Here is a 71,817-nt window from a genome sequence, read left to right as displayed (position 1 = left end):
TCCTCTTGTGACTTGGATAACTACAGACCACACTGAACAGCAGAAGTGTTTCAGCTAATGAAATGTGTGTCAAGGTGGTGGATTCCCTGTTCTCTCACGTCGAAGAAGGTACAATCTGCATTATCACAATGCACTTAGGGGAAAATAGTACTTCTTTTGGGCTACGTTTCCTATCAAGTGCATGGACCACTGCAGTGGAAATGGGTCCCTGCCATGGTTCAAGAACTCAATGATCACTGCTATGTGCCCCTGAGGAAGAACTACAGTGGTACCTTGCCCTCGGCGGTGGTGGATGGTCAGTACGGCAAAGTACAGTACAAGGAGAGACTTTGCCTTTGTGGGCAACCTTGCGTAGAGGACCTGTACCACTATTTATTGCAATACCCGCTATATATAGAACCAAGAAACCAATTCATAAAACCCCTGCTTGCGAACGGAACACACTCGAACAGGGCGGAAAGGGTGAAATGGCTGCTGAGTGATTTCGCAACTTACAAAGTAGCACTATATGCGTTGGCAGCTAAGAAGATCCAGAGAAAAGAACTAGATAAAATAGCAGCCAATTGCAAAGGTGATTCAGACATTTAAGCTGACACATTCTATCTGAGAACCCCCTGCTATTCTATCGTACACAACAAATAATTTCTAGGAGACGTGGTTTATTGTATTTGCAGTGCCTGGTGTTTTTATGGTTATTGTTGTTTTGTGTCCTTTATGAATGATGCCATGGAGTTTGGCGAGTGCAATAAAGTTTATGATGACGACAGTGGTACCGTGGTTCTCAAACTTAACCCGTTCCAGGAGTCCGTTCGACTCCCGAAAACATTCGAAAACCAAGGCGTGGCTTCCGATTGGCTGCAGGAGCTTCCTGCAGTCAAGCGGAAGCTGCGTCGGACGTTCGGCTCCCAAAAAACACTCGCAAACCAGAACACTTACTTCGAGGTGCTGCATTCGGGAGGCGATTTGTTCGGCAACTAAGCCATTTGGGAACCAAGGTTTGACCGTACTCTGAAATGTGTCAGGCCTGAACGAAATCTTTCCTCAAGCAGCTAGCATCTTTTCCTGTTAGCGCTGTCTCCTTGGTTTTCTGGTTGCTTGGGAGCATAGTTTCCATCATCCCTGTCTGTTGGCCACGCTGGCTGGGACTGATGCTAGTAGTAAGCTGGCAACATCTGGAGGAGACCCCCATCTCCACGGTAAATCTTTGAACTTTAATTGCGTTTGAAATTAACTGTAAGACCCCCTCTCTCAGGAAGAAGTGCAAACATCCAAAGAGGGAGATTTGCAGCTTAGAAGCTGTTGCGATGCACCTAGTGAAGGCAGACATCCTGAGGAATTACAGGTTTATTGTACTTCTGGTTGCGTTAGCCGCCAAAAGCCAGTTTGGATATACCAAATGTTGCATTTGGCTTCCATGGCAACATAAACTTTAGGAGTCCAAACTGCTTGGCTGACATATTTACTGCGATGTTTTTCTTTACTTCTGTTCCCTGCCTTACAAGGTGTCTGTGAGTCCTGATTACTGCCAGAGACAGGTTCAGATGACTGCTATATTATATTATATTATATTATATTATATTATATTATATTATATTATATTATATTATGTACTATATTATATTAACCATTGTTTCTCTTGCCCATCATGGCTGTATATGGCCTGAAATATTTTTGCATGAGACTGAAATTGGGAAATATAATTATAGTGTTCATACCACCTTATCATGGAGGGAGAACTCAACTTTGGTTGCATTTCAATGAGAAAAGTACTGAGTACATGTGCATGCTTCTCCTTCTCAGAGGTCCAATATTGCTCTATTTGCAGTCCTTGTTTTGCTGATTTCATTTAATATTCTAATTTCCTGAGATTGTTAATTTGGGGTTTTCATCAGCTGTACGCCATAAACATCACAATTATAACAAATAAAGGCTTGACATATCTCGCTTTGCATGTCATGAGTCTATCTCATATATTAATTTTACTTTTTAAGTTGAATTACTGAAATAAATGAACTTTTCCACAATATTCTAATATTTTGAGTTTCACCTGTATACTTCATAATTTGCACGTCTTCGGGTTTTTCAGTGCAGTTTTCCAAGTAAAATGTGCCTAGTGTTGTATTGGTTAGTAAAAATAGCATACGAAAGTATTTGGGGAAACTGCTTCAGATGTTTTCTAAAAGTCAGACAGTTGTTTATTTCCTTGACATCTGATGGGAGGGCGTTCCACAGGGTGGGTGCCACTACCGAGAAGGCCCTCTGTCTGGTTCCCTGTAACCAGGGAATTCTCCTCACAGTGAGGGAACTGCCAAAAGGCCCTCGGAGCTGGACCTCAGTGGGTAGGGATGGAGCTGAATGATGCGGGTGGAGACGCTCCTTCAGGTATACTGGGCTGTTCATGGGGCAGTGCTGGATTAAACCCTGTGGAGGACCCTTGGCAGCCAAAATCTGGGCAGGGGGGCAGGCCTTGTGCGCACACTGGAATAACCTTGAACTAAGAAAGCTTGATTGTTGTTTTCTTTCAAGATCAAATCAATCTTATTTTGATCCATTGTCACGGGACCCCTAAAAAGTGTGGGGTCCATAGGCCAGTGCCTACTCTGCCTATTTGGTAATCCAGCCCAGCCCCTTTGGCTGCAGGAGAGAGAAGAAACAGAAGTTGAGGGATGCCTCCTGAAGTGCTGCAGCTGTTCCCCACAATGAAATGGAAGGCTCAACATTTGCCAGGCAGTTTCAGATGCTCAGCAGCCTTGTGTGGTTACAACAACCCTGTAAAGTAGGCCAGTGCCATGCGCTCCCCAAATTGCAGCTGAATCCCTCGCAGATTGGCATCCAACCTCTGCTTAAAAGCCTCCAAGGAAGGAGAGTCCACCACCGTCCCAGATAGTCTTACCTTCAGAAAGTTCTTGCTAAAGTTTAATCCGAATCTCCTCTCCTGCCCTCCCCTCTGGAGCAGCAGAAAACAAGCTTGCTCCCTCTTGCAGCCCTCAGATATTGGAAGATGGGTTTCCTCTCTCCTCTTCTCCAGGCTAAACATACCCAGCTGCCTCGACTGTTCCTCATCAGGCTTGGTTTCCAGACCCTTCATCATCCTGGTCGCCCTCCTCTGCTCACCTTCCAGCTGCTCAATATCCTTCTTCAACTAGCCTGCGCTGACTGGCAGCAGCTATCCAGGGTTTCGAATGGGGGGGGGGACATTCCCAGGACAGAAGGCCTGCATGCAAAGCAGATGGTCCAGTGCTGCGCTATGGAGACCCCTAGCCTGGCTTGAAGGATGTGGGGGTGGTCTCCCTTTGGAAATGGGACTGCAGCAAGAAGGATGTGAAATGCCGATGTGAATCTGTGGATAGAAGATACAGCCCAGCTGCAGGCGGAACAGAAGGTGCCTCCAAGTTCTGACAGAGAAGCATCACCTCTCAGGAGGGGCCAGGACCAGGTGGAGGGTTGCCATGGTGACAAGGACCTGCCCTCCTTTGTGACATCTCTTGCTCTTCCCTTAAAAGCCTCTGATTTCCAGGCGGCCATTGTGGGTTAGTGAGGAGAGTCAGGAGAGCGAGGTAGTGGTGGTGGTGGTGGTGGTTATAGAAGAGGAGAGGTTTGCTTGTTATTTTTCTTTTTATTTTATTTATTACTTTTATTTGATTCATTTATTTGATTTATTTTTATTTTATTTTTTATTTTACCTTTTTTATTTTAACACTTTTATTTTACCTTTTTTATTTTACCTTTTTTATTTTACCTTTTTTATTTTACCTTTTTTATTTTAACACTTTTATTTTACCTTTTTTATTTTACCTTTTTTATTTTACCTTTTTTATTTTAACACTTTTATTTTTTATTTTTTATTATTATTATTATTATTATTTATTTGTTTTTATTTTTTATTTCTTTTATTTCTTTTATTTTTTATTTTTTATTTTTTGCACATTTGTGCACATTTGCACGTATTTGCGTGCATTTGCGCGTATTTGCGTGCATTTGCGCGTATTTGCGTGCATTTGTGCGTATTTTCACGCATTTGTGCGTATTTGCGCATATTTGCGCATATTTGTGCGCATTTGGGCGCATTTGCACGTATCTGCGTGCATTTGCACGTATTTGCACGCATTTGTGTGTATTTGCACATATTTGTGCATATTTGCACATATTTGTGCACATTTGTGTGCATTTGCACACATTTGTGCGCATTTGCGCATATTTGCGCACATTTGTGCGTATTTGCGCGCATTTGCGCGTATTTGCGCGTATTTGTGCGCATTTGCACGTATTTGTGCACATTTGCGCACATTTGCACGTATTTTCGTGCATTTGCGCGTATTTGTGCGCATTTTTTAATATATTTCTTTTGTTTATAGAAGAATAGTTAGGGGTAAGTGTAGGCTTAGGGTGGGGGTTAGGTTTAGGGCTAGGGCTGGGTTTGGGGGTGGGGGTGGGATCAGAGTTTGGGACCAGGCTTGGGTGGGAATTTTAGCTAGGTAGTTAGCTTAGATAGGGGGTGGGAATTTTTCATCAAGAAGATGGGCCGGCTGTAAGTACCATTCCTTTGCTTTCTCTTTGTCTCCCGGGGGCGGGGTGTAAGTCCTGGGTCCCCTCCACATATTTAGCTCTCTGGTCCACCAGGGACCAGAGTCTCTTCCCTCACCAGGAAGGGCAGGGCTGTCCTGTTAAAGGAAAAATCTGAGGGCTCCCTTGGACAAAAACAAAGACACCAACCAATAATACAAAGATGTTATCAAAAACGCACAGATTACTACTAGACTGAAAAAATGGGAAAACATGGGGGGGGGAGCTTAAAATTCACCATGTGCTATCTGATAAAAAGGTAAACAAATACCATTCCACAAACAATGTTTGTTTGTGCTTCAATTAATTTCATAGACATCATGGAAAAACTGATTTAATAAATGAAAACAGATTATTTGTAACTTAAAAGGTGTCAAAGCCATAAAGAAATAGAGAAAAGTCAACTAATATAGCAGGGATTCAGACTTGTTGCGCAGAACAGAACAGAAAGTGACTGTTTGGCTGTAAGTGAAGAAAGACGAAAAGAAATACAAATGCAATGACTTTTCTGAGAATCTTGGGTACAGAATATTTAAATTACTGTTTGTATCCCCCCCCCCATTTTTATTTTTTTTGTGGGAGAAAAGAAGGGACAAACACTTTGTTAGAGGTTCCCATATCCTGTTAAAAGGGAAAATTATTTCATGTGAGAAGTCTGTCAGAAAATGCTGTTCCTAAAATGCACACAAACAAAACCTGTTATAAAATTTAAATCCCATGGGGACTACTCAAGAGAGGAACTCACAGTGGGAGTGCTTTGATATTTACCTGTGAAAAGAATTTGGCATGTTAAGATTTGAAACTTGGCAACCTCTTGACTTTTGATGGTCCAGTACTTAACCCTTTTGTCTTACATAGCCCCTGGAGCAAAGGAGACATCAAGGGTGATTTCCCTCAATTGTTCCAAGTTTACATAAGGAAATTTGGATAAGTTTCTCCCTGCAGCCCACGCTCTCCAAACCTCCTTTCCCCTCCTTTTTTTTAAAGCTGATCTAGATTCTGTGCATGTGCAGAGTTCATATTTCAGCAAACCTTTTATACCATTGAAAGTGTTGCATCTTTTAGCTAAATTAGAATAAGGGAAGGGAAGGGTAAGGAGTAGATTTAAAAAATAGATTTAGATTTAAAACAAAACAAGAAACTTAGCTAACAATAGAAGTTGGTCAAATTAAATTTCTGTTAACTCAGTTCCAAGGGATCATGTTTCCTGCAGCCCAAGCAAAGGGAGTGCTTTCTTTAGGTACAGGAAAGGGCTATCATTATTTTGTGCTGCCCCTCTGGTCATTCGCGGAACAATCAACCATTCTCTTATCAGTAAAAATGGCCAGAGAGTCAGAATTCATAGGATCTTTAACATTCTCAGTCATAATCTTTAACATTCTCAGTCATAATATTCTCAGCCTTACCAAAATTTTCTGCCCTTTATTTACAGGATGGTCAAGGCTCATTCTACTTGATTATGAATTTTTATGTGCTTAAACTTTGAATAGACTTTTAAGTCTGATTTTTGTAAATAATAGACAAAATGATAAACACTGTAATCACTCAAATGCTTGATATTACCAGTTCTGCTTCAAAACATCACGGCTTTCACCTCTCACCTTTTAAAAAACAAAGAGCAAAGCTGGGCTGAATTTCAACTCATCACCACACCAGAATTTAAGAATTACCCTCCAATGCTTGCAGACACATGACCTTCCACACAGCCACAAATTGGGAGAGTTGAAAGGGACCCTGGGGTCATCTAGTCCAACCCTCCAAAATATAGGGTTCACAGCAAGATTTCACAGCAAGATTTGTACTACCAAAGAGACACACATTTAAGTATAGATGCGCAACTGGGAAAGAAAACACAGCAAACACACACATGTACTAAGGAAGAGGAAAATAAAAGTACCCAACTTTATACAGAACCCTTTTAGCAGATCTTGAAGCTAATTTGAGTGAGAGTTTACTTCCTTAGATGAAAGAGTGCAAGTTCCTAGAGAAATGATCTTTAAAGGAAGAACAGTTTTCCTAAGATAAGATAGGAAGAGAATCAGGGAGAGAATATTTTATAACCATAGGGTTAATTCAATTGATATAACCACTCACAAATAATAAAACAGCCATAGATTTGATTTAAAAGGAATACAAAAGTGAACAATTTTTCTGAACTTGCATAGGAATAGTAAGCCTAATAAGGATTTTAAAATTGCACACATAGGAAATTGAGATGCAAGGTACCTTTAGCAAAGATTGCCCCCCCTCCCCGCAGTTTCCTTTTAAAGGAAGCTTACTCGGGAGTAAATTTACCTGGCACAGAAGTAAGAAGGGGGGAAATTGAAAAAGACTGAAACGGGGGGGCATTTTCCAAGAAAAGAGGCTTAGCTAACAATAGAAGAGGCTTAGCTATAGAAGAGGCTTAGCTAACAATAGACTTATAGAGACTGATATCAGGACTCAGATAGACAATTGCTGACTATGGGAGCTTCTACCTTTTAATAACAATTTTTCTTAGAAGGAACACCTTTTTTTTTTTTTAGGCATATGCTTAATGAAATACAGACACTGCATTTTAGCTTGAGAGAGCAGTCGTGTTCAACTAGGCTTTTGCAGCAGAAACATTACTTTCTTCACAGCACATTCCAAAATACTGGAACAAAAAAACTGGAACACGGATGTAGACTCACAAACTCAAAAGTTGCAACAAAACATCATTTACCGTCAACTTAAAATCATCCTCCTCACTTAAGCTATAGAGGGAAGAGGTGGGGTAATTCTCCTTTCAGAACACAAGTAAACACATATACAGGATTTTTTATATTTTTTTCTTTTTACCACTCGGAGGAAGACTCTCTTTGGAGCCTCTCTCAAATAACAAACATTTGCACACTTCATTCTCATTTTTGTCCTGTTTAAGACTGATAAGGCCCACCATGGCTTCCTTAGATTTAAACTTTTTGAAGCAAGCTTGCAATTTAAAAACTATGTGCACTTAAGAACAGTCTGTGGATGCCGAAGCCAATGTAAACACAAACCCTTTAAATATTTCTAAACCTTTGAGTACATCTCTTATTCATTTTTAGAGAAACTAAGATCTCTAATGCGTGGGCTCTCAGGTTGGGTTATTATTATATCTACTGCCTTCTGAGCACCATTAAGTTTACGGTTTCATGTTCTAGCTTTAGGTTATACTTTAACAACATAAATTTGATGTGCTCAGTTCTCCTTAAGGGTTCACACCCTGATTTTGTTGAAGGATCCCTGAGGTGTCCGCTGTGCCCTGGGTTCCAGGTGGTGGGCCTAAGCCACCCACTAAAAGTTACAACGGTCTCGCAATTTGTACTTGGAAAGACCATTTTGTCCCTTTATTTTATTTTATTTTATTTATTTGCCCAGTTGGAGATGACAAACTGGAGGGGCGTATCAGAAGCCTCTCTGGGGCAAAAAGGCTTCATGGAAGCTTTGTTGCCAGGAGGAGTCCAGCTAGGGTGTTTAGAAGAGTGAGCTCCCATTTCCCTTTAATACCGAGGGGGGGGGTTGCTTGATAACAAGCTACACAAGGAGATACATAAACAGAGATACAGTGGTGCCCCGCAAGACGAACGCCTCGCAAGACGGAAAACCCGCTAGACGAAAGGGTTTTCCGTTTTGGAGGCGCTTCGCTAAACGAATTTCCCTATGGGCTTCCTTCGCAAGACGAAAGCCCATAGGGAAATCTCAGAGACAGCGGGGAAGCGCAGCGCGTCTTCCCCACTGTCCTCGGACCTCCTCCGAAGCCTGGCGGCGGGAGGAGGTCTCTCCGCCTCGCCGCCAGGCTTCGGAAGGCTGCTCCGAAGCCTGGCGGCGGGGCGGAGAGACCTCCTCCCGCCGCCAGGCTTCGGAAGGATGCTCCGAAGCCTGGCGGCGGGAGGGGGTCTCTCCGCCTCGCCGCCAGGCTTCGGAAGGCTGCTCCGCTCGCCAGCATTTTAAAAGCGCCCCGGGACAGCGGAGAAGTCCTCCGCTGTCCCAGGGTTTTCTAAAATGCTGGCGCGCGGCAGCGCTGCCGCTCGCCAGCATTTTAAAATTGCCCTCCTGTCCCCGGAGCTTGCAGGGCGGGAGGTGGGGAGAAGGGCTTTTCTTCCCACCGCCAGCCTTCAGAACAGCCTTCTGAAGGCTGGCGGTGGGAAGAAAAGCCCTTGTCCCCCCCCCCCCAGCCTTCAGAAGAGGTCGGGGAACAGACTGTCCCCCGACCTGGTCTGAAGGCGGTTTCCATAGGAACGCATTAATTGATTTTCAATGCATTCCTATGGGAAACAGTGCTTCGCAAGACGAAAAACTCGCAAGAAGAAAAAACGTGCGGAACGAATTAATTTCGTCTTGCGAGGCACCACTGTACAAGAGAGGGACAAAGAGGGAGGGGAAGAGAAAAGAATATCCTATTATTCAGTCTAACACTCAAGTGCCCCTCTCGGCCCTTTCTGGGCAAAACTCCGACGGATCAGACTGGAGAAGGCTAGTAGAAATCCAAAGGCAATCCTTGCCTACAACTGAAACCACAGACAACTAGCCTGGAAACCACGGGTCTCTTAACCCGGAAAAACCACGGATCCGGAATTCACTCAGTGCTGCTCACAAAACTAATCCTAGTGCGGGGCCCTGTCTTCTTCCCGAACCTCCCGCTCTATCGTCCATGACAGCCTCCTGCCTGGCCTTAGAACTATGTCCGTATTCCCTCCTGGACGCTTGCACAGTGCAGTGCCAGATTGGGGTCCGAGAAGACAAAGGTTTGAAAGGAAGCAAATGACACACACACACAGAGAGAGAGATTTCCCATGACCCTTCCAGCCATGCTCCGAGAAAAGGCGTCAAGGAGAGAAAAAAGAGATTTTCCACGATCCCTTTGGCCACACTCCGAAGAAGGGAATCAGGAGAGGGAGAGAGGAGGACTTCCAGGACGCTTCCAGCCACGCTCCGAGAGAAGATGTCAAGGAGAGAGAGAAAGAGATTTTCCACGATCCCTTTGCTCACGCTCCGAAAAAGGGAATCAGGAGAGAGAGAGAGAGAGAGAGAGAGAGAGAGAGAGAGAGAGAGAGAGAGAAGGACTTCCAGGACACTTCCGGCCATGCTCCGAGAGAAGACGTCAAGGAGAGGAAAAAAGTTCAGCTGCCGTGGAGACATTACTCTTCCACCCCCCTCCCAATGTACTAACTTCAAACAATACTCACGTCCTTGAATGACCCTCGTGGATCCCGGGATCCTTTTCTTTGGCCGGCTTGACCTTGCCATTGCTCTCCTGGTCGAGCTTTCTGGTGACGATTGATTACCGCCCACAAAGAGGAGGCAGGGAGAGGAAAAAGGATCCCTAAGGTTGCCCAGTGGCGCCCGATCCCCTCTATCTCACCCCTCACCTTCACAGGAGAACCAAGAGTCCCTGAGCATGGTCGCCAAACTGTTAATGGAAAAATCCGAGGGCTCCCTTGGACAAAAACAAAGACACCAACCAGGATAACTTGGAGCTAAACAGCAGCCTGTAGGCTTGGCCTTTATTGATCTGTTGCAACAGGGTGCTCCCCTCACCTGCGGGAGAGAGGAGGAACCCAGAAAAATGGTGTGCAAGGCCTTATAAAGACTTTTGGAATTGCCACCCTGTAGATCCATACCACCCCCAGAAACATCATACATACATCACAGAAGGGGTGTAACCTAAGACCACCCCTCAGATACATCACACCTATCTCCCGCTTGGACTACTGCAATGTGCTCTACGTGGGGCTACCTTTGAAGGTGACTCGGAAACTACAACTAATCCAGAATGCGGCAGCTAGACTGGTGACTGGGGGTGGCTGCCGAGACCACATAACACCGGTCTTGAAAGACCTACATTGGCTACCAGTACGTTTCCGAGCACAATTCAAACTGCTGGTGTTGACCTTTAAAGCCCTAAACGGCCTCGGCTCAGTATACCTGAAGGAGCGTCTCCACCCCCATCGTTCTGCCCAGACACTGAGGTCCAGCGCTGAGGGCCTTCTGGCGGTTCCCTCGCTGCGAGAAGCCAAGTTACAGGGAACCAGGCAGAGGGCCTTCTCGGTAGTGGTGCCCGCCCTGTGGGACGCCCTCCCATCAGATCTCAAAGCGATAAACAACTACCTGACATTCAGAAGACATCTTAAGGCAGCCCTGTTCAGGGAAGTTTTTAATCTGTGATATTTTAGTGTATTTTTGGTTTCTATGGAAGCCGCCCAGAGGGGCCGGGGAGGCCCAGCCAGATGGGCGGGGTATAATTATTATTATTATTATTATTATTATTATTATTATTATTATTATCACAGAAAGGAGGGGTTGAGGGAGGAGTTGTGGTGGTAACCTAAGTGTCCTGTCACCTGGCTGGTTCCCCCTTTCCCCCTCCCCATGAGTACTTTCCAGGTGACAGAGGGGAGTTTGCAGTTTCCTGCACCCAGAGGGAAGAGCTGATCATTGTCCTTTGTTCCAGTCCGTGTTGAATCCACTCCCATATGCAAGTTCTTTGTTGGCATAGCAACTGGGCAGGGCTCCTGTGTATGTGCTGGTATGCTCAAGGGATTATGGCTGCTCTGTATCAAACCTTCCCCATTTTGTAGTCCTTCCTTCATGGAGTAAAATAAAAGTGGAACAGTGCAAATCCGATGTATGGTTGATTTTCTATGGATTTATAACAGAAGCGTAGCGTATGCAGTGTGTGAGTGTGAGTGTGAAGTTTGTACAAACTGAATGATTGGGGGGGGGCGTTTCCTGTGACAGTCCTAAGAAGACGAGGCAGAGCAGCACTTTAACACCTGGCAATGCTTGTCTTTCCTTTGGGTTGGAGCTCTTGTTTTTTTTAAAAAAAAAATATTTTTATTGAGTTTCTTTTCTTAGGGTCATAGACACAAGATTGAAGTAAGAAAATAACAGAAACAAAAACAAAGAAAAATGATAAAAAGATTATTACAATCCAACTTTCGATAGTTTTTCCAATATTCCAAATGGACTTCCCCACATCCTCCAGACTCTGCGTTCTTTGTGATAAAAGTTTCAGCAATTTGTTACCTTGTTTCTTAACTTACTGTATCTTTCAGTTATTATGTTTCTAAATTCACAATATTATATCCCAACTTTGTACGTTTAAAATTAACATAATAAAATTGTTTCATATTACCACCTCTTTTTTCTTGTCACTTCGTTTTCAATTTACCTAATCAAGTTGCTAAAGCAAAAATTTCCTAATCGTGCGTATTTCTTAACATTCGTACAACTTATAATGTTTTTGCAAATAGTCCTTAAATTTTTTCCAGTCCTCTTCCATTGTTTCCTCGCCCAAATCTCGGATTCTGCCAGTCATTTCAGCCAGTTCCATGTAGTCCATCAACTGCGTCTGCCACTCCTCCAGCGTGGGTAAATCTTGAGTCTTCCAGTGCTTTGCAATAAGAATTCTTGCTGCTGTGGTAGCATACATAAACAAAGTTCTGTCCTTCTTTAACACCTTCTGGTCCACCATGCCCAATAGGAAGGCCTCTGGTTTCTTGGGAAAGGTATACCTAAATACCTTTTTTAACTCGTTATAAATCATTTCCCAGTAGGCCTTCACTTTTGGGCAGGTCCACCAAAGATGAAAGAATGTCCCTTCTGCCTCCTTACATTTCCAACATTTATTATCAGACAGGTGGTATATCTTGGCTAACTTGACTGGGGTCATGTACCACCGGTATGTCATTTTCATAATGTTTTCTTTCAAGGCATTACATGCCGTAAACTTCATTCCGGTGTTCCATAACCTTTCCCAGTCTTCAAACATAATGTTGTGTCCAATATCCTGTGCCCATTTTATCATGGCAGATTTGACTGTCTCATCCTGTGTATTCCATTTAAGCAGCAAGTTATACATTTTCGAAAGTGTCTTAGTTTTTGGTTCTAACAATTCCGTCTCTAATTTCGATTTTTCCACCTGGAAACCAACTTTTTTGTCCATTTTAAAAACCTCTTGGATTTGAGCATAATGTAACCAATCCCGCACCTTATTTTTTAATTTGTCTTGGCTCTGCAACCTCCAATTGTCTCCAATTTTTTCAATTATTTCCCAATATTTTGGCCAGTAGGCCTCCATGCTGGGTCTTTTCCTGGCCTTGGCCTCCACCGGTGATAGCCACCTCGGGGTCTTACCCTCCAACAAGTCTTTATATTTCGACCAGACCGCAAAAATTGCTCTTCTGACAATATGGTTTTTAAATAGTTTATGAACTTTAACCTTGTCGTACCACAGATATGCATGCCAGCCAAAAGCATTATCAAACCCTTCCAAATCCAGGACATCAGTGTTCTCCAACAGAAACCAATCCTTCAGCCAGCATAAGGCTGCAGATTCATAATACAACCTCAGGTCCGGCAGGGCAAACCCCCCTCTTTCTTTCGAATCAGTTAATATTTTAAACTTAATTCGGGGCTTTTTGCCCTGCCAGACAAACTTAGATATATCCTTCTGCCACTTTCCAAAACATTCCACTCTGTCCACGATCTGTAGGGCCTGAAACAAAAATAGCATTTTCGGCAATACATTCATCTTTATAGCTGCAATTCTGCCCAACAAGGAAAGTTTCAATCTTGACCAAATTTCCAAATCCTTCTTAATTTCCGACCAGCATTTTTCATAATTGTCTTTAAATAAATTCAATTTTTTTACAGTCAAATAAACCCCTAGGTATTTCACTTTTTTAACAACACTTAATTCTGTTTCTTTCTGGAACCCCTCTGTTTCTGTAGGTGTCAAGTTTTTGGCCAAAACCTTGGTCTTTTGCTTGTTGAACTTAAATCCCGCCAGCCGACCAAATTCATGAATCAGTTCTAAAACTCTTTTTGTACTAGATACTGGCTCCTGTAGTGTTAAAACTAAATCATCTGCAAAAGCTTTCAATTTATATTGGTTCACTCCGACCTCTATTCCTTGTACCAACCGGTCCTCCCTGATCATGTTCAGCAGCACCTCCAGGACTGAGATAAATAAAAGAGGAGATAGAGGGCACCCCTGTCGTGTCCCTTTTTCAATTTTAAACTCCTCTGTCACCACATTGTTCACTATCAATTTAGCTTTTTGCTCTGTGTAAATTGCTTGTATTCCATTTTCAAACCCCCGTCCCACTCCCATCCCTTCCAAATTTTTCTTCATAAACATCCAAGAAATATTATCAAAGGCTTTCTCTGCGTCAATAAAAATTAACACCGCTCTCTTATTAATGTATGTTTGTAAAAGTTCCAAAATATCGATAATGTTCCTGGTGTTATCAAACAAATGTCTACCTGGGAGAAAGCCAGCCTGGTCCTTGTGAATTACTTCATTCAAAACTTTTTTAAGTCTACTTGCCAAAATGTCTGCAAAAATTTTGTAATCCACATTTAGGAGTGAGATGGGACGGTAGTTCTTAAGTTGAGTCTTTTCAGTTTCCGCTTTAGGAATCAATGTGATGAAGGCTTCTTTCCACGACTCTTTGGGTTGGAGCTCTTGAACCCATAGCACTTGGGGCCTCCTTTCTCTCTCTGCCAGCCATTCGTGCTCTGGGCTGCCTCTTTCCAGCTCTGGCGATGACCTTCCAGGTCGCAGAACTGCAGAAAGATGGCAGGAATTGGGCCAGACGCCCCTCCTCTCTCACACACACACACACGAATTGGGACTGCCAGCTTCTGAGTCGCTCTCTCTGCTCGTCTCTTCTAGGTTCAGGCGCTTAAGGCGGCTGATCAGCTGCAAGAAGGTGGCCCCCTTGGAAGTCCTGGAGCAGCCCGCGGTGTCGGGTGAGCAAGTGGCCCTCCTTTTGGAGATGGAGGAGGGCAAGAATGGGCTGGGGGGCATCTAGTAGAAAGATGCACAGAGCCAGACGGCTGGATCCAACCCGCCTATCTGCGACAGCATCTGGAAACCCAACCGCCCCCCCCCCAGCAACCACCCCATTTTGTGGGGTCTGTTGGAGGAAGCAGGGGGCTGGGCTGTGGGGCAAGGCAGGGGGACAGTTGCCAGTGGGAGGGGCATCTTCCCTGGGGAGCCATGATCTGGGGGCAGGAGGTTAGGATTGGCCCCCAAGGCCTGGGGTGTCCTTCTCCTGTAGTAGGACTTGGAATCCAGGAGAAAACTCTTGGAAAAGCCTTGCAAGGGGCTCAGGGAGGAACTCACCAATCCCCATGTCCTTCACTTTGCAGATGTGCTGGGGATCCACATCCCTTCCGTTGCGGTGAGTATTGGATAAAACGAGAACAGGGAGGGGATCCCTCAGATCTGCCCCCCTCTTGCACTCCACTCTGCACTCTCAGATGTGGAGGAGCCCTTCCCCCACAAGGAACTGACAACCTGACTTTTGCCTTTCAGCTGCTTCACAAAGATCAGCTCCAGCTTCTGGGCATCATCCAGGACTGCCAGGCAGCTCGGCTCAGGGGGCTCCGAACCCTGAAGTACTCCAAGGAGGAGACTGCCAAAGCCATTCTGGTGAGTGATGGGTGGTGTGAGGGACCCCCATGGGGAGGGAGGGGCAAAGAGGGGGCTGGCGTTTGGGGTTGGAGCCATCTTCTGGAGACTCCCGGAAGGAGCTGACTTTCCTCCTCTGCTCTCTTCTAGAACATCCTCGGGCACTTGGAGTACTTCAGGGATCGCCCCCTGAGCCTGGCCCTGGCCTTCGAGGCCCTCCTGCAATTGAGGTGAGTGGGATCTTTGGGGAGGGCAGGGCTGCAGAGGGACAGAACTCCAGGGGGAGCTTTGGTTGGGCAAGTCTGGCAGGAGGGAGAAGGGTCAAGGGAGACTTGGAGGAGGCAATGTCTAACCCCTTCCCTTTCTCTCTCCAGTTTTATGAGACCCCACTTCAGCCTCTCTATGGTGAGTGAAATCCTCCATAGAACAGCGGAGGCAGTTCTGGGGAGCGCAGAGGAGGACAGAGAGGTATGTCCTCTGCTTTAACTTCTCTTTGGCTCTTTCTTCTTTTTACACTCTTACAAAATTTAACCCAGCAGCACTCAACCTCTCTTCTCTCTTTTCCCACAGGAACTGAAGAGGCCATTTCAAAGCCTGCTGGGGGGTCTCCTCCTAGAAGCCCCCAATACTAGAACCTTTCTCCAATTGCTTACGGTAGGTATCCTGATAGCATCAGGAGTGGTTTTAGGGTTGCCCCCCTGTCCCTTACCCAACTGACTGTCCCATTTCTTTCATCCTGCAGGACCTCCGATATTACGCCCTTTTGGGGAATGAAGAGCAAAGGAAATTAGGGGCCAGCAGTATATCCCTGCTGCTGGCCCTTTCACGAAGATTCCCAAACCTAAGAGTAAGTATTTTGCCTTCCTGTATTCAGTTAGAATCATAGAATCATAGAGTTGGAAGAGACCACAAGGGCCATCGAGTCCAACCCCCTAAAGGTAAAGGGACCCCTGACCATTAGGTCCAGTCGTGACCGACTCTGGGGTCGCGGTGCTCATCTCGCTTTATTGGCCGAGGGAGCCAGCATACAGCTTCCGGGTCATGTGGCCAGCATGACTAAGCTGCTCCTGGCAAACCAGAGCAGCGCACGGAAACGCCGTTTACCTTCCCGCCGGAGTGGTACCTATTTATCTAGTTCATTGGTTGCTTCCATCCTTCCTGGGTGGGGCTGCTTCTCTTACACCCATCCAGGGTGGGGTTCATAATGTCAACTGACTCAGATTTGTCTTTCCTCTGCAGAACAAAGTGATTCGGCCGGAGCTGGCGTGCTTCAGAAATAATCTGAAAGAAGGTAATCCCCACACCTTGGGGACAGTGAACTCCCTGTCCCTTGTTTGCCCAAGACACACCTCCCAGGTCTTCTTGCTGGGAGTCCTGCAGGACCTGCTCCCTGCCTGGCAGGCCTTTCCCACCTGCCCTGGGAGGGCAGCACCCAGACTGACTCCAGCTACAAAAAGCGGAGAGAACTGAACAGATTTTCTCTCTTTTCCATTCTTTTCCATCCAGATGACATCATCATTGAAGAATTATGATTTTCCTCCTTGAAGGAATCAACTGGCTAAAGACTGGGAGAAGAAGAGGCGCTAAGAATCAGGAGGGGGACAGATGATTTAAGCAGCCATGAAATATGGACTGAGATTGGGCAGAACAAGGAAGAAAGGAAGAAAGGAAGAAAGGAAGGAAGGAAGGAAGGAAGGAAGGAAGGAAGGAAGGAAGGAAGGAAGAAAGGAAGAAAGAAAGAAAGAAAGAAAGAAAGAAAGAAAGAAAGAAAGAAAGAAAGAAAGAAAGAAAGAATCCATGACAGATGGCCATCTAATCTCTGCAAGGAAGGAGAGTGCATCACCTTACAGGGGAGTCCATTCCTCTGTTGAACAATGTTCAGTCGGAATCTCCTTTGTTGTATCCTGAAGCCATTGGTTCGAGTCCTACCGTCCAGAGCAGGAGAAAAAAAGCTCGCTGCATCTTCCAAGTGAAAATGGCTCTCTCTGGTGTCACTGGATCAAGCTGATCGATTTTCTGGCATTACTTAAACGAAATAGTTTTTAATTGATTTTGAATAAACATGCAATAAATTGTTATTGTTCTGAATTTCATTGTGTTATTGTCTTCCATTGAAAAGGGGCAAGGAGAGGGGCTGGCTTTGGACTCAGAGCCTGACTGATAAGCTGAGGGGGGGCAATGGCGTAGCAAGGTTAGGTGGTACCCGATGTGGAAAATTTCTTGTCAGCCCCCCCCCCCCCCATTGAAATTATTAAAAGAAGGAAAAATAAGATACTTACAGCTGCAAGTGTTATTTTCTGGTTTATTTACTTAACATTGTGAGCATAAGCACTTAAAACCTTTTTTTCACAGCGGGAATTTATTATGAATGATTTTTTTTTTACTTAATTTTGCTATTTTGCAGCCTGCTGTTGATGTGGAGTGCAGGATGCTGAGGTGCTGTGTGAGTGGAACTGCAAGAAACAAGCACCAGTGCGGATACTCCCTCACTCTTAAAGAGCTTACCTAGAAACCAAGAAGAGCCAGTGGCGGAGGAAAGGGGTTGGGGTGTCATCACTGAGGGGGGTGACAAAATAAAAAAATAAGAGGGGGTTATGTTTTTTAAAAAAATTGAGCTCACAAAACTTTTTAGTTCAGTCAACAAATGTAATGAAACACGGCCGGCACTTACCATGGGGCCTGCAGCATGCCTGCGCCACACGTCTCTCCTGGGAGTGACATGGTGGCTTGGGGGCCTGCAGGCTCCGCGCTGCCTGAAACGGCAGTGTGGGACTTGCATCTGCCCTCCGCCTCTCCCTCAGCCGCCCTACAACCGATGGGGAGGCAGCAGAGAGGCTCCACACAGCGCTCCCTGGCCCCATGGGTGGCTTGCCCTGCCCCCATTGGGCTGCTCGCCCCACCCCTGGCTGTAGGATGCGCACTCCGCACCCAGCACCCGAGCGGCTGGCTACGTCACTGAGAAGAGCCCTGCTGAATCCTATCTGGAACAGAATCCTGTTCTCACAGTGGCCAGCTAGATGTCTATAGGAAACCCTCAAGCATATACCTTTCGATAGGTATTTACCCACCAGCAGGATCTTGCACCTTTGCTAGTGCTATGTACAAACATTTGAAGTGCACAATATGATTGCATCCTGCCCTATCCCCACCCCAGTTGTGCGGCAACTGAAATGTCTAAGGGTCCTTCCAGCTGGAGCCTGAATACTGCAAACTGGCCGTTCAGACATTGCAAATGGGACGTTGGCAGCAGGTTTTTCTTTGTTTGTTTTTACTTACCTGATTTTCTGTGAAAACTGTGACTCTGAATATAAAAGGTATGAAACACAGCCCAGCATTTTGATGCTGATGTCACGGGGGGGGGGGGGTGTATGCGAGAGAAGTGCCAATCCCACAATAAACACCAGTCTGGAAGCAACCTATAATATACCGGGATGCGGCAAAATAGGGAAACGTACCTTTTAACTCTTCAAAACTGCAGCGGCAGCACATCTCACCTTGCCATACGGATGAGACTGTAACACAATAACATAAGACGATCCCTACTGGATCAGGCCACCTAGTCCGGCATCCTGGGGCTTGTCCACACCTGAGCAATATGTGGCTTTGCACCTGCCTGTCTCATTAATAGAGGGACATCCACATTACGTCCTCCCCATCCCAGTGTTGTCCCAGATCTTTTCGAGCTTTGAAAAGTCAGAAATGGCCACCATATGTAGGGCTTCCCCCCCCCAGGGGGGTACGCAATGGTATGCAGTACCCACCCACACACCCTTTGTTAAAAGTGTGGCACTTATTGTAACAAATTCATGATGATTACCAACACCTCCCCCCCCCCTTAAAAAAGAATAAAGCACTGGTAGACCCACATTTAAAGGGTGGAAAGGTCCTAAACAACACTGGGATAGGAAAGTTTTCCTGAGCACTCTCCTCACTTGTGCTGTAACAAAATTATACAGGAGATGTCATGTATACCTGAAGGAGCGTCTCCACCCCCATCGTTCAGCCTAGACACTGAGATCCAGCACCGAGGCTGTCTGGCGGTTCCCTCATTGCGAGAAGTGAGGTTACGGGGGGCTTTTCTCATCAGTGGCGCTCACCCTGTGGAACACCCTCCCTTTAGATGTGAAGGAACTAAGCAGCTATCCTATCTTTAAAAGACATCTGAAGGTAGCCCTGTTTAGGGAAGTTTTTAATATTTAATGCTGTATTGTTTTTAGCACTTGATTGGGAGAGCGGCTGGGGAAACTCAGCCAGATGGGCGGGGTATAAATAATAAATTATTATTACTATTATTGTGCTTCCTGGGCTTGCAGCCTCCTACAGAATCTCCCAGGCACATGTGGGTGTTTTTTTTCATGCATTACCTTTGGTAAAAATGACTTAGCATAAATCTGCTCTAGAATCAGGTACCTCTGAATTCTGTTAGCTGCCCGGCGATTGGCTCATTTCAGTAATCAAGACAGCAATACTCCTAACAATATCTTTGTATGATTCTTGCAATCCCATCGCTCAGGATTTCCAGCTGTGCGTGAACTGACGCCTAAGTAAGACAGGCAGATTTGGCTTTAAAGTTCATTCCTGAAGATTGGGAGGGGAGAAGGTTGGGGGCTGGGGGGGGGGGAGAGAGAGCAGTGTCCTCTATCCTCCCCTCCACCCCATAGATGTCATTACATTCTCCTTGGAGAATTAGCCAATGTGGAAATACAGAGGCTACGGTAACACTTGGCCTTCCTTCAGCAATGAACACATACCACAGAGTTCACATTTGCTCAGAAATAATCTGGGCGGGGGGGGGGGAAGCAGGGTGGAGGAGGGAGAGATGAAGTGAAGCACAACTGCAGATCATCAGTCTGGCTTAACCTTGTCAAGCAGGGATGAAGCAGGAAGTTCCTTGTGACAATGACTGGCAGGTATACAAATGGATGAAGGAAACATGCTGCAAAGCAGAGAGGGTCTCAGACAGTCAGCTGGAGCACAGGAAGAAGACACAGGCAATAACCAAGATCAGAGGAAACTGACATTGGTGGCAGACATTTCAGCAAAAAGATCTATTCCAGATGCATTTTATTGGAGGTGGGGAACCTTTCCAGCAATGCTGTTTGCTAAGTGATTGCAGTGAAGATTGAAGGATTTCATGGGGGGGGGGAGTAGTTTCCACTGTTACAAACGTGGAAATAATAAAATAAATTGAAGGGAGCTCAGAAAGAGGAGGGTGGAAGTCGAGGTTTGAAATGTTGGAACTATTGTTAAACTAAATAAAGGAAAATGATAAATAACATTATTATTTTTTAAAAAAGTATACCGTTACAAAAGTTGGGTGCCTGCCCCCTCTCTCTGCCGAGCAGTGGCAAGAACCCACGGAATCACAGGCACCCACACAAGGCCTGTGTCCCTTTGAAGACACAGTGGAGACTGTTGTGGCTTTAAGAAATATGGTTTATTCACCTATTTACACCTTCAGTCTGAATTGAGGGAGTCAAGATCTTATAACATTTCAAGAGGCAGCCGCTCAAGCAGCCTGCAGCCAGCCTCCTGGAAAGGTGGATCTCAGCTCTTTTTCCTAATTCTTCTTCCCAGAAACCCTTTTCCTGTCACCACAAAGATACACCTCATCACCTTGGTAACATCTCACTCCCCAGTGGCCCATCGCCAACTTTTGTCATGTTAACAGGTTTGCTCTTCGCCCAGCCAGGCTGGTTTGCATAGGTTGGTAGTACAACCTTCTGAACAGATGAAATATTCATCAGTAGAAGGTGGTTGGTTCAATAAATAACAGCTGGTTCGCCTTGTACATATATCTCTTATTTACCCAACCCCAGATAATTCTCAGTGGAATCTCCATTAAAAAAATAAAAAATCAGAGCCAGGCACACTCAGGCAGCAAATAAGGCTCCAACACCCCCAGAAGACACATGCACTCATCATGCTAAATGTAGCTGGACTTCAATATTCTAGATGGAGGCATTGCTGGCTGGGTGAAACACTGAACAAGAAAGTGAATTCTCTTAATTTAAGTCCCACTTTTTCTGACCTAAATTCAGTCTGGTCATTCTTGGCTCTAAGTTGGTCCGAAGTTGAGGGCGTGGTCCTTGTTGTATGCAAAACTGAGTGGCGGAGCTATGTGACACTCAAAACCAGTCTTGAGGAGGCTGTGGTTTGGACCGGTGGGGCGGGGAGCAGGCATGTTGAATTTAAGATCACCCTCCCCAGGCTTCCCCCCCCCCCCATAGCACATCCAGATGTGTTTGCTCCGAGGGGCTCTTTAAAATAAGAGTTTTGAGGGCGGGGGAAGGCAAACCGACAGGTGCTCAGGAGCACTGGAGTCAGACAAACATCTGCTGCGGATGTCAGGAACGCACAAAAGCTGCTCTGTGTTGGGTAGTGAAGCATAGGAGCAAAAGAACAGCTGGAGCAAAGGAAGGAAGGAGCCTGAGGAAAACAACAAGGTATCAGATTAAAAGAAGACAAGCGAGAAAAGCTACTTTAGGGGGCTGGTAAACAGTCTCTAGATAGATAGATAGATGATAGATAGATAGATAGATAGATAGATAGATAGATAGATAGATGATAGATAGATGATAGATAGATGATAGATATAGATAGATAGATAGATAGATAGATGATAGATGATAGATAGATGATAGATATAGATAGATAGATAGATAGAGAGAGAGATAGATAGATAGATAGATAGATAGATAGATAGATAGATAGATAGATAGATGATAGATAGATGATAGATAGATAGATAGATAGATAGATAGATAGATAGATGATAGATAGATAGATAGATAGATAGATAGATAGATGATAGATAGATGATAGATGATAGATGATAGATAGATGGATAGATAGATGATAGATAGATAGATAGATGATAGATAGATGATAGATAGATAGATAGATAGATAGATAGATAGATATAGATAGATTAGATAGATAGATGATAGATAGATAGATGATAGATAGATGATAGATAGATAGATAGATAGATAGATGATGATAGATAGATAGATAGATAGATAGATAGATAGATAGATAGATGATAGATAGATGATAGATGATAGATGATAGATAGATAGATAGATAGATAGATAGATAGATAGATAGATAGATAGATGATAGAGATAGATAGATAGATAGATAGATAGATAGATAGATAGATAGATAGATAGATGATAGATAGATAGATAGATAGATAGATAGATAGATAGATAGATAGATATTGGGGAAATGTAGCTCTGTGGCTGATCTGGAATTATTTTTTTGTTTATTTGGTTTATTGTAAGGCTGGACAAATCTGTTAATTTTGGTTTTGGTTTAAATTCAATTCTCCACATTTTAGAGTGATTTGTGGCTTGCTTGCTTGTTTATAAAACTTCATGAAAGTTTGCCAGCATTTTCATGCCGATTTCTCCCAACATACACATTTTTGCAAGCAATTCTCCCTAATTTCTGTATGTTACTTTCACTCATAACTGCATTTTTATGCACACCTTTGACACATGCATTTTTATACAAATTGGTCATCACAGATTTCAGAAAAGAATGCATTTCAAGGCATAATTGTATTTCGATTCTTGCCTTGGTCTGAGAAGTGAGAATTGGGTGGTTTCACATTCAGATGGAAACCAGATCAAATTCCTCCTCAGCCATAACTGTAAGTCTCCCTGCGTGTCTTCAAAGAGAAAGACGGGTTGTAGCATAATAAGTAGGTTGGTAGAACACCTGATCAATTAATACTCTAAAGCAGTAGTTCCTAACTGGGGGTCCAGGGACCTCCAAGGGGTCTGCATAACACAGCCAGGGGTCCGTGGCACCATTCACATAACGAAAACGTAGGAGGTCCATGGCTTGGCTTTTGAAAAACAGGGAGTCCGCAGAACTTAGCTAATTGGGAACCACTTAGCTTCCCAATGAGGAGAAGCAGAAGAGAAGTGCATTCTGGCTTCTTACATCAACCAGGGGATCAAGAGACACTGAGAGGCTGCACTCCTCTGCCTCTCAGGAATAAACATCAAGGCAACTGGGAAGCCGTCCTGGCTCCATCCATCAGCCAAAGAAGAAGCAGCTGCAGGGAACTTACTTTCCCCCTCCATTCCTGAAAGAATGTTCAACTCTAGTTGACTGTTGCAGAAGCCAAGCCGGAGAAAGAGGACACCCAGGCCTAGAGACTGGGGAGAATTTTACTCTGTTTGCATTGAAAGGAGAGGCTCTCAAATCCACCCTTTCCGACACAATCCGTGAACCAAAACACAGCCCTCTTTTGAAAATCGCACTCCGAATTTTACAATGCCGTTCTCCGGAAATGTGCACAAGAATGCACAGCCCAGGAATAAAATGTGCATCTATCAGTGAAAATAGCATGGTGGGGGTTTATTAGAGCCATCCAATATGAATAGAACAACCTGGGATTGCTGACTCGTTTCATGTCAAGGTCCTCCTTGAGGATAAGTCTGATACTATTACACTGGCTGTTGCAGAATTCCTCTTGAAGGCAGTAAAAATAAAAAAATCGATATGTGCAGCCTCTGTTGACTAGCAAGGACAATCTTACACCTTAATAACTGTTGATATATACTATTTTTGTACTGTGTATTTTGGTTCTATGGACAGCAATAAAGCTGTGTGTTTATTAGAGGGACATTGCTTTGCAAAAATGTGTCTTAGGGAAAATTGCTCCCAAATTACAGTGGTACCTCGGGTTAAGTACTTAATTCGTTCTGGAGGTCTGTTGTTAACCTGAAACTGTTCTTAACCTGAAGCACCACTTTAGCTAATGGGACCTTCTGCTGCCGCCGCACTGCCAGAGCACGATTTCTGTTCTTATCCTGAAGCAAAGTTCTTAACCTGAAGCACTATTTCTGGGTTAGCGGAGTGTGTAACCTGAAGCGTATGTAACCTGAAGCATATGTAACCTGAGGTACCACTGTATATAAATTAGGAAAAATTTGCACTAAAGTGCAGGTGAATTATCAGGAGGACTTTTAAAAAAACATAAAATAAAATGGCAAGTTCCAATTTGAAGAACTAAAGTTCAGATTGGAGAAATGAGAAACTGAGAGACACTGAGATTCGCTCATCCCGCCTCCAACCCCATCCATCATTCAAAAGAGCAAGAGAGAACACCAGCAATGGAAGACCAGCCTGATCTGAACTGCATTCTTATGAATATTTGTTGGAAATGTAAAGAGAAGGAAGGCACTTTCTACCATATGTGGTGGATGTGCAAGATAACAAAAGCATACGGGGAAATAATATATAACGAGTTAAAAAAATGTTTGAAATAACTTTTGTGAGAAAACCAGAAGCTTTTTTACTAGGAATTTTAGGGGCAGAAATACCAAAGGAGCAGCAAAGACTATTTATGCATGTGATGACAGCTGCGCAGATACTTTTTGCCCAGAGATGGAAGGAAGATAAAGTCCCTACAAGAGAAGAAGAAGAGTTTGGATTTGATATCCCGCTTTATCACTACCCAAAGGAGTCTCAAAGCGGCTAACATTCTCCTTTCCCTTCCTCCCTCACAACAAACACTCTGTGAGGTAAGTGGGGCTGAGAGACTTCAAAGAAGTGTGACTAGCCCAAGGTTACCCAGCAGCTGCATGTGGAGGAGCAGGGAATCGAACCCGGTTCACCAGATTACGAGTCCACCGCTCTGAACCACTACACCACACTGGCTGATAAAGATGATGGAATACGCCAAAATGGCGGAAATGACCAGGAAGATTAGAAACCAAGAAGATTAAAACTTTCACAAAGAATGGGGGAAAACTATAAGTTATCTTGGAGAATACTGTAAACAATTAAAAACATTAGCAGGATTGTAATAGCACTTGTAATATCACAAGAACTATGGCAAGAATAGAATTTTGAACGAAAAGTGGAGAACATTATTAGATGCAGTTGAATAAGTTTAACAATGGAACCCATGGAGGGAAGTCCAGTGATTCAAGGAATCCCATATTTTTATGATTATGATTTTTATTTAAATGTCAATGTCATTTGTAAAACTGAATCAAAATAAATAAATAAATAAATAACTGCATTCTTACAGATGACCAATTTTATTCCAGCCCTGAAGAACTGATCTCCTTCCTCCACCTTTTCTCTCCTTTCCCTGTTTCAGTGTATGTCTTGCTCTTTTCATTTGTGAGCCTGATGGTCTCTCACTGCTTTGTGACAGGAAGCAGCTTCAGGAGTCAATACCTGTCTGAAAAGTGGATTCAGTCAGTAAGCAAACCAATAAACCAGAGTCCTCTGAACTTGTGAGCTTCCCTGAGTTGGGCTGCATAAACACCACATATTTAAAGGATTGAGCTGGTGGCACTGTGGGTTAAACCACACAGCCTAGAGCTTGCCGATCAGAAGGTCAGCAGTTCGAATCCCCGTGATGGGGTGAGCTCCCGTTGCTCGGTCCCTGCTCCTGCCCACCTAGCAGTTCGAAAGCACGTCAAAGTGCAAGTAGATAAATAGGTACCGCTCCAGCGGGAAGGTAAACGGAGTTTCCGTGCTCTGCTCTGGTTCGCCAGAAGCAGCTTAGTCATGCTGGCCACATGACCCGGAAGCTGTACGCCAGCTCCCTCAGCCAATAAGGCGAGATGAGCGCCACAACCCCAGAATCGTTCGTGACTGGACCTAATGGTCAGGGGTCCTTTTACCTTTACCTTTATGTGTCTTATGCACAACACATCATATGGGGACTTCCGGCGAGGAAAAATGGTGGGCGCCACGGCAGAGAGCAGCGAGCAGCTTCTGAAGCCAGCCAGAGTCAACTGCGCTACCAGGCTGGCTCCGGGCTGCTGAGGCTGCCTCTGCCAAGTTTCCCGGGGACAGATTTGCAAATCTGGTGATATTCCAGGGACGGAATTTGTCTGGGGACGTATCTGCAAATCCGGGGACTGGTCCCGGAAACCGGGGACGTCTGGTAACCCTAGCTTACCCCCAAGAATCCCAGGAACTGTAGTTCCCCCCCTACATTTCTCAACACCCACATTTAAAGGGATTCTTTGGGGGAAGTCATGTGGTGCCTCAGGCACTGTTGTAAAGGACCCGGTAGTAAAGCAAGGACAAATCTTTAAAACAAAAGTGACAGAATATCACAGTAAAATATTTATAATTTTCCTCTTTTTTGCAGAGATTTTTATTAAAGTTTTCACAATGCAATAGGTTTATATCTGGAACCAGTATCAAGAAAGAAAGAAGAAACAACAACAAAAGAAAAGAGAGGAAAGCAAAAAAAAGAAAGAAAAGAGAGAAGAAAAACATTAGAAATAATAACACACACACATCTAGTGAGAAGGTTTTCCCTTCTCTCAGCCTCACACCCTAAGAAAATCCCATTCTTGCCTGTCTTCTATCCATCACCTATTTATATTTTCCAACACATTCCTAACCCCATTGAATTCAATGGGGCCTACTTTGGTCAGGATTGCAGCTTTAGTGTGTGCATATGATAATAAGACGAGGTGGGGGGGGGGTTAGAGTTGGAAATTTCCCAGAGCAGCAGAAAAGTAGTCATAATCTTGGGCCAGCCCTGATCCTGACCCTGATTTCAGAGTACGCTCACTGCTCCTTTCGCCCCTCCAAAAACAAGTCGGAGGAATGTTCACAAAGTCCAAGGAACATAGGTAAAGCTATGGGTGAAAAAAAGAAAGATGTTATGTGTGTGTGAGGGAAATAAAACTCGGGATATTGGGCGTGGTGGAATGCGTTCGGGAGCACAAAAGACCCATTGTTAATGTGGGACGAGCCTTTCCCCAGTAGGGGAGGGAGATGAGAAAGTGAGAGTTTCCAGCAGATCAGGGTAAAAGCATAAATGCTGTTAATACGACACACAGCTGGTGTATAGAAGGTTTTGGAAGTATGTATTTCTTTTTTCTTTTCTTTTTTTTATTTTGACAAAGTAATAATCGTAAATAAATAAGAATAAAAATGTGCACCCCGCCACCAAGACCATTCCATTGTCACTATCCACCCTCCCAAAATTTCAGCACCTCTTGCTATGGTTAGACCCCTTTCCGTTTTAACCAGCCGTTGAGATCCCCAGATGTTGTTGAACTACAACTCCCATCATCCCTAGCTAGCAAGGCCAGAGCTCAGGGATGATAGGAGTTGTAGTCCAACAACATCTGGGGACCCACAGGTTGAGAACCGCTGGTTAACAGTACAAATTCTACAAACACCTTCCATATTTCCTCAAAATCATTTCTCCTGTGTATTCCCTATCTTACCTTAATGGTACGAGTTAATTTATCATTAATAGCTATATCCCACACCTCTTCCATTTTATATTCTGCTTCCAGAAGGGTGTATTTGTATGGCCAACCTGAGACATGGGTGCCCAAGTGAGGTAAGGAAGCCACAAACATTTGTGGCATGCTTAGGAAAGAGCAGAAGGACTCCTTTATCGTTTGGACCTTGATTCCAGACCATATAAGAGGGAGCTAGGCTCCATCTTCACCATATACCACTTTAAGCAGCCATGGCTTTCCCCGAAGAATCCTGGCAACTGCAGTTGGTTTAAGAAGCTGAGAGCTGTGAGAAGACCCCTGTTCCCCTCATGGTGCTACAATGTTCGGTGGTCAGGGGTGATGGGAGCTGGAGTCTAACAACCTCTGAAGGCAATCAGGTTTTCTGTCTCTACAGACATATATTCAATGAATGCACTTGGCACAGGCCTCCATGAGGTAGCCAAGCTGACAGAGAGCTATGCTAACTTTAGGAACCAAGGAAGAGCCAAATATGCAGCTCAGAAAATAAGTGGGTAGAGTTTAGCACTAGGTTCATTGCAGAAATCCACACTGGGCCAATCTCAGCCATCTCGCTTAGCAGGGCCCTAAGGGTTGCAAAGTGGGATGCGGGTGGCGCTGTGGGTTAAACCACAGAGCCTAGGACTTGCCGATCCAAAGGTCGGTGTTTCGAATCCCCGTGACGGAGTGAGCTCCAGTTGCTCGGTCCCTGCTCCTGCCAACCTAGCAGTTTGAAAGCACATCAAAGTGCAAGTAGATAAATAGGTACCGCTCTGGCGGGAAGGTAAATGGAGTTTCCGTGCGCTGCTCTGGTTCGCCAGAAGTGGCTTAGTCATGCTGGCCACATTACCCGGAAGCTGTACGCCTGCTCCCTCGGCCAATAAAGCGAGATGAGCGCCGCAACCCCAGAGTCGTCCGCGACTAGACCTAACGGTCAGGGGTCCCTTTACCTTTACCTACCAAATCCTTGGGGGACGCAGGTGGCGCTGTGGGTAAAACCTCAGCGCCTAGGACTTGCCGATCGCATGGTCAGCGGTTCGAATCCCCGCGGCGGGGTGCGCTCCCGTCGTTCGGTCCCAGCGCCTGCCAACCTAGCAGTTCGAAAGCACCCCCGGGTGCAAGTAGATAAATAGGGACCGCTTACCAGCGGGAAGGTAAACGGCGTTCCGTGTGCTGTGCTGGCTCGCCAGATGCAGCTTGTCACGCTGGCCACGTGACCCGGAAGTGTCTGCGGACAGCGCTGGCTCCTGGCCTATAGAGTGAGATGAGCGCACAACCCTAGAGTCTGGCAAGACTGGCCCGTACGGGCAGGGGTACCTTTTACCAAATCCTTAGCAGCGTGCGGGGATTTTCTGACAGGTGCTCAAAAGCTCCTTTGTGGACAGATCAGTGTAGAAAGCGAGCCATGAAGTTGGAAAGATGGAAAGCCATTGACCGTGTGATATAAATGCATTTAGTATTTAGCACTAGCCGCAATGTCTCATGATCCAAATATGAGCCAAGCTCCACTTTCTGGGTCTACATATATTCAAACAGCAGCATGCGATGGTGAGAATGACTGCATGTTCAGAATCACTGCATCGCTTGCCATTCTTCCGTCTATCGACACCAAGCTATCCCCGAAGACAATAAGATATTGTTCCGAGTACATGCAAAAGGGTTTTGTTCTGGCAGGTAGAGGCTTCCATCCCGCCAGCTTAAAATAGTAGGTTAAAGAGAGGCTTGACTTGTTGAAACCGGGCTGTCAGAGCACTTGATAACAGCAATGATTCACTACTGGCTCGAGCTTTTTTTGTGGAAGTATTGCAAACAGAAACCAGACACTGAGTGAAAAAGAGACTATTGCAGGGTTGGGGGGGGGGGTGTTCTAACAAGGAAGAATGCCCAAGGTAACAATGGCGTTTCAAAACAAATAGCTGCAGATCCTGACGTTACAAAGTGTCCCAACTGTGTGTTTGGAAATTCTCTGCTTCCAAACGTTTTCTCAAGACCGAATCAAATTAAACTCCGCTCCCAACAAGAAAGGCAAATGGTGTGCATTCTACAATTTTGCACTAGCAAAAGGGGGAATGTTGCACTGAATTCAACTCCCGTAGAGTCATAGAATTGTAAAGTTGGAAGGGACTCCAAGGGTCATCAAGTTCAACTTCCTGCAATGCAGGAATCTCAACCAAAGCATCCCTGACAGGTGGCCATCCAAACTCTGCTTAAAAACCTCCAAGAAAGGAGAGCTCATAACCTCCTGAGGGAGACAGTTCCACTGTTGAACAGCTCTTACGGTCAGAAAGTTTTTCCTGATGTTTAGTCGGAATCTCCTTTCTTGTAACTTGAAGCCATTGGTTTAAATCCTCCCATCCAGAGCAGGATGTGATAGTCTTCCATGTGATGGTCTTTGAGATATTTGAGTATGGCCATCATATCTCCTCTCAGTCTCTCCTTTTCCAGGCGAAACATAAATCTCATTTCTTTAAAAAGTTCCTAGTTCTTACTGATATAATGATAGACTTGGGAAAGCACCTGAAATTCCACCCCAAAAATAAATGATGTGCGGCCCTGCTGTACCCCTGTTTATTTGGAAGTCAGTCCTATTGCTCAAAATGCATCTCACTTCTGATTATGTGAGATGTGTACTTACTTGGGATTACAGTGGTACCTTGGGTTAAGTACTTAATTCGTTCCGGAGGTCCGTTCTTAACCTGAAACTGTTCTTAACCTGAAGCACCATTTTAGCTAATGGGGCCTCCTGCTGCCACTGTGTGATTTCTGTTCTCATCCTGAAGCAAAGTTCTTAACCTGAAGCATTATTTCTGGGTCAGCGGAATCTGTAACCTGAAGCGTATGTAACCTGAAGCGTATGTAACCTGAGGTACCACTGTATTGAACTCAGTAGGAATCACATCTGAAAAAATAAGCATAGGATTGGGTTGTAAGCGCATGTAACTGAAACTTTAAAATAGCCTCCAGTGGCGGGGTTTGGGGGCCCCATGATGTTCCTTGCTCTTCTTCATAGTGAGCAAAAGCCAAAAAATTTTTTGTAAAAGTATATAAAAATGATGCGAAGTAAGCCAAAGGTATGTTGGCCACAGAATTCACCTTTTCTTAATAAATACATTTTTATTTAGGCTCAGGGTGCAGAGAATCCTGCATATAGCATGTATGTAGGAGTCTTTTTTGGATACTAGTTGCACGGGGAGGAATGCAATTTTTTTTTTGGACAAAAATGAAGAAATTCCTCACAGTGCAAATAGCAGCTGTTTTTCATCAGGACACCAGAAGGCAGGAAAGGGTTAAAGTCCCCCCCTCCCTGCATGCTGTGATCCCATTAATCCTTCTCCTCTTCATTTGCATTTTTTAAATAAAAAACCCCCTATGCATTTAACCCCCCAGTTTGGGTCCCAGTGTAACAGATGCAAGAGACCACATAGCAGAAGTGCTGTTGTCTGAAAACTTGTGCATTTCCTTCCCCATTCTGCCAGCTGACCTCCTTCTTGACCCGCAAAAGCTTTGCCATTCCTGTCTCCCCTGCCAAGTTATGTGGTGGTTTCGTGATGCGCACAAATAAATGATCAAGCTCCCCGGGACATCCGCTCCAACACGTTTGAAGTCAAAGCTTCAGGCGATGCAGACCTTGGCAAGATCAAGACGTTGGTATTTGAGGGAAGAACATTGTTTTTAATCCAGAGTTCACCAGTCACCTGCCAGGGTCACCTGAGAACTGCCGAAGGATTGTACGTGCAAGGCTGCTCAGAAATTGCCATTTCAAATATCTAAAGTCTGCAACGCACACCTGAGTTTGGGTTTCTGAACGTGCAGGTGGCAAGAGACACATGTCATGCGGCTCTCTGTTCAGAAACACGTATTTATACAGCGATTTCCTTAAGAGCTCTAGGATCATCTCAGAAGCCCTTCCAGTAACCTGCAATGTGGGCCAATATTGCTATCAGCGTGTTGCAGACCCAGGGGACTGAGGTTGAGAGAAACAGTGGTGGATTGGGGTTACTTGGGATATACCGTATTTTTCGCTCTATAAGACGCACCAGACCATAAGACGCACCTAGTTTTTGGAGGAGGAAAACAAGAAAAAAATATTCTGAATCTCAGAAGCCAGAACAACAAGAGGGATCGCTGCGCAGCGAAAGCAGCGATCCCTCTTGCTGTTCTGGCTTCTGGGATAGCTGCGCAGCCTGCATTCGCTCCATAAGACGCACAAACATTTCCCCTTACTTTTTAGGAGGGAAAAAGTGAGTCTTATAGAGCAGAAAATACGGTACCTGTCATGAACCACCTAGCCAAGTATCCATAACACATCTAAAACAAGCAGGACAAACATTTCACACGATGTGAATAAATGCAGGCATACAGTGTGCAAGTTTATTCTCTTATAAACTGTGCATGCAACTTGTGAAGCGAAATCATGACACAGACTGCCTATGCAAAGAGGTATTCAAAAGTTAAACAAATGAAGGATATGACAAACACTCTCCTTGGCTGTAAGGTAGGGTTGCCATATTTCAAAAAGTAAAAAACAGGGACCTAAATTTCCTGCATCCAACTTCAGAGAGTTCCAATATGTCATAAGGGACAATGTGTTAAATAAGGAGTAAGATGCAAGCACATAGAAAACGCTCCAAGAACATTGAACCAGCTGTTCTCAAACTGATCCCATTTGCTGACAGGGATCAACAATGGTTGGGCAATCACACATACAAATTATTTGGATGTCAAGGAGATAAATAACTATATAACTTTTAGAAGACATCTGAAGGCAGCCTTGTATAAGGAAGTTTTTAATGTCTGATGTTTTCATATGCTTATATATTTGTTGGAAGCCGCCCAGAGTGCCAGGGGCAATCTAGTCAGATGGATGGGTACAAATATTATTATCATCATCATCTTCCCCTGCCCCTCAGTGCCCGATGACATATTGCATTCCAAAAAGCACATACAGTGGTACCTCGGGTTACATACACTTCAGGTTACAGACGCTTCAGGTTACAGACTCCGCTAACCCAGAAATAGTACCTCGGGTTAAGAACTTTACTTCAGGATGAGAACAGAAATCGCGTGGCAGCAGCAGGAGGCCCCATTAGCTTAAGTGGTGCTTCAGGTTAAGAACAGTTTCAGGTTAAGAACAGACCTCCGGAACGAATTAAGTACTTAACCCGAGGTACCACTGTACATGAAAAGGTAAAGTTTCACAGGAATATAATGTCCCCATTTGCCTCACGGAGCTACAAGGTTAACAGTCAATCCCTGTTCCTAAGGAATTTTGGGAACTGTAGCTCTGTGAGGGAAATAGAGGGCTCCTGACAACTCTCTGAGGTCTTCACAAACTATACTTCCCAGGACTCTTTAGGAGAAACCAGGGCTTATTTTTTCAGTTGGAACTCACCAGAACTCAGTTCTGGCACCTCTCAGGTGGACGTCGTTTCTGTTATAAAAGAACAAGGGTGGTGTTCATGGTGAGCCCTGGCACCTCATATTCCAGAAAAATAGCACTGGGAGAAACCGCTGCTGTTTAAAACAGTATGATACTGCTTCAAGTGGAGCCTGAGGGGGATTGTCCTCGCAGCTTTTCTTCTTCTCGGGGGTCGTAAATGGAATTTCTAGCCCACACTTTCAAAAATGAGCCACGAATGATCAAGATGCTAAACTTGCATGCTTTTCCTTCTCCTCTCTCACTGTGCATGGCCAATACAACTCAGCTTGAGAACCTTTGCAATATGGGTCCCTCACTGTTTTATCTGCCAATGTGGATACCTACCAGTGCCAGATTTCTGTATAAGCTAAACAAGCTGTAGCTTAGAGCCCCACTCTCTTGGGGGCCCCAAAAAAATTAAAGGGGAAAAAACTGGATAAAATACATCTTTTGTTATGTGCAAATGGCTTTAGATACATATTAGGTCCATAAATTACCATATAGCATATATTCAACACAAAAAAACAGTGATAATTTGTTGACAAAGGACAGCTGGACATATAAAGGGCCCCATTACCTCCAGTAGATTAGGGCCTCACCAAACCTAAATCCGGCCCTGTTACCTACCTACTCCAAGACTGGGAGGTTAAGCAGGTTGTGCACTGAAAACAAGAACATCTGTATTTGTAAACAGGGCTGCTATACATCCAGAAAATCCCAGACATCGCCGGGATTTTGATCCCAAAAATGGCATCTGGATGGATTTTTTACTGTTTGTTTCAAATGTTGTATAGCAACCCATTCTACAAGTTGTTGGGGTGGGGGGGGTTGCCAGTTTTCTTTAAACTAGCAGAAAAACTTTGAGAAAGAAAGAAAGAAAGAAAGAAAGAAAGAAAGAAAGAAAGAAAGAAAGAAAGAAAGAAAGAAAGAAAGAAAGAAAGAAAGAAAGAAAGAAAGAAAGAAAGAAAGAAAGAAAGAAAGAAAGAAAGAAAGAAAGAAAGAAAGAAAGAAAGAAAGAAAGTCAACAATGTTTTTGTCCGGATTTTCACTTTCTGCACAAAAAGTTGTTGCATTTGGGCTAGGGGATTTCTCAGTAGCTGAAATCCAAAAGCGTCCCACCTTGGGTCGATATTTCTCTCCCCACTAGCACCCCTCCCATTTCCCCGCTCAGTCCGATGACAGTTAGGTGAGAAAAGCTGCCGACAGCTATTGTCAGCGCTGCGTTTCAGCCCTGCGGTGACTGGTGCCATTTCTGCGCTGGTCACATTCCATGCAGAGGGGAACTGGAGGAAGATGGGGTTATAAAAGGGAAAGGCTTTCGACATTCCATATCCTTCTCTCATTTGCCAATTCGGAAAGCTGCCTCACAAATAGGTCACTCATTAAAAGCTTATATAGCTGGATTCAGGAAGGCCACTTCTCCGGAGAACAACGGAAGAGAGGAAAGTGGTTTATTGAGCCTTCTGGGTGGTCACAACGGTCAAGAAGAAACCCAAGCTTAATGAACTCATTACCCTTCAGGTCCTCGTATGGATACTCATTACGCAACTGGTTATTTACCCTGTGTAAATATCTGTGGGCATTTTTCCCCTCCTCCATGTTCTGTACTCAAGTCAAAAGAGAGGGAGGTGTCTTGTTTTGTTTTTTTAAAGTTGGCTCCCGATCTTGCAAAGTCCTTCGCTTCCCCTGTATCTGATAACTAAAAGAACACTATTAAATTCTAGTGGAGTGGCCGGAAACGAGAAGGGAAATGATCAGTTCCGACCAAAGGTCACAGTTAGAAAGATTTCCCAATAAATGAACGTCGAGAACTGCAGGCTTAACAAACTAGGGTGCCCAGAATTCTTTGAGGGTTTGGGGGGGAATGAGGTTTGAATGTGCTTTAAAGCTATAGTGTGCACACAACCAGAAGGGGGAAAATGTGCGTGTTTCCAAAATTAGCATCTCAGGTGAGTTTGAAAACGATTAAAGCAGGATTTCTGCATTGCAGGGGGTTGGACTAGAGGACCCCTACGATTCTATTTTAAGTTTTCTGGGCAGAGGGATACATATAGGGCTGCATCAAACCACAGCCAGAGGCAGAGTAGACCCACTGAAATTTATTCAGTATGGCTTAAGGTAGAGGTAAAGGGACCCCTGACCATTAGGTCCAGTTGCAGATGACTCTGGGGTTGTGGTACTCATCTCACTTTACTGGTCGAGGGAGCCGGCGTACAGCTTCCGTGTCATGTGGCCAGCATGACTAAGCCGCTTCTGGCGAACCAAAGCAGCGCACGGAAATGCCGTTTACCTTCCCACTGGAGTGGTACCTATTTATCTACCTGCACTTTTGATGTGCTTTCGAACTGCTAGGTTGGCAGGAGCTGGGACTGAGCAACGGGAGCTCACCCCGTCACGGGGATTCGAACTGCCAACCTTCTGATCGGGAAGCCCTAGGCTCTGTGGTTTAACCCACAGCGCCACCCGCGTCCCATATGGCTTACTTAGGTCTATTAATTTGACATGAGGGTATTCCACACGGAAGTCAGTTGGATAAAGCCAAAAGATCCTAAAATGCCACGGTGCAATGCTGATGGACCAGACAGCACAGCAGAATGCTGCCCTGACGCTTCCCCAGTTGCACAGCTCCCATGAGAACGTTGGCACGTTGCACAGGTAACTCACCAGCAGAAGCTGCAGGCAGGCCCTGTACTTCTAAGTCTCCAAAGCTCCTTTACCCGCTAGAGCAGTGTCTCCCAAATTTGAGTCTCCAGCTGTTTTTGAACTACAATTCCCATCATCCCTGACCACTGGTCCTGCTAGCTCTGAACGATGGGAGTTGTAGTGCAAAAAACAGTTGGAGACCCAAGTTTGGGAAACTCTGCTCCATAGGGTTGCAATCTCTTTTGAAGGGATTCAACCAAATCCCAATGCAATCTATTTGTGCGATGAAAGGGATCCGGTGCTCTTGCACAACAACCTTCTCCCCCCCCCCCCAAAAAAAAATAAAACATCAAGAGTTTACGTGGTAAGGAAATGAACAGGAAAATACAAGTTTTGCCTGAAGTTGTTGAGTTTTTATTTGTTTTTAGGGCAACCAAAGTTGTTGATCTGCAAGAAATTTGGAGCTTTGTTTGGGCACTTTCAGCACGATTTAGTCCCCATTGCCGATTTCATGGGACATTTGCCCGATTTCCAAGAAACAATCTAGGATGCTATTTTTGCAGGCGAATTCCACGACATGTCCTGGAAAATCAGGACGTATGGCAGGAAGAGAAAGACAAACGAGAATCAGTTGGCTCTGCCTGTCATTGGCTCTGGCTCCCCCTACTGTTCACCTCCCTGCCTTGCACCCTGCCAATCCCAAATGGGGGACCAGCCACGCTCTGAAGCTGGCAGAGCTTTCTCTCACTGCCAATAAAAACCAATAAATGAATGGAAAGAGAACAAACCCAAGCTGATGCAAAAAACTCACGCATGCACTAAGTTTTTAAAAGATTCAGTTTACCACCCACCCTCTCCCGCAACTTGTCTTCCCCTCCAACCTTATACGGAACATCGATGTCTTGCATTGAACGTATCTATGACTCCGAGACTTGAAAAGAGACTTTGCACGTTCTTTTGCAATCCAGGAAAATCTTTACTAATACTCTTATCCAAGAAAGAAAGAAAAAAAGGAAGGAAGGAAGGAAGGAAGGAAGGAAGGAAGGAAGGAAGGAAGGAAGGAAGGAAGGAAGGAAGGAGCCTTCAGAAAAAGCATCACCTCTGTAATTTCTTTGTCAGGCTCTTATAAAACACATAGGGAGGGAAAGAGATGATACCCTCTCCTGGGCCTTGAATAGGATTGACTTCTTTTTTTATTATCAGGCCTCTTTTGTGCCCTTAAAAACTGCAAGACCCTCCAACATTTCTCACACAAAAATAGTGACGTTTTATTCTGCATCAGGAAGTTTCTCCCGCGTTTGATCTCGCTGCACACATAGACGTCATAAACGCATACAAATCTGTCTCCTTGAGCCAACAACAGCCTCCCCTCCGAACCTGCCTCACAAGATTGTTGTACATAAAAAAATGTGCAAGAGAAGGGATTGTGTGAAACATCTTCCACAGATAAATGGAATGAAATTAAATTCAAGCTGCCTCAAGTCACTGTTGGGGAAACAACAACAACAGAAACTGTGAGATCAGAAACATACCAGAAAGTAAATCCTATTGAAGCTCGTGGGACTTAGTTCTGAGTAAAAATGCTTAGGATTGCAGTGTATGGCTGCCCAGTGTTGACCCATTTACCTGGGAGTAAGCTCCATTGAATACAATGGGACTTCCTTCTGAGCAGACAGTGTAAGGCTCCATTTGCAAGAAAGGAATCGACACTCCCACCCATTTCCTACAAAATCGCTGGCTGCCAAAGCATTGCAATTAAAGAATTTAAGGTGGATTGGTGACCTTTTCCGTCAAACTCATAGGAAGGGCTTTGTACGCCAGCTTCACAATTTCCTTCATTAGCTGCCGATATTTTATTTGCAGTATAAACAGGGCTCCATTTTTACACACCCACACCCACCACTTTTTATTGTTCTCCGACGATTTCCGCCCAGACACTGCTTGTGGCTGCAGTATTCCGGATATGTCCGAAAAAATCCTGACATATGCAACCCTAGGGATGGGTGACTCCAATAGTTAACATTTCTGCTCACCGTAGCAGAGAGTGGTGCACTTTGGGAACATACAGAATTGGATGCCACTTAATTCCAGTCTGTGACGTCAACTCTTTATTCAGAAAAACCAAAACAGTGCAGGCCTCGCGATCCCATCAATTCTTCCTACGTCTTGCCCCAATGAGGCCGTTGTGAGGAATTAAGGTCCCCACCTTCCCATCGCTATCTAAGATTCCTCCCCCAGCAACCAGAAGCTCCTTTGTCTCGTTTTTCTTGTCTCCCGTGTTCTGGGAGACCAGGGATGAGGGCAACTAGACACAGAAGGAGGGGTAGACTGCTTCTTCAGCAGCCTGCCTTCTCTCCTCTCCAGTCTCTGCTCCTGTCTAGGAGTCTGGACTGCTCTCTGCCACAGTATCTTCCTGCTCACTAAACCCTGTTGCCTCATCAGCTTCTGACATCTCCTCCTCCTCCTCCTCCCAGTCTGCTCCCTCTCCTCTTTCTAACCACTCGCCATCATCCCACCACCAATCCCCTGACTCTTCAGCCTTCTTCCCCTGGGGGTTCCCCGACTGGTGCTCCACAATAAAAATACCAAATCTTAAAAGCCAATCCACATTTACAAGACTTCTCAAAACATCTAATACCCAGAAGCTATGATAGGGCTGATATCTGTCAGGATTTCCCCCAGACATTACCAGGATTTCAAAGTTGGAATTTCCGAAAGATGGTGCTGGATCTTAGACAAGTCAATTGAAAATCATGTTTTTGTAAAACTACTACTACTACTACTACAAGAAAAACACACCTCCACAACTTTGGGGTTTTCCTTAAAAAGCCTTCCCCAAAAGACTTTCAGGGTGTCTTGGCAATCCTAAGCTATGAGCCTACATCTCATTGCATGTGCACAAGTCCCATTCAAGTAAGTCTCCCCAACTGATGGAGATTCTGTATAGGAGTCAATCCAATGGCAGATTTAAACGCTTCCTATGATACTAGTAGCTTAATATAGAAGTAAAAAAAGCAGGACTTTCTGCCAACATGGCAATAACAAGAGACTACAGCCAAAAACCATTAAAATGTTCAGAAGAGATCATCTAAGTCCTGTTTATTTTATTTTCCTCAAATAACTCTTTACAAGAACAATGTCTACTAATCCCTCGGCTTTAATATTTGTCTGAAGAGAGCACAAAATGAACTTGAGATAAGTTAATAGATATCCGGAACTGAAGTCAAAGAACAAAACTTTATGAATGGGCTGTTTAAGGTTCTGCTATTTTGATCTCTGATGCAGAAGGACTTTTGGTCCCAGGAACTGAAATGCCTGTTTCGAATGTAAAACAGATTATTTTTAAAATCTATATTTAATATCAGACGTCTGTTAAACTCTATACTTAAATCTCTTACAAACCAAGTCCATGACCCTCTATTAAAGCCTATTCTGCATTTAAAAAAACTATTGGGAACAATATCCAAGCATTTGACACTATAGATCAGAGTTTCCCAAACTTGGGTCTCCATCTGTTTTGGAACCACAAATCCCCATCTTCCCTACAATTCCCATAATCCCAGATCACTGGTCCTACTAGGAATGATGGGAGTTGTAGTCCAAAAGCAGCCAGAGACCCAAGTTTGGGAAACCCTGCTATAGATCATGTATTATTGTGGCAAATTAGCACATTTTAATTTTTTCCCATTGAAACCAACGCAGCTATAATAAAAACCCTTGTAAATAATTCAGGTTGTTTTTCTTAATAGAAGAACTGAAGAAGGGGAGAGGATGAATTCATAGTCAAAAGCCAAGGGACCTAAAGCAGCAAATTAGGAGCTTGTACTTTGCTTCCCATTGAGACAGTATATTGTCCTCTTACTACCAGTCCTTCCCCTTATGAAAACTTCTGAGCTCTTGCATCTTGAAGCATGCACTGTTTTTCAATGTCTGTTTATGTGTACAAGAAACCCAAATAATTCATTTCATTATTACTTGCCCTCCCACTTCTAAGGGCTTTGGACTGCGCTTATAGGTAGAATAAAGCTCCTATTTAGCTGAACACTTTCACATGGAGTATACATGGGGAAAACTGATTCTAAATAATGTCTCATCTATATCTTTCATTTAAAAATAATCCACTCTGGGGCAGGTGTAGGTGTGGAGCAGACACAATAGATTCAAGAACTTAGCCCTACAACCTCATTATTTTTAAGGGGACTGCAAAGTACATATATACAACAGAAACTTACAGGCTTGACTTCTCAGGGAAGAATAACGAATGCAGTCACTTCCGCAGCAAGATCATTCCAAATGAGAAATTCCTTTATTGCCTTGCAGTTTCCAGGCAGGAACCAGTTTCTTATAAGCAGCAGCAAACCTAGGAAGTCACCTTAAAATGATTTATTTCTAGCCATGGGAAATAACTTTTTTACTGATCTCAAATCCCTGTATGTTTTGCCTTGTGGGCAAATATCAAATCTTTCTTTCCATGTGCACACAGTTATTTAAAACAGGACACTGCCACCGGGATGGAGGAATTGAGAGGAATTGGGACATTTGCAGGGAAACCAAAATGCTTGTTTACAAAGCTATTGTGCTACTAACTTTACTGTATGCTTATAAAACATGTACCACTTATAAACGGCATCTCCAGCTCCTCGAAAAAGATTCCATCAACAATGTCTCAGAAAAATTTTACACATCACTTGGGAAGATGGGCACACTAATGCCACTGTACTGGAAGAAGAAAAGATCACCAGTGTCAAAGCAACATCAACTTCATTGGACTGGTCATGTTGTGCAGATGCCTGATTATCGTCTTCCAAAGCAACTACTCTATTCCCAACTCAAGAATGGAAAGTGTAATGCTGGTGGTCAACAAAAGAGGTTCAAAGACTCTCTCAAGGCAAATCTTTAAAAACGTAGTATAAACACCAACAATTGGGAAACACTGGCCTGCGAGTGCTCCAATCAGAGAACAGCCTTTACTAATGGTGTCAGGACGAAAGGGAGAAACGTGCCAAGAGGAAGTCATGTTTGGCAAACCTTCAACTATTACCCAGAAACCTATGTCCCCACTGTGGAAGGAAGTGTGGATCCAGAATTGGCCTCCACAGTCACTTACGGACTCACTGTTAAGACCATATTCATGGAAGACAATCTTACTCAGCTATGAGTGATCGCCAAGGCAGCAGCTTTGATCTTAGATAAAAACACCACTCACACATGTTCTCTCTCTCTCTCTCTCTCTCTCACACACACACACACACACACACGTTTACAAATCCTCCACAACACTGTAACAAATTTATAGTTTTAAAAATGGAACCAAGCAGAAAGAATCCAGACAAACCATTTGACCTGATAGAAACTGCAGCAGAGTTTCCTAATGTGCAACATAAAACCAGGAGTCTTTATTCCAAAACAAAAACTTTTATTCACCTGCCTCTTATGAGAACAAATAATGCAAAAAAAGGAAGATAAATAAGAGAGATAGGAGAGAAAATCATAGAAAAAATACTGATGAATTCAGAGAGAAACACATGGGAATTCCCAAGAGAATCTTGTTTTCATGAACAGCAGTAGTGGGCTTTTGCTTTCAAACTCTTCGGCCTTTTTTTTAATTATTATTAATCCTGAAATATTAAAGAATATAAACCTTATGCATACAATAGATACAAAATTGGATACAGCACTAAATGAGACATATAATTCCTCTACACATTAGTATTAAAAATGCAAGAGTTCAAATTAAGAAACAAACAAAAGAATAAATGTGCATCTACCACTCCCCAAACGCAGAGTGATTAGTGATTGGCAGCAACTGAGATGAGAGCTGTTTGTGGATATCTGGGAGATTTTGTCTCCCGTCATGCCAGAGTGCAGAGTCCCAGAGATGTTTGGGGAAGAAACACATGTGCTTCAACATTTGCCTCCCCATAAAAAGCCCTAGATATATTCCTTTGCACGGGAGGGCCATCATTACTATGGTGCGGATACCACTGATGGTGAATTGCTTGTATTTTTGCAAGGAAAATGAAAATGTGCCCAATGGAATTGACCTAAACTTAACATCATTCCTGTGAAAGCATGGCGAGTAACCTTTGGGGTTAAGGAACGGCGATTATGGAAACACTCCCACAAAACACAACGACAAGGAAAACTGACACTCCAGCTTAAAGAACTAGGTTGTTCATCCACTGGTGATGGCCAATGTCCGTTCCTTTCAGCTGGAACGGAGCAGGGCTCCTTGACAAACTCACCTAGCAGAGCGGAGGTTGTGCAGTCGGAGTCAGAGAGTGTACAGTCCTGATCTCCAGTTAGAGCCAATGATTGTAGGGCGAGAAAAAGGAGTGGGGTAGAGGTCTACCTACCTAGAAAAAAGTGCAGGATCAGACTAGCAATTATCTTAACTAGCCTTTCCAATGAGATGATGAACATGACAGTGAAACGAGTGTAAGGTTCCCCCCCCCCCCGGACCGGGACTCAAAATCCATCAATTTGTGCCCTTAAGGAAACATCATTGTTCTGATGCACGTCTTGATTCTTTTGGCTCTGTACAGATTGTTGCCAAAAGCTTTCTTGCAGGGCTTAACGCTCGTAAAGTTACACAGCCCCAAAGACCCGTATGCACATCAAACTGGTAAGACATTGGAGAAGAAGTGATATTGCTAATGTTTTGCCATTGTTTGTAATCCGGACACTTCTTTTTGAAGTTTAAGGGCTGGTGGGAATGTTTTGGGAGCAGCGCAGCCACTGGTCCAACATGGCTCAATCCCATGTTGCTCTGCTAAGGCAGAAATAATGGAGAGGCCACAGAGGAAGAGAGAGAGCAATCCCATTACTTCCTGATCTGATAACTGAGGCTACTGCTCCCATCTCTCTACCAGTTTCCTAGATCACTAGAACAGCATAGGACGGTGTTACACTTTCCTGTAATATAATTATCAGATCAAATATTGGGACTTTACGAACTACAGCACATGCAGATTTTTTTACTGTATATGCTTACTTTAAGAATCTGTTCAAATTGAGCTTAAAATGGCAGTGATTAAGGCTACTGCTTTTATGGCCCACATCTATGTGGGGGGGGGGGCAAATTCACACCAGTGGAAGAGAGGTGCACTAGGGAAACCTTGGTTAGCCCTCGACAGCTTTTCAATGCGTGTTTATAGAACTACATATCATGTGATAGAGCAGTTTTTATGTGCATAATTGGATGAATGCAATTTACATACTAACAGAGTCTGAGTGGCTTACTGTGAGTCATTCAGTACAAATTACTTGTACTTAATGAAACTTCTGTTAAGTAGATAGTACATAATACTGTGAAAAGAAGTTACCACTTTAAATCTTCCAGATACAAAACACAAATTAGTCAAGTCTGGCTGTATTCAACTGCTTAGCAGACCATATGCATGGAATTTATTCTTTTTAAAGTTCTTGTTAAATTAGCACATATGCATATGTGCAAGACAAAAGGCAATGCTTAATATAAATATTTAGTGGAATGAACAGAAATGGCACTTAAGCACAGACCACCCTGCCATTCCCTAAGCGGCAAAAAGATCCTGCTTCAAATTTATCTCCTGCTTCTAGTAGTCGTCTTTCCCTATTCGCTTGGAAGGTTACAGATTGGCTGGAAGTTCACATTAGTATGAGAAAGGAATGTCTGGTCGATGCAGCCTGGGAATAAAAGAAAAGAGCTGTGTTTTAGTTAACTAAAAAAATCAGCGGGATAATCAAACAACATATTTAACAATACTGCATTCTGAAATATGTATGTGAATATAGTCCCTTGGGGATATTTCAGTACATAGAGAATTTTTCACCGTTACAAGAAGAACTCCAGTGGAGGCAAATTAGTTTCTGGGCTAAGTTAAAGGTGCTATAATCATTAAAACCCCATATGCTTTCCCCCTATGGTATCTGAGTGAGCATTTCCCCCCTGCATTCCTTCCCAGGTGTTAAGAACAGGAAGCAAGGCTTTTCCTGCAGGTGTAACCACCATCAGAAATGTGACTGGCCACCACCTTAGGGTGGTGGCCAACTATTGTGGAATTCCCTTCCTTCAGAAAAACTCAAGATTCATTTAGTTGCCCCTTCTAAAGCCCATGGGAAGCTCTCTGTTTGGAAACATCTTAGGTGTGTAAACCCTTGGGAGACACGGTTTACAGACTGCTACCTATTCCATGTCAAGGGATGCGGGTGGCGCTGTGGTCTAAACCACAGAGCCTAGGGCTTGCCGATCAGAAGGTCAGTGGTTCGAATCCCCGCAACAGGGCGAGCTCCTGTTGCTCGGTCCCTGCTCCTGCCAACCTAGCAGTTCGAAAGCACGTCCAAGTGCAAGTAGATAAATAGGTTAGCGGGAAGCTAAACAGCATTTCCGTGCGCTGCTCTGGTTCGCCAGAAGCGGCTTAAATCATACTGGCCACATGACCCAGAAGTTGTACGCCGGCTCCCTCGGCCAATAAAGCGAGATGAGCGCCGTGACCCCAGAGTCATCCACGACTGGACCTAATGGTCAGGGGTCTCTTTACCTATTCCATGTCAAGAATGGTCAGACATTCAGCTGTTTTTATTGAGAATTTATGCTATGATGTTGTTTTCACCTATGTTTTAAGGGCTCCAGTCAGTTATACATTTTGAAAACAAGCACACAGCTCATTTACATTATTCTGAAGCCATATTAAATTGGTTGGTCTACATTCTTATCTGCATCCCCTGAATTATATTCAGACAGTGATACAAAGAGTAATAACAGATTAATACTAGATTATAGTATAGTAGATTATAACAGATTAATATTGAATATTAATAACTATTTAAGTGTGAAGATAGCCTTTGCCTTGAACACAGGCTTACCACACTATATTTGGGGTCCCTTTCCTCATTTTATCCCTTCTATGCATCTACGTATCATAATATACACAGCTTTTGTGGTCAGTTTAGGGGCATGATACTCTGGTGATGTTAAACTCTGGACAATATCATTTATATGTAAATTAAACAGTGTGGGAGCTAGGATGCAACCTTGCTTAACTCCCTTTGTAGCTGGTACGGATCCTGTGAGCTGCCCATTTGTAGAGCAACACACTTTCAGCACTGTGTTTTTATACAGACATTTAATCAAGAGCAACAATATTTTATCTATACTTGGAAGAGTTCAGCTTATCCCACAGTCTTACTCGAGAGATTGAATCAAATGCAGCTTTCAGATCAATGAAATCTGCATATAGCACACCACCTGGTTTCTTAACATACTTATCTATAAAATGGGCTAGTACAAAGCAATGATCTATAGTGGATCCGCCTCGTCTAAATCCTGCTTGCTCTTCGGCAAAAATAGCTTCATCGGTTATCCAATAAACTAGCTTATTGTAAAGACACTTTGTATATAATTTGCTAATTACAGGTGGCAAACTAACTGGTCTATAACTAGCCGGATCACATGCAAGGCCCTTTTTGAATATAGGGATGACTACCGCTGTGGCCCAAACTTCAGGAAATAAGCCAGATGAATCAATAAATCAGACTATTATGCATTTAAACTACTTTGCCCTCCCCCCCCATGAAAGAGCCTTCCGGAAAGTGAACGTTGTGCATGCCACCTCTCTCTTCCTTCAAATCTCTCCTTACAACCCACCTTTTCCACATGGCTTTTTGTTTATCCTCTTAATCCTCATCCAAACTTCAAGTGTTTGCAACAGCATTTGCCCACATTCTTCCCTCTTCTGTTGACCCCCCCTCCCCACTCTCCCTTTTAGATTTTAAGCTCCTTGGGAAACAGGAACCCATCTACATTGCTGACATAATTCTGTAAGGCACCACTGCACAATGACGGTGCAGTTTAAACATCCTCTTCCTTGTTCAGGGAGATGAGCTTGTTTGGAAAGAGTCAGGATTGTGATATGAATATTATACTAGGACCGCAAGTGTTGCAAAGGGAAACTGCTCATTCAAATCACACTTTGGCAGTGAACTTGAGAGCTACTGTTATGCACCTTGCTATTTTCTTAGCCTGCATGACACACACTCCCAAACTGAAATATGGGATAATAATGCCAGTCTAACTGGCATTTTGTCAGCAGTCTTTGCAAAAGCCTTATGATAAGTGAACTGGAAGCTGAAAAGGGAATGCAAATATCATGGGCAATGTTCAATGGGACCATACTACCATCAGTTAAGGCCTAGTATATCTCTTTTCTATAGAATGTGGGTTGAAGTTTAAATGCTCATGGACTTTGAAGACATAATAGTTACACCTGCCAAATGTTAAAAAGGTGTTTAGGGAGTTGATTTATCCTCACTACAAAAGAGTCAGACACTTATGTAGAGGCCTACAACATTTAATAAAATTGGGGAAATCAGATATTAACAGCTTGCTTTTCCGTCAGAGGAATGCATGGGACTTGCTGTTTTTTTTAAAAAAAAAAGAATGGGGGAAACTCAACCCTGACACTGCAGAAATAGGCTTGAAAAACAAAGGCAACTATCAAGCAATAGAAGGCAATATTTGTGCATGCATGCCCGAGTGTGCAAAACTGAGAAAGCAATTTGGCTGAAGGCATTTTCTGTGCCAAGTACTTACCTACGAAAGGAGCTACGGTGCTTACCTCTAGTACAAGAAGAAAAATCTTGTTCTATGAGCAGCTGCCATACTTTCAGACATGTTTCTGACTTTCAGGTAATTAACAAAACCTCGGAAAAATAGGAGGAGACCTGAAAACAGAGGTGCAATGTGAAACATTGATTAAAAGATGCATTCTCATCCTAACTGAAAGGAAATAAGCTTTCAACGATTTGCCATTTTACACTTTCAGAACATATGCCAAGGAACTTTTATAGAGTCACAGTCTCATCAACACACCTTGGCAAGTTCAAGGAAAGGGTGCTTTCCTAAGCAGGCTTTCTAAGCAGAAAGTCGGGCACTGTACAGAGAAGCTAAAAATATGCGGCAAGTAGGATGAAAGCTTAACTTTCCTATGCAATCAATCACAGTATCTCCAACAGGAACCTATATTAAGATTTTGGTGATAAATTACTGAATCAATCAATGGCCTTAATTTTAATTAGACTTGAGTTTTGCTTTTTCTGCCAAGGTATGTATGGGCTATATGGGCATTTATTTGCATCAGTGGTGCATCTATAAATTGCCTCTGTTTAAATTTAGTTCTCATATTGTATTGTTTATGGGCCGTTTCAAGAAAGTTGGCACAGAATTCTAAAATAAAGTGTTAGGAATAAGCTGTAAATAGTTGGGGTGATAGTTACACCACAAGGCAAGATCACCAGCTGACCCAAGCAAGTGAGCCAAGCTTCGGACGTACAATGGATGCTCAAATACACTTTTAAAAGCCTTCTTTTCCCCAGCAACCTTCCCTGCAGCTGCCCCAGAAGCCTGAAGCTCGGCAGACAGCTTTTCAAAAGAAAATTGAGGGAACAGAAGCACTGTGTTCAGCAGCATAAAGCCCTTCCCCTTGCCTGAGTGAATAATGATTAATGCACAGTGCATTTCTAAGGCAAAAAGGATATCTCCATGGATTGAATACAAAGTGACAGGCACACTCGCATTCAAAACCATTCATATAGTCCAAGAAAATAATTATAAAAACTAGGTATCTTAAAAGGAAAGCTTATACATAAACTTTGACCTTATATGCTTGAATAGTCTTAGTTCAGTTATGATGCTGTGTTTTAAACATAATGAGATCAATTCAGAAATAAGCTTCATCTTATTCAGATTTAGAAAACGTAAAAAATAATTCAGAAAAAAATCTACCCTCTGTCTCTAACAGACTTCTATTTTTCTGACTTTTAAAAAGGAGTGGTGGTAAAACAAAGAGTATCAATGAAACCCACAGAGGATGAGAAATATAAAACAGATTTTCAAACAGAACGTTGAGGATACGTATCAGACGGCCCTTTGCATTAGCATGTTTGGGATTTTGCTTTTAAAAGTTAAGTTAAATATTTAATTGCTCAAACTTTATTTATTGAGGACTGGTGCCACATTCAGGCATGAACCGCCTCCTGTGAAAATTATTTTGTCTGTGAAGAGGCAATATGGAAATTCTATCTAACTTGCTTGATCTGTGATAAGTTCTACCAATGCTACAGTAAGCCCTTGATTTCAATGAACATACATGTGCAAATTTACTGCCAATCTTTCTTAAACCCAGTTAGGATTGTTCTACTCAGTTATCAAGTTATTTGGAAAGTCAAAAAGTAAAGTTTTTGATTGGGACTTACCAAGTACAAGAAATATCCACCAAAGCCAGTATTGTCCATTGAAATAACCAGTAAAGTAATCTGAGAACTGGAAGGGGAGAAAAGCCCCCAAACATGTTAGCTATATTTCAAATCATGCTTGTAACATATTAGGATTACTGAAAATACATATCTAAGACATTACAAAACATACACAACAAATAAATAAAAAAATCACAATTGGTGCATTTGGGAAGACAAATATACTCTGTGCAGCTTTAGAATAAAAGAGGAGTTATTTCTTTTACTTTCTTGCAAGCAAAGAAGTCTCAGCCAACCTGTGAAAAAATGGTTTATTAAGCATTGCTCATTAGAATCAGACAGTCACCATAATAATGGTTGTGTTTGTAAATCCGTCTCTCCCCCCCCCCCCCCCCCGCCCCGTGTCTGCCATCTCAAACACATTACAGGAGCCTGCTGCTTTCGATATTAACACCAAAAGTCACATTAGTTTAATCTTATCAGATGGGGATGTTTGGCTGACCCCACAAAAGGAGAGCTTTTGACCTTCTGTACACCCCCTACTGATAATCGCTGCCAAGAATACCAGTTCCATAAAGACCCCTGATTCATTAAACTCTTTTCATTTTCAAACTAGATTCTCCTGCATTCAGTTCCCAGCAGTGAGCTGAACGCAGCTAAATGAACCTTGAAGGGCCAATTCAATCGTTCCTGTTAGCGAGCACGGTAGACAGTTTTGTCCTCTCTGTGATGTGGGAATCTGAACAGGCAGCTGGAGGGTAGGGTGCGATGGTTTTGGAGACAGGTATCTGGCCTTCAGCAGACTGCAGACTGCATGCTTCACTGATAAAAAGGGTTGACTCAAATGTCTCCAAGAACTCAGCACAGTTACAGCTTGAAACTCAAAGTAACGCAGAATGTGCACTGCAACTTTTAGAGGGTGGTAAGAAACAATTTCGTCAAGCAGGGAATATTCAACCACATCCTTCTCTGTTGCTACAATTGCCCCAACTTGCCAATCAACTCTAGGTTGTTTCGTGTCAGTAAATAATTGGCTAATTGGCTAATGCAGTATGTTAAGTCAAACATTTAAAGAAAGAAGGCAGGACCAAATGCTCTTATAAATGATTACATAGCAGAAAAATAAGGCCAGTTAGCACAGAATCATCTAAACTGGCTAATGGAGCATTTCCATTATTTAAAGCTTGTTAGTGTATTTATGGCATTTGCAAAAAGAAAACACAGTAAAAACAAAAATACTTCCAACAAGGTCTAACAATATGCCGTCATCAAATGCAGAAAAGCTTCCCACAGTATTACAACACATTCACTAAACTTTAGTAAGAGATGGCCACATTATTATAGCTTGGCCAACTATGAATGTCTCATAGGGCCATGAACAACCTGTTCCTGCCAACTGCAACCAAGCAGTACACTTGCCTCTGTTTTTGTGTGGTCCCACCTATTTATATCACCTAGATTTGGCATCATGACGCAACTGCAGTGCAGCAGAGGACACACACACTGGAAAGGGCTTAAGCCTGCTGTAAGTCCAAGATTTCCCCAGGCTGTGGGCAAAAAGAGGGGAGCTACAGGAAACCCAAACAGGCCAGCAAGGAAGGTTTGTAATAGCTGTAGACAGAACAGGTCAAGTATCTGACATCTATTAAAATTCCCATGCCTGAGCAATTTTAAGGGGGTCTCTGCTGCTGTGTTAACTCCAACAGACTGCCTTTGCTCCCACTGCTTCCCTTTGGATGTGACCTACTTGTCTCACCTTTGTACCCTCTCAAAAATGTGGCAGGAGCAGGGAATCTGTGGCATCCTTAAGTAGCTGCTGGTGCCCATGTGCCCGTGGCGTGCCCAGACCCTCAGGCCTGACCTGGGCCCAAATTTTAACATTAATAGCACTTAGAAAAGCTTTTAATGGTTTGGGGCAAAAAGGTACCATGTTGTATCACTTATTGGGAGCTTCTGTACCCTGTCCCACAACAGCTTAAATGCAATCAATTAAAAGAGGACACTTCCAGACTTCAGGCCAAAAAAACCAAAATGAAAAGGGGATCTGAAGGGAGGAGGGGGAAAGCAAACTCAGACACCAATTCTTAAATGTGAATAGTAGGTCTTATAATAATGACTAGCTAGAATGGAATACACAAACTACCAAGTTGCTTGATAGACATGTTGTTCCTCTTGCCTAAATTGAATCATCTGCAGAAATATCAACATAATAGTTCAATAAAATTAAAGCATTAAAAAATAACCAATGAAACAAAACAACTATAAAGGCAAAAGTTCCCATGTCACAAAAAACAACCACATAACTCAAATTTTGTTGTGTTAAACTACAACAAATTCTTGGTCCTTTAAGTAGATTCTTGATCAAAGTGGACATAATTATCTGCCAATAATCATTTTAAATAAAAAAGTACCGTATTTTTCACCCCATAGGGTGCACCGGCCCATAGGGTGCACCTAGTTTTTTTTGGGGGGGGGGGAATAAAGGAAAAAAAATTATTTCCCCCGAGCTTCCCCCGACCCCAGCCCCGAGAACAGGCTGCTATCCGCAAGCCTAGGGAGCCCGGCAGGAAGTTGCACTGGTCTCCCCAGGCTTGCGGAGAGCTGCACGAAGCCCGGAGCGCGCTTCTCAGTGCGCCCCAGGCTTCAGGATGCAGGCAGCTCTCCGCAAGCCTTGGGAGACCGGCGGGAACTCCTGCGGGCTCCCAAGGCTTGTGGATTGCTTCCTGAAGCCTGCATTTGCCCCACAGGACGCACACACATTTCCCCTTCATTTTTGGAGGGGGAAAAGTGCGTCCTATGGGGCGAAAAATACGGTACTTTTAAAATTCATTTTAAAATCTGTAATTGGAAGAGACTTACTCGAACAATGAGAATCCATTTGATCAGAGACAGCCCAAATCCACAGATGGCACCATATCTTCCTGCTATGGTGTTTGTTATACAGAACGATAAGCAAAATCCAATCCAGTTGAAAATGAAGGCCACTAAAATGAAACGAACATCTCGTTAAAACTTATTGATCTTTAACATGTATTAAGATCTGCCTTGGAGACCCTCCTCCAGGATGTTAGGATGATAGCAATTAGCAATTGGACCTTTTCTATAGCATCATCCTGGCTTTAGAATTCTCTTCCCAAAGATTTTCCAGATACCAAGTTTATCTTTTCAGCATAGGGTGAAACACTTAACAGGCTTTTTAGGTCACCAATTTCAACTCTATTTTTAGCTGGCTGCTGGCTGCCCCATCTGTATTTTTCATTGAAGATATTTTACCCTTTCACTGTTTTTAAGGATTTTACATTGCTTGCCTCTCTGGAAATTTCTGTGTTAAAAGTGAGGGGCTTCAACTGCTGGGGATAAACACAACCCACTATCCAAAGATTAACAGATTTAATAGTCCTTTTCTTTCTAGAGGTCCAGAAATTGCAAGGAGGTTTTGTATTCCCCACCCCATTGCTCAATACTGCTAGACTGGGAAAGCAGCCTCCACAGTGGTGTGCTAAATATTTAAAGGAGCATCACGTCTTATGCCTTGTGCTAAGGAGGTGCACAAACTCACATTTCCATTTACAAGTGGCAAGTTCCATCATGTGGAGCTCTTATTTTCATTAGAGTACTCAGCTATTCGAGAAGCTGCTCCAGTTTCCCAGAAACATTAATCAGCGCTGTCAAAATGTAATTTTACTCTTCCACCAGTTCCTTGTTTACATCTAGATTGCACAACTTGCAACCCACCGAACTGAACATAGCCTAAAGGCCATATATGGTGACTACCCAGAGCTTGAGAAATCTCCCGATTTTGCTGCCTGTGAAAATTAGGGGCGGGGAAACCATTTGGTATTATCATACGTGGCTCATCTGCTGTGCTTGGGCAGTGCTGACCTGGCTGACATGAATTGAAAAAAGCCCCTGCCCCATTATCCTAATGCTGAGCTTTCCAAACTTTTCATGTTGGTGACACACTTTTTAAGCAAGCATCTTTTCGCGACACAGCAATTCAGTTTTATTAGCAAACCAGAGACTTTCCAGCCACTGGAGGAGCGCAGGGAGCATTCGTGTGACATACCTACAGACTGCAGCTGGCAAACTAACGTGTCGCGACACACAGTTTGGAAAGCTCTGCTCTGATGTGCTTTTTTTACTTTGCAAACAGCACCCAAATATATGCTTGTATAACATATCTGTAGTATTCAATTAAAATACAAACACAGAATCTCTATGCTAAAGACCTGAGTTACTGCAGGTAATTTCAAGTATCGGCATGAATAGTTGCAAAACATTAAACACTTGTTGCATGTAAGTCATGCAATGACAGCAGCTGCAATACAGAGAATTGCCACAGGATGGCAGTCACGTACCATGATCCACAGCGAGGACGGAAATTAATTTAACTTCAAAATAAGGAGCAATGTTTAGTGTGTGTGACACACTATGGAACTACTGGACTCGAATTACAATGCTTCAATTACTGTAAATTCAGAACCAGGTGCTTTTATCATAACACTGGTCTACTGGGGAGGAGGATAGGAGCTGGGTGAGAAAGATTATTCATCCTACTCCACATATCAAGAGCCCAGCCTATGTTATTGATGTCAGTAAAAACTGATATTTGAGAGCACAGATAATCAACCTACACTTTGCCTCCACTTATCCAGCCTCAGACGTCAAGTGCAAATATATCACTGGCTGCTCATGGAGTTAAATTTGCTCAAACCGCATGTCAATGGCAACTCTTAACAACACAGATCTCTCTCGGGATTCTCACATGCTTTGCAATTTGACGCATATGCCTAAAAACGTGAGGATCAAGGCTGGTTGTGGCTCCTTGTGGCGCACATGAATCTAGGTCAAACTGCAAATTGCTGCTGCCTAACGTGTGGAACAGCCCTCAGAAGAGAGTTAAATTATGAACAAGACCTTAATATATTTCTCTATTCTCCATTAGTAAATGCTGCGTTTTGTGTGGCTGGGAAGAGAGGATTCTTAGAATCCTAGAACTGTAGAGCTGAAAGGGACCAGAAGGGTCATCTAGTCCAAACCCCTGCAACGCAAGCATCTTTTTGCCTAACCTGAGGCTGAAACCCATGACCCTGAGATTAAGAGTCTCATGCTCTACCAACTGAGTGACATCAAGAATCCTGCTGCATTTACCATGGGAGGAAGAACCTCTGGCTCAGGGTCTGAGTGTGTCCCCAGGACTCAACCCAGGTCCTGTGCTCCCCCTTCCCTCTACATCCTCCTCTGTTGATTTTACCTGGCTGGAATGTGCCCCTGAACTGTGGTGAAACCTTCTGCATGTCTGAATGGAGGGTGGACAGTGATGGGTGTCTGGCCACATCCATCACTGGTATGCAAAGATCAGAAAGTTGCTTGCAATGAGAAGTGGCCCTTGGGCTGAAGGGTGTTCCCCACCCATGCCTCAAACAACTGCTGCTTACGAGGATACAAAGATGTGTGACTTACTGAAAAAAGCCAACATGAAGATGCCGTCATTGCCCACGCGAAGCTGGTCTGCGTCACTGAAATCGTCCCTTGGGGGATACTCTTCTTCCTTTAAGATGATGATGATGATGATTAATAAACACACATTGCTAATTTAAGTGGGAGTAGGTATCTAGGTAAAAAACCAAGGTGACTACATATGTACACTTCAGTTGCTTAGATTGCTTGTTCATAATAAGTTATTTTTATTTATTAAGTGTACATGGCCACACATCAGTAAAATTCTGTGACTTACAAAATAAAAACTGAAATATTTAAAAACATAAAATGCAATAATTAGAAAAATAGCTAAGAAAAAACCCCTAGTTCAGTATCATTTATTTTAATATTGTACTGAAGCCAAGCTAAACCTATTTACTGTAGTGTTTCTAAATTGCTTCATATTCTAAGATTTCTAAGGACAAACAGAAAAACGGTATCATAAAAACAAATCTAGTAATGGCAGGGTCGAATCTTATGGGTCTGGGAAAACTTGGGACAAGAAGTTATGTCTTTGTCAGATGCTTGAAGCAACTGACAGAGGACACTTCAGGTGCGGTGGAGGGATGCAGAACATAGGAGCAAGAGCAGAAAATTCCAATTTTCCGATTACTGCTTGAATGGGAAACCTGCAGCCTTCCGGATGTTGCCGAACTATGAATTCCACCATCCCTGGCCAAACCACGCTGGCACGGTTTGATGACAGTTGGAGTTCAGCAGCATCCACAGCCCCCATGGATTCTCTCCTTGCTGTGGGGTGTGGTATGAGTACAGGACTTTACAGAGGAAGGCAGTCCTTTAGGTAAATAACTTACAGAAGCCCTGTCCTACTGGAACAAGACCATAAAAATGACCTGGCCGCCAGCATAGTTCTCTCTGTAATATGTCTGCAGTCATGTACTCAACTCAACAACCTGGCTGTGTTGCAGTGTTCTGTACTGGCTACGGCTTGTGGAGCTGTCTCTTGAAAGGCACATTAAGGTAGTCCAATTTGAGATTACCAACACATACGTCAGGCGGCTACGCTATCCTTGCTGAGGAAAAGGCACAGTTGGTGAACCAAATTAAGCCGATAATAGGCATGCCTTGCCATCGATGTTACCCAGATCTCCCTTGGCAAAGATGGATCACAGAGCACACCCCGCCCCCAAATGACACATCTGGTCTGTCAGAAGGAGTGCGGTCCCATACAGACCTGGGAACCGCTCACCAACCAAGTCTCCCTCTTACCAAAGTATAGGCCAGGCTTCCCCAACCTCGGCCCTCCAGATGTTCTGAGACTACAATTCCCATCATCCCTGACCACTGATCCTGCTAGTTAGGGTTCATGGGAGTTGTAGGCCAAAAACACCAGGAGGGTCGAGGTTGAGGAAGCCTGGTATAGGCCCATGAATGGCTTCTCTATTCTCACCATTCCTCAGCGCTTCGTCTCTCCCAAGCTAATGGGTTAGGCCCACATTCCTTCCTGGTTGTTCCTTCGTCTCTCTCTCAAGAGTCAACCAAAACAAGCAGCAAAGGGTGGCGGCCTCATGGAACCACATAATTTTACGAAAAAGTTGCGCTCTAAAATTACTTAGCCGCTTAAGTCAGAGAGCCCCTTCACATTTCAAGTTGTTAGGGTGCAGTGTAACATGTACGACAAAGACACCGGTTAAAAATGCACACACACAGGAGGCAGCAGTAACTGGCTGCTCCCCCAAAATGTACATTTATGGGGAACACTAAAATGTCAACGGGCCAACAGTTTATGTATGGATATTTAACACAACACCCTAAAGTGTGAAACACCTGTGTGCTTTCTAGTTAACTCAAGAGAAAAGTTCAGGTGTGTGTCTTTATTACCTAAGTCTTGCTACAAAAATTAAGATTTTAGATTCTGTTGAGTTTATGTGTCTCAACGAGGAGCCATAGTTTACTGAGGGACTGCAGAAAGGTCTAAGTTGGTTCCCCAACTTCTGTATTGAAAAGGAAATCAGTTCCGGGAAAATTATTTCTGCTGTAGAGACAGACGCAATGAAACTCCACCAAAGCCCAATGTTTAACCTGCTCCCTATGGTTACTGAGCCTTGGGCTTCAAGTCTTAACTTCTGGCTTCCACTCCTCAGTAAATAAAGTAGGTGGTCAGAAGGTATCCAGTTAGTATTTTAGCGTTAGATCAAAACGGACAGAACTACAGCTAAGACACTTCAGTAACTTCCAAGGATTCTTGTCATTGTTTTCCTGTTGTCTTAGTGGCACTTTGGGAAGTTTGAAGATTCTTTTTGTTAACTTTGTCATGAAAGAAGCTGGAGAACCCATAATTCTACTGCATTCCTGGATATATTTTATTTTGAAGATGCATATAGAACATTATTGAGCATTATTTAAAATGAAACATAGACAGACCTATCTAAATGTTTTCTGATTTCCACCCTCAACTGTTCACATACATTTTAGTAGTTAGGGACTCTCTCTAAATTCCCACTAAATAATATGAACTTAAATCTCATTGATTCTAGCTACGCTATTGAGATATTCAACATGTGCTCATGTAATTGTCCAATGTAAGACAATAGTTCATCCGCAAGTGTGTAATGAATATTCTAAATCAAAAGCTTTGCTGCTATCAGACAGCAGAGGGTGCTAACATCCTAAAAAATACAACTTCAGTTGAGGTACCATAGTTTTGTTGCTCATACCATTGCAATGTTAAGCAGCATTATGGCGTCCCTACATTAAAGGGATATTTATTCATCATCTTTTTTTTTTTCTTTTTACTTGCTAGTATGTACTATGTAATAGTGAAAATTATACCTATATTGACTATATGGAAAGACATTATAACAAACGTATATTTGCTTTGCATTCTGCCTGGCAATGTTTGGTAGCTGCAGCATAAACAAGTATTTGACAGAAATAGCCTAAACACATCTTCGTTGGTATTTTAGAAGTACCAAACAATCATTTGGAAGCGTAAAGGTGCTACGTAGTAACACCTCACAGAAACTCAATGAACCGAAAGCAAGTGTTGCATTTTATTTCCTTTCATCCTTCCTACTGGATACATTTCCCACTCCAACTCCAACCCCACCCCAAATATTGGAAATTGCAACAATATCCAATCCAAAGGCAGAAACCTTGTTCGCAGCAAGATACACTCTAAAACAGGGGAGGCTCAATTGCCCACAGAAATGATACTAGTTTGAATGACCATGATCAATGCTCCCCAAACTGATGTTATCCAGTTGTTTTAGACTAGAACTCCCATCAATCACAGCCAGTATGGTCAATAGTCAGGGATGATGGGAGCTGTGGTACAAGGCACACAGTGAAGGCTCTTCTAGAGCAAGGATGACCAGCTTACCAGGTATTTCTGGTTATTTCCCTCATGTTTTCAAATTTATTTCCACTACTATAGCAAATGAAAGGATATTTTCATAACAGCACAATCTTATGCATGCTTACGATTAAACGTAAGACCCAGTGTGCTCCGTAGTCCTTATATCTATTTAAGTCTTTATAGAAAACTAATGAGAATCTTCATACAGAATTGTGAGATTTGAATCGCGGCAAGTTCATCAAGCAAAGGCATTGAGAAAGGCATTTGTTTCTGCTTGGCAGGAAGAAAACTCATTGCAAAATCTAAACTTCATAGAACTGTTTCATACCTCTGGTGGGCTCAGGAATATTTCATCAAACAGACTCCTAGACTCCCTAAATTGGCCGTGCTAAGCATGTAAAGAAAATAAGACAGAAGAACTAAAGGAATGTTAAGCCAGTCAGTACAAGTCAAACATTCAAGCAATGTTTCTAGCAAACTAAATTATAATTTAAATGTAATGTAATATAAAAGGAATTGAAAATAGCTCACAGAGAGAGATCCAGTAATTCAAATACTGACAGTGCTCTTCTATACATTTGTATTCAGAAGCAAGCCCCACTGTACAATGGGACTTACTTCTGAAGCATAGAATTTTAGCATGGAAATAGATCATTGCTATTTGGTCCAATTAGAAATGAAAAACTCACGAGGAAACAGTCACACAAAAAGGTGCTTTACTACACAGTATGCAACAGCTTTTACAAATGGGCAACTGAGGTCAAAATACAGGCTAAAACAGCTTTCTGTGGTCTTAACATTTATCTGAGATAGCATATCACATTGTTACTGTGATGGCAAACCCCTGTATTTGAGCAAATACTTTCTTATCCGATTTATAAGATTTGAGAGTAGTTAAAAAGGGCAGGAAGTTTCCAATGCTACCCCCATTTAAGTGTAAGAGTGAGTTTGTTTAAGTAAGCAAATGTCTTTTCATTAAGATGAATACAATATGTTGCATTCAATGTAGAGCTAACCAAAGCATTCCATCACTGCAAGGATTTCTCCTTGCTCCTGCACCCCCTAAATCAATTTTGGGGATTCCTCCAACCCAGTTTAGCAGATTTGGGGTGGTACAAGGAGCATGTAAGGAGGTGGGGAAAGGAAATCCCCTTGTAACAGCACTAATTGTACCAGCACAGCTATTTAGCTGAATACCACCTACAGCCCAGTACAATGACATCAGAGATGGAAAAACATTTCAAATATTTATGCAGTAGTTTTATATTTATATATAATACCAGACTTGAACAAGAATGAGAATAAAAACCTGCAAAAATTCCTATGTGCCAGCAAAATTATTAAGCATGTGCATGCAGCCAGATACCTGCAGTTTTGTACTGTGACATATACTTACTCTCTAAGCATTGTAACTGGTGACCCTTCAGATTAAATGCAGCTTAACCACTGCATATGGTGGCCCACCAAGAATTCAGTGGAGCTACTATTGTTGCCTTTCTAGGTCTACGAAGTAGAAAGGACTACTGTGCTCTTGTAGCTGGCGGACTGTGCATGGTTTGATTAGTTATGAACTGAGTTCATGAATATTAAGCATGAAATAAAGCGTGAAGTAGTCAACGGGTCCTTTTTTTCTTTCTTTTACTCCATAAAGTGCTACAGAAACATTCTCTATTCTTAAGATGCTTTGTACAAATAATCAAAACAACCCCCTCTTAATTTAGCTAGCTAATATATCCTTTAACAAGCTAAGCGAGTGTCAGTGACGTTTGCTTCGGAAATTGATTTTTATCCAATATATAGCGAAGCCAATCCGAAGTTACGCATTTCAAAAATGCATGGTTTCATGCTGCCCAGATTGCTCACTCACTCTTTGAGCTGCTGCTGCTTCTGCTGCAACAGCTGCCATTGCTGCAGCTTTGGCCTTCTCCGCTTCATCATAAGTGGGAAGAGAGGTAGCTACACTGTATGGAGGTGGCACAGGGTAAAAGTCATTAGGCGATTCCATTTCTGTTAAAAAAACACAGAGACACAAACATCAACTCATGTTTTAGAGGCTAAATAATCATTAGTCAGAACTACAAGTCTATAAAGCCTTTAAGAATGCTGTATTGTTTCTTATAGCTAGAAATACTGAGGGTGGTTTTATATATTTATCAAAACAATTGATTCCTCATATCTCTGTCCTGTTAGGATTGTGGTCCAAGTTTAATCAAATAAGACATGCTAGCCTTAGCATACATAGACAGAAAGGCATCCAAGACAAATCCATATCACAAAGAACATTAATTTAATCTGGTTATTTGCTCTATTAAGCACAAAGTCATTTGGGGTCCTGTACAAAAAGAAAAGAGCAGATCGTATTTTATAAAGGGCAGCAGAAGGAAGCATGAAGAGATGATGGCACCATATGCTTCTGAAAAGATTATTCAAGCTATATTTACTGCTCCAGCATAGCTAAAAATATCTGAGGTTATATAAATGAAAGGAAATACCTGCTGTTGCAGCTGCTTCTGCAGCAATACTACAGTAAGGTGGAGGTGAAGTATCTTCTTCAGGTAAAGATGCCTCCATTTGAGAGGCTGGTGCAGTTTCTGTAGAGGTGGAAGGTTGTTCAGCCACTGATGATTCTGGATGATCATCTTCATTGTGAAGCTTTTAAGAAAAACAAATACATTCAGGGAACTGTTTCATCTACTCCAATGCAATTTATTAAGTAATGACTGAAGAGAAACCAGAAACAAGAGTAACTCCTAATCTGGACTTAACCATACTACAGTGGTACCTCTAGTTACGAACTCAATTCGTTCCGGAGGTCTGTTCTTAACCTGAAACTGTTCTTAACTAGTGACGTGCTTTAGCCAATGGGGCCTCTTGCTGCCACTGCACCGCCAGCACACGATTTCCGTTCTCATCCTGGGGCAAAGTTTTCAACTCGAGGTAACTCTTCCAGGTTAGCGGAGTTTGAAACCTGAAGCATTTGTAACCTGAGGCGTTTGTAAGTCGAGGTACCACTGTACTCACCTCCCGCCTCTCCCAAAAGGCAGCAAGTACGTAAAATGTTTTTTCCCCAAAAAAACATGTACTACTTACAAGTATTTGCCCGTGATAAAAGGCTGAATGGTACTGTAGTGTTTCACCATCACCCTATTGTGTGTGTTGGGGGAAGGGGTGTATTTGAGAGTTTTCCTAAAAGAACATAAGGATCAGCTAGACCCAGACAAAGTAAATGAGTGAGAATATATGAAACCATTTCATGATATGTAGATAACAATGTGCTATTTCAGAATATCACAGAACATTGCCTAAACTGTCAACTGCCCTCTTCCTGACAGATAATTGGGAGCGAAGTCCAACTCATTGCACCTTTGATGTATTGCGACTTATTATGTAGCTTGTACTAGGCAATCTTCTAACAACCCTTGATGTTAGGCCCTATAATGTGTAATTATGGTTGATTCAAATACTAGTCCAGAGTGTGAAGCAAGAGTTTCCTATGAACAACAATAACATTTCAGATTTGCCTGAAAATCCTCCAATTATTTCACTATGTCTACAAAGTCCTAGTTTCAGAATATGAAGCCAGAACAAGCCATGATAGTAGAAAATAAGGGTTATGCAAACCACTTGTAGCTGCCCAGATTTAAATATATATATATATATATTCAGAAATTGTTGAGATGCAGCCATTTACCATTTCCTCAAGAAGTGTAAATTCTTGTCATCAAATTGGCGCTTGTTCTTTTTCTGAATTCTTGTTATACAGCTCATTCTGTTTGCCAGGTTTGTGATTCATCTGCATTTACATTATGATTCATCTAGGTACGTTCAAGAGGCTAGTTATAGTTTGCACTTACGTGATATGAACTAAAGAGATAAAAAGAACTGTACTATAACTTGTTCATTATCAGCAGCTACACTGCTCGCATTGTGCGAGTCAGAAGTAATTCTACTAACAACTAACATCAGATCACATTGGCTGTTTTAAAGTCCTCCTCTTGAGCAAGAGTTGAAAAATTCCACCACTCAATCTACAACCAACAAGGTTATATAACAGCACTCAAAAAGCATTATCCTGTAAGTGAAAGCATTGCGAGACACCTTCCAATTCCTCAAGCCTTTCCCGATGTCCCTTGACGAAAAGGGACCTTATACCAAAATTTAAAAGCTCTGTGAAATCTAACAAACATCCCTGATTTCACAGTTTTGTGAAGGGGTGTTTGTGTACAACAGGGCTGTACAGCCAATGTCTCAAAGCACCCTGAGGTCATATGGCACCACTTGCCCCAACCCCAATGTTCACGTTCAATGAAGATGTCTTCTACAAAGAAAAGCATATACATACAGACGTATTTACACAAGTTTTACTTTGCAGACATCTAGGCCTAATGCTTAGACATCCAGAGCACTTACATTTCACAACCCTAGATTCACGTCCAGATGAACGTCCTCACATTCTTCACAGCATGTGACTTTACACCATGCACACATGAAAGTGTATAGTATTTCACAATACTGCAGCTTCTCACACACAGTTTAGCTCTGTGGTGTCTGTTCTTTTTAGGTGTTTTATTTCAACCACCATACTTTACTTTCTGCTTTGGACATTTGGAGATCAACATGTTGACGTTATGCCTTTTGGGGTTGCACAGAGTGTTAATTGCAAAGACAGATACTAAGAAATGCACTGGATTCTTAGTGACCCCAGATATTCTGTTTCATGAAACCCAAATTCCTGTGCCATGAAATGCACAATTGTTTGAAAAATAAAATTCTGTTCTGAACTTTTTAAAAATGCACTTTTGTAACTTTGGGGCGGGGGGTTGTAATATATATGCAAATTGTGGGAAGATCTGAACTGTTACCAGATCTACTCATGTTTCTATGCAAGAAACAATTGTGCACCACAGATTTCATTGCAACAAGCATGATTACTCTGCAAATACCAACACTGCTTTGCTCTGACACAGAGGCTAATCTTATTAAGGGCAGGGCTGGGCTTGAGGCACAGCATTAAAGAACACAGGTAGCAAGTTATCCTTTGTCATCACAATATAATTTCTGGCCTCCTGCCAGAAAGGAAGCAAAAGACAGGTTTCTTGCCAATTGGACCATGCTCTTAGTACACAACTTTTTCTACTTCAAGGAATATTATCTTCATTAATATTTATTAAACTTGCACCCTACCCTTCCTTCCAGGGCAGCAAACATCAAAATGTTAAGACAATTTAAAACCTCTATAAGCCATCTAAGAACATAAGCACTTTTTCAATAACTGTAAAGTAACTCCCAATAATCTCATCACTGCGAGTTGGTACTTGCTGCGAGGGTTGCCTCAGTTATTTTAACTAACCAGTTAAGTATGTAGTTACATGATTCCTTATGTGTATCGTTTATAGACAAGGAACTTCCCTGTACAGCACAGCTAATATAGGGAGAATATTTGTCAGTATCTACCAATGCTTAGCTTGAGCCACTCTCCGCTTGGAAAATATTAGGCTGGGGTGATACTTAGTTTCAGCTACTGTAACTTCCTCCTGTTTCTTACAACAGAGCCACACTCATTACTCACAGACAAGCCAAAACAAACATATTATAGGGCATGTGCAAAGCTCCAGCTGAATTGAGCATCTGGGGAATGGAACCAGATTTGGGGGAAGCTGATAAAAAATATGTAGGAAGCCCACCGCAGAGTCAAATTTCTCCCACTGAACAAAATCTTGCTGCTTGTATAGAGCAAGCTTTGAATGTTTAGCCTGGAAAAAGAGGGCACTGAGAGGAGATATGATATCCATCTTCAAATATCAAAAAGCTGTCACATGAAAGAGGAAGTAAGCTTGTTTTCTCCTGCTCTGGAAGGTAGGCTCTAAACCAATGGATTCCAGTTACAAGAAAGAAGATTCCAACTAAGCATCAGGAAAAACTTTCTGACCGAAAGAGCTGTTCGACCGTGGAAAGGATTCCCTCAGAAGGTGATGGATCCTCCTTCCTTGGAGGTTTTTAAGCAGATGTTTTAGTTGTGATTCCTGCATTGCAGGGAGATGGACTAGATGACCGCTGGGGGTGCCATGAAACTTTATGGTACCATGATTCTACTAAATAAGAGCAGGCTGTGTTGGTGAACTGCAGGAAAGAGTAGATTTTCCCAGCTCCACTTTATTGCTTCTTGGGTTATTCCTTGAGTTGTACTATTTAGTAATAAGGAAGAATAATTTCCAGAATTCTGGTAGACAAAGAAAGCACTTCTGAAGAAGAAGAAGAGGAGGAGGAGGAAGATGAGGAGTTTGGACTTGATATCCCACCTTTCACTCCCCTTAAGGAGTCTCAAAGCGGCTAACAATCTCCTTTCCCTTCCTCCCCCACAACAAACACTGTGAGGTGAGTGAGGCTGAGAGACTTCAGAGAAGTGTAACTAGCCCAAGGTCACCACCCAGCAGCTGCATGTGGAGGAGCAGGGAAGCGAACCCGGTTCACCAGATTACAAGACTACCACTCTTAACCACTACACCATGCTGGTTTATTGCTTTGGCCAACATTAAACTTTTTTTTAACCATCCCTGCTCCCTTGAACAGAAAGACTGTGAATTCACTGACGGGGGGGGGGGGGGGAGCAACAGAAGACCAGCACTGCCCTCTGAACTACATACTTCTAAAGGAAGCAGGGAAGCAAGATGAAAATCTTAGCCCGGCAGTTTGAATTACATTTATGTTTCACAGATGGAAACATTGACAACAATAATGATAAGCAATCTTACATTTTTGAGTGATGTGCCTATTCCCCCCCACGCCCACGCCCACCTCTGTGATATTTGATCTGGCCACAAATGAAAGAAAAGCTGCAGTCCTATTCACTCTTATCTGGGAGCAAGTTTCACTGAACTCAGAAGACTTACTTCTCATCAGACTTGGATAATATTGCATTGGAAGTGATACTCGTATGCGTGTGACGGAATGCAGATGGGAGTGACAAACAAGGTAGCAGCTTTCAAACCATCTACTTTCTCAGCAGAAAGAAAGAATAATCTGCAACACTTGTGTGTTGCAGAGAATTCTGCAGTGTTCTAGGATTTATGAGGGGAGGGATGACAGCTCCCCCTTGGAATCCTAGCTAACTTCTGTTGGACTTATTAGTGCCTGCTGGAATTCCTGCAAGAATGCCCATCTAAGGGGGACTGAGCAATTTATCTTTGCTGAAAAACTTTACGTACAGATTAAGTTATGCCCAAGTCTTGCTTTGTAAAACCAACACTGGGGGAGCATAAGAATTCTAGTAAAAAAAAGGCACAAATGATGAAAACTGAAGTCAGCCCTGTTCAAGGGCACAAATGAAGGAAGGGCCCTGGGCCAATCTTGATAGGCACCATGTGAACTGAGAGTGAATCTCACTATCTCTATTGCTGCAAACTGAAGGAAAAGATCAGTAGCGCTGCAGAAGCTGCCTTACTGAGAAGCTTGTCCACCTTTACAAAACCCTGAACAGCCTTCCAAGGAATCACTGGAACAGAGTTCAAACACTATTGCGACAGACACATTGAATGATTGTTACTATAAGCTTCAAAAACTGGGAAAGTTGCCAGTTGCTGCTGAATATTGGTGACCCCCTTCACTTGTGGTTTCCTATATTCAGAATAACAACAAAAATCGGTTAAAAAAAAACCCTGTAAATTTCCCCCATTCACAGTAATAGACAGAAATACATTATTGATTCCAAGTGTAGCACAAGCCCCTTTCACTAACTCAAGCCTATCGCATTCAGATATACAACCTACAGATTTTCTTGGCTGTGGTTCAAAATTTCACAATGAGGTTGATCATATCATATAACATGGACGGAATTATGTCAAAAGTGAGACAGCAGATATCTACTGAATTTTCACTAGTTAGAAGTGAGTTCTGTTCTGAAGCTTGGTGAAGGCTCGGAGGCCACATATGGCCCACTAGGACTCCCAATTTGTCCCTCAGGACTCAAACCAGGCCACACCCCTTCCCCCAGTCCTGCTCCATGCTTTCCTTGACTGCTTTTACCTGGCTGGAATTTGCTCTGTGATAACGCCCCTTGCTTTCCTGGATTTAGGTGTGTGCGAGAGAGAGGGAGACAGATAGAAACATCTGACTTATGCAGCTTACTGTACAAAGGTAGAAGTGTAGAGTTGGAAGGGACCCTGAGAGTCATACAGTCGAACCCCCTGCCATGCAGGAATCCTGCCCACAGCCACACCTGGTTAGGCTCAAACCATCAACTTTCTGCTTAACAGCCAGACACACTGACCCATGGCGCCATTGGTAAGAGTCACATATCTTGCTCCACCCACTTTTGCCATGGTCCCTACCCACGTTTTGACTCTGGCCACTCCCACCACTGCCATAGTGTCTCTCCATGCCAATGCCTACAAGGCAGTGAAGCCCTTGAGCTGAAAAAACGTTCTCCCCCCTGCTCTTCTCCCTCTTTTGTTATGTAATAGAAGTAAAGGGAGAAATAGGACATGGTATGCTGCATTTCCTTCCTGTTTTCTAAATAGTTGATCAGCCAGGTTGCTTACAAGGTCCATATAGATTTCAGATGCAGCAGTTGCCTCACTTCCTCAATGCATTTATGAGCAACTGTGATACAAGGAACTTGCTTGAAGTGGAGAAATTGTTAGAATGAAGACACCTCAGGAAGTTATTCATACAAAAATAAGCAAACCTTGCAAAACACTCCTGTATAGAAAGAGCTATGCCGTCATAGTTATAATCTATTGATGGCTACCATACTCTGCCTCCTGTTATAAGAATTCTAAGGTCTCAAATATAGAATAAATATTAATAAATGCTCACATATCTAAATATATAAACCATGTGTCTGAAATAGTACAGGAGAACAATCCTGGTGCCCATTTTGACTCTCTCAATGACCTCAAATATTCCTCTGCAGTAAGGGAGGCAAATGGGGAAAGCCTTCCCATTGTATTTTCACTTACAAATCATATGATGTATGTATGATGATTTTGGGGTGGTCTTTGGCTAAGGGGGTTGGGCAATGTCAAATGTCTTTAAAGGTTCCTGCACACTTTTGTCTCCCTCCTTGGAACAGAAAAATAAGTATCTGCCTTGCTTTCCACTGGATCTAGTCTCCATCCATTTTTCTGTGACCGATCATGGACTTAGGGGACTCAAGAGTCCCATGGGGAACTTGGCAGCAAAAGCCAAACCCCAATTTTTACATCACTCCACAGTCGAGGCAGCAACACTTCCAAGTACCACAAGAAACCACAGGAGGGGGGAGAGTGCTCTTGTGCTTGAAATCCTGCTTGCTAGTTTCTCACAGGAATCTGGTTGGCCACAGTGAGAACAGGATGCTGGCCTAGATGTGCCAATGGACTGATCCAGCAGGTCTTTATGTTCTTATATAGAATGCTAATTAATGCTCAATCAGTTACCCTTACAGCATTCCTGTAAACTAGGTCAGTAAAATTAATATACTGAAGTCAAGGAATTGAAGTGGAGAAACATTTGGCCTAGGTCAGAGATTTCAACCAGCGACTGTGTAGAAAGCCATCTTGTGAAATACTAATTGGTCATATTCATAATGCACACAAATACTAAAAGCTGATATACATAACAGAAGGAGGAGCAAACAGATATACATGACAGAAGGAGGAGCAACAGAAGGAGGAGCAAACCCAGCATGAATTTTCAGTTTTCCCTATACAGCATAGTAAGAGCTGGGTGGTTTTGATTTTTAAAGAGAAATGTAATACAAAGGAGGAGTATCTGGAGCTGACTGTAACAGCAGTGCAATTAGTTAAGGGTGGGAGGGGTGAAGGGAGCAAGGGGAAGAACTAAGGGTTTAAGTGGCCAGTGACAAAATACTTCAAATGGTACATCAATTTTCAGACGTACCCCTTGCTACCTGCCTCCCGCATACGCATATGGTGTGGGCAGGCTTTCAGTTGTCAAAAAGTCAAGACATCTAGTGAACCTTCCCTTGCCACTTTCCATTTCTTAAGCTAATGTTTCTGGGGAGAGAAGATTAAACTTTAAACATTGTCATAGGCCTGGAATGGAGAACCTATGGCTCTCCAGCAGAATTAGGATTCCACCTCCCATCAGTTTCATGGCTAATGGGGAGTTACAGTCAATGGGTGGCCACCAATTTACCATCCCAATATATAGGCCAAATATGGGAAGTGACTTGATTCAATCTGTATAGTCAGCTTCTGCTTGGGGGTGGAGGGGAATAGTTATTTCTGAGCTTGATTTTCTGGAGAAAGGGTAAGTACAGATCTGCAGCAGTTTCCTCACTCAAACTATGCATATCTATGTGCACCCCAAAATACTCCTTAATTTCTCTTCCCAAAATATGCATGAAAGGGTATACTTTTTTGTATATTGTGCATGAGCAATCAGATTTAAAACCACATCAGCATGTAACCTAAAATCAGAGGCATGGGGGAAGTCTTACAGTACATCATTTCATTAATGCCTATTTAAAGTTTCATTTGCAAGCCAAGGGTTATGTTTTTCTGATTTACTTGCTTTAATGACTGGAACATATCCAATTATAAGCCTATTTCTTTGTTTCTTTTTTTTTCTTTTAAATTGTTTTAACACCCTTAATTTCTACTTGCCATGAGCAATAACAAACAAGCAAAAGCAAGAAGTGCAAAGGAGTTTGCTTTAAGGGTTGCTCCATGCCAAAATCGTCCATCATGTGATAAGCCAAGGAAGGAACAAGTTAAGTGCTATGTGGTTACTTCCTTAAGTTCTGCAAGCAGACAATCCTTAAAGGCACCTATGATGTAACTACAGCTGCCTCCAGCAGAATCAAGAAACCACCTACGGTTTCCCAGCACAAACAAATGCTATTATCTGCTTACAGAAAAGGTTCAGCAGGGGTGAAAGAAACCTTCTAAGAAACATTGAGCTTTACACTCTTTCCATTCATAAAATGAGGCACAGGGTAAGAGATGCTCTTTCTAAATCTTGTATGTACAAAGATCTGCTTTTAAGCATGTTTCAATGCACATTGTTTGAAGTACACTTTGTATATAGTCACATTTCCAGGGACTGTGTGTATTCAAAGCAAAGAGAAATATAAAGAAATAGCAAAGTCCAAAGCAACTTTTTGCCAAATACTTTTGTTTATAAATTTAAATCCAGCATTCTTACTCAGCCATTCTCAAAATGGTTTGCAAACCATAATAAAATCACAATGCTGGAATACCTTTTATTCCAAAATATGAGCTCTTTTACTATATTCAAATATATTCCTTATTTCAGGGCACAAAATTTTATAGGGTGGAGCTTCAGAAAGTTGAGGCTCACTCATCCTACATATAGGAAGCTGCTTTATAGTGAGTCCTGCCACTGGTCCATCTAGCTCAGTATTCTCTACATTGATTGGCAGCAGCTCTCCAGCGTTTCGGACTGGGGACATTTCCAGCCCTGCCTGGATATGCCAAGGATTAAACCTGGGATCTTCTGCATGCAAGGCAAGTGCTCTACCACTAAGCTCCAGCCCTTTCCTACAGAGAGATGTAAGAATCCAAAAAATTGTACTAATACGGCATGTTAGTTTACAGATAAGGAGTGGTCATTAACATCTAGAATGAGGTAGGCTCTTTTTAATAGTCTACGTTTCTAGTAAAATGCTTACCCATCACTGAAAAACACCTTAATTATGTAAAAGCAGCAGCAAAGAATAGGTAACATCCAGTTTGGGGATATAGGTTTCACACCTTTTGTCCAATTTCGACCCAAGAGCATTCAAACTGACCCCAAAAAAGACATGAAGTACTGCCAAAAATTTGGGAGCATCATTGAAACAATGTAGAAAAATCTGTTAATAATGGCAAGGAACAAATCTCTTTTTTACTTTATTTTTAGTTGAGAAATGACTGGCATTTGGCATATTATAGGTACACCAACATTTTCCTCTCTCGGCTTGCTATCTGACATCAAACATCTCTATTAAGATAGTATTCCTGGTAGAAAACAATACTCCCCAACCCCACCATATTTCAGCTAAGTTCCTTCTATTTAGAGGGTAGTAGGTACCATCTTGAGGAAATAAAATTGGTGGGATTTGTTCCAAAGCCTCTGACCCTAATAAAAGTGTTAATTATGATGGCAGTCAATAACGAGTGGCTTTCACTGAAAAAAAATATTTCAGAAATAGGTAGCAAAAATATGAAATATGAAGCAACAAAATGACAAAACTACATGATCATCCTCAATGTGAAATAAAAAGCAATTAGAGGAAAATTAAAGAGAACCTGATTCCATGACAGTACGTTTTATTATGCCAGTATGTTGCCAATACATATTCCTTTCTTCGGACCACTTATCTCCATTACAAAATTCACTTTCAAATGCAATACAGAAATCCCAACAAGAATTGTGCTTGGTCGTTTCTTCATTTAATAAGAGAAACCGTGCACCTATGGACTCTTCAGTGTTACTAAGCAATATAGATCTGGGATGCCCCGGAGTGATATAGGTGTGGCATTAAGTGTAAGAGCTAGAGCTGGAAACTGCATGTTGTTTTACAGGCTTCAAGGTTTTCATGGGTAATCAGTAGATTTCTTAACTGAGGCTTTGCCCAATTCATTGGTATAGGCAGTGTTAGAAACTTTTGATATGAAAGCTAGGAGCTCAATGGCACCTTCAACCTAGATTATGGGCGCCACAACGGAATGTCTAGGCACACTTTTTTTTATAACAAGTATACAAAGCTGAAAAGGAATGAACGGCAGCTAAAATATTATGTTCATTTTTCACATGGTTTAGTCCTTCCCCTGCCCACCTCCTAAAAGGGGTCTCTTCTCCAGTCTTCAAAGAGTAGCTGGAAGTGGGGAAGCAGAAAAAGGTCACTCTGCAGTTTTAATCTGAAATCTTATGCGCAGAGCTCAGAAACTGCTCGCGCTAAGGGAATTCCCTGGCGGAAAACGCGCCTCGAACAATGGGCGTTTCGAATGCTGGGGGTGTAGGCCATTTTCATTGGCGGCCCTTCGAAAGCAGCACACACGCTTGTTAGGGGAGACTCAAAACCAGGTGCTACTGTATATTCAATGCTATTGCAGTGCACTTACCCAAACAGGAAGTGACAGCACGGAAGGCTGTCTGCGGTTGGCAAAAGAAAAGCATCATCACCTGCTTATTGAATCATAAAAGTTCCCTCTCGCTCCCTTCACCAACCGAGGGGAGGCAGGGAAAGGGCTTAAAGTAAAACTTTGGGTAGGAACTGAATTCACATGAATCAATTCACTGATGCAATCATATCCACCGAAAGGCAAGGCAGGTGATGAATTATTGTTCTGGCGCGAAGCCCTACAAACCCGTTCTCACTGTGTTGACCTCCGAAAGGAGCGTGGCAGCATTTAAGCCGCCCAGAGTGGCTGGAGAAACCCAGCCAGATGGGCAGGGTATAGATTATAAATTATTATTATTATTATTATTACAGCCCTGCAGTGGAATCAGAGGTAACATTGAACTCCACCGTAGCATAGAAAGGTCTGCTCTTGAAAGGCAAGCATGAATCACAGTCATAATAATAATAATAATACAGTGGTACCTCGGGTTAAGTACTTAATTCATTCCGGAGGTCCGTTCTTAACCTGAAACTGTTCTTAACCTGAAGCACCACTTTAGCTAATGGGGCCTCCTGCTGCCCCCGCGCCACTGGAGCACAATTTCTGTTCTTATCCTGAAGCAAAGTTCTTAACCTGAAGCACTATTTCTGGGTTAGCGGAGTCTGTAACCTGAAGCATATGTAACCTAAAACGTATGTAACCCGAGGTACCACTGTACCTTTACTATTTTTACGCCGCCCATCTGACTGGGGTCGCGCCAGCCACCCTACAAAGACACAACAATACATTGTGTACTATTTCCCATCGAGGGTGGTGTGTCATTTTGTCCTCGCTTTTTGGAACATTTCCTCTTTTCGCTCCCTATTCCCAAAGATGTTTGGCTTTGTTTTGGGGTTTTTTTCGGCGAAAGCCACGGGCCGTCGAGTGGCGACCTGCCGTTTCTAACGCGGGCTGGACTAGATGACCCTTGGCGTCCCCTCGGCGGAGGGCTTCGAAAAGCTCATCTGGGGGGCAGCCATAAGGGAAGGGGAGGAAAGGGGGGGACCGTTAAGGACGAGGAAGGAGGAGGCCTCACCCCAGGTGCGCTTTTCCTCAGTATTACAGAAAGCGGAGGCGCTTTCCGTTCGCCCCCGGAGGCCTGAGGCAATGGAGGGCTCCCCTCCTCAGCCTCGTCTCCCAAGCTGGCCAGGGGAGGCCTCGAGTTGGCCTGCGGCCTACCCTAACCCCGCCCTGCCGACGCGCTGACAGGACCCCGCGGCGCCACTCACCACTTGGTACCGGCTGGCGGGCTGCTGCTCCATCCCGGCGACGGAGGCCTCTTCGGGCCTCGACGCTCGGCTAAGTGCTTTCGCCGCAGCGTCTCTCTAGCTCTCCCTTCTCTCTCTCTTTCCCTCCGCCTTCGTCGCTCTCGGGCCGGCTCCTCCCCCTCGCGTCGAGGCCGCCCTCTCTCGGCTCGTCCCCCTCGGAGGCGCGCGCGTGACGGGAGGAGGCGTCGGAGGAGGCCTCATTTCTCTGGCGCTCGCTCCGAAGCACCGCAGTAAAGGTGGCCCGACTCCGTTTTCGCCAAACCCGCTTCTCCGAGAGGCTCCCCGAATGAAGACCGGGGGCCCCCCACCCTCACAAACGACGGGTCCGGATTTTTCCGGACCGTCCCGCCGGTTTGCGCGGACGCGTGTCCGGGAAATTCCGGGCGCGTGGCGCCGGTTTGAGGGAAGCAGTGCCGTGTTTACGTATAAGCTAAACGAGCTATAACTTAGCGCCCCTTCTCTCTTGGGAGCCCCCCCAAAAATTTAAAGGGGGAAAAACCCCGGATGTGCATTTCCAAAATAGAAGATAAAAAAAACAAATAAAATAAAACCTACAAACAGCAACAGTGTTTTGTGTTGTGTAGGCTCCTATTTGTTATGTGCAAATAGCTTTAGATACCTATTAGGTCCATAAATAACTATATAGCACATATCCAACACACACAAAACAGCAGCAATTTGTTGACAAAGAACAGCTGGGCATATTACCTTCAGTAGATCAAACTTTAATCCGGCCCTGGGAGGAGGCAAGGCTGTATACACGGATAGAGGAGCTGCTCTTTTTTTTTTTAACTGGGGGCGGCAGGGCTGCCTAAAATGAATTGTGGAGATGAGAAGGGACACAAGGGTCATCTAGTCAACCCCCCCCCGTGTAATGCAACGATGCTTGGGAGTATTCAGAGCACATGACTATAATAGGGACGCGGGTGGCGCTGTGGGTAAAAGCCTCAGCACCTAGGGCTTGCCGATCGAAAGGTCGGCGGTTCGAATCCCCGCGGCGGGGTGCGCTCCCGTTGCTCGGTCCCAGCGCCTGTCAACCTAGCAGTTCGAAAGCACTCCCGGGTGCAAGTAGATAAATAGGGACCGCTTACGTCACGCTGGCCACGT

General features: G+C 43.2%; 2 protein-coding genes and 1 long non-coding RNA gene across 4 annotated transcripts; 2 read left to right on the top strand and 1 right to left on the bottom strand.

The window, feature by feature from the left end:
• Positions 1–9,217: 9,217 nt before the first annotated feature.
• Positions 9,218–15,703, top strand: LOC114596494 (uncharacterized). Its single transcript, XM_028728162.2, has 7 exons — positions 9,218–9,311; positions 14,128–14,322; positions 14,725–14,756; positions 14,891–15,007; positions 15,137–15,216; positions 15,361–15,454; positions 15,557–15,703. The coding sequence occupies exons 1-7, from the start codon at positions 9,218–9,220 to the stop codon at positions 15,701–15,703; spliced, it is 759 nt and encodes a 252-aa protein (XP_028583995.2).
• Positions 15,704–15,728: 25 nt separating this feature from the next.
• Positions 15,729–17,074, top strand: LOC144327385 (uncharacterized). Its single transcript, XR_013392471.1, has 2 exons — positions 15,729–15,833; positions 16,226–17,074. It is a non-coding gene; the product is annotated as an uncharacterized LOC144327385 (long non-coding RNA).
• A 23,620-nt stretch (positions 17,075–40,694) lies between these two features.
• Positions 40,695–70,833, bottom strand: NDFIP2 (Nedd4 family interacting protein 2). Of its 2 annotated transcripts, XM_028728277.2 has the most exons (9): positions 70,672–70,833; positions 58,826–58,985; positions 58,201–58,340; positions 56,662–56,721; positions 52,997–53,084; positions 50,393–50,517; positions 47,534–47,600; positions 45,898–46,003; positions 40,695–42,967 (listed from the first exon to the last, which is right to left on the bottom strand). In XM_028728277.2, exons 1-8 carry the CDS (start codon positions 70,702–70,704, stop codon positions 45,900–45,902), a joined length of 777 nt encoding a protein of 258 aa, XP_028584110.2. In that variant the 5' UTR covers positions 70,705–70,833; the 3' UTR covers positions 40,695–42,967; positions 45,898–45,899. The 2 variants fall into 2 exon arrangements, with proteins under 2 accessions (XP_028584110.2, XP_028584111.2); XM_028728278.2 differs by lacking the exon at positions 56,662–56,721 and having other exon boundaries at positions 70,672–70,831.
• Positions 70,834–71,817: the final 984 nt, after the last annotated feature.

Source organism: Podarcis muralis, chromosome 4 (assembly GCF_964188315.1).
Source record: "Podarcis muralis chromosome 4, rPodMur119.hap1.1, whole genome shotgun sequence".
Classification (NCBI taxonomy): domain Eukaryota; kingdom Metazoa; phylum Chordata; class Lepidosauria; order Squamata; family Lacertidae; genus Podarcis; species Podarcis muralis.
Note: the sequence above shows the minus strand (reverse complement) of the source record. Positions and strands in the feature narration are given on the sequence as shown.

Coding starts and splice junctions, on each gene's coding strand:
- NDFIP2 (XM_028728277.2), bottom strand. CDS start 70,704: ATGGAGCAGCAGCCCGCCAGCCGGTACCAAGTG. Junction 58,986..70,671: donor CCGCCAGCCGGTACCAAGTG/GTGAGTGGCGCC, acceptor TTTTCTTAAAAG/CTTCACAATGAAGATGATCA. Junction 50,518..52,996: donor CTTCATGTTGGCTTTTTTCA/GTAAGTCACACA, acceptor GTTTCATTTTAG/TGGCCTTCATTTTCAACTGG.
- LOC114596494 (XM_028728162.2), top strand. CDS start 9,218: ATGACAGCCTCCTGCCTGGCCTTAGAACTATGTCCGTATTCCCTCCTG. Junction 14,757..14,890: donor TCCACATCCCTTCCGTTGCG/GTGAGTATTGGA, acceptor TTTGCCTTTCAG/CTGCTTCACAAAGATCAGCT. Junction 15,217..15,360: donor GAGGCCCTCCTGCAATTGAG/GTGAGTGGGATC, acceptor TTCTCTCTCCAG/TTTTATGAGACCCCACTTCA.